Source organism: Propithecus coquereli, unplaced genomic scaffold (assembly GCF_000956105.1).
Source record: "Propithecus coquereli isolate 6110/MARCELLA unplaced genomic scaffold, Pcoq_1.0 Scaffold458, whole genome shotgun sequence".
NCBI classification, from domain to species: domain Eukaryota; kingdom Metazoa; phylum Chordata; class Mammalia; order Primates; family Indriidae; genus Propithecus; species Propithecus coquereli.
This window is the reverse complement of record NW_012150374.1, coordinates 1,768,471-1,840,559: the sequence shown is the minus strand read 5'-3', so window position 1 is coordinate 1,840,559 and position 72,089 is coordinate 1,768,471. Positions and strand designations below refer to the sequence as shown.

General features: G+C 36.6%; 1 protein-coding gene across 1 annotated transcript; it reads left to right on the top strand.

Annotated features, from left to right (window-relative positions):
* Window positions 1-16,709: 16,709 nt before the first annotated feature.
* On the top strand, window positions 16,710-44,565 carry TMEM47 (transmembrane protein 47). Its single transcript, XM_012655019.1, has 3 exons — window positions 16,710-17,141; window positions 33,317-33,457; window positions 43,491-44,565. The coding sequence occupies exons 1-3, from the start codon at window positions 16,916-16,918 to the stop codon at window positions 43,667-43,669; spliced, it is 546 nt and encodes a 181-aa protein (XP_012510473.1). The 5' UTR covers window positions 16,710-16,915; the 3' UTR covers window positions 43,670-44,565.
* Window positions 44,566-72,089: the final 27,524 nt, after the last annotated feature.

Genomic DNA, 72,089 nt, shown 5'->3' with positions numbered 1-72,089 from the left:
AGAGTACTAGTACTAAAGTTTCTGGTACTTTCTACGTATATAATAAATATCAGTTGAATAAACAAAGAATGAATGAATTTGGAAATTTAAAAGAACCTTTTTATAAAACCCTTGAGTGAGAAAAAATCATAATGAAATTATAAAATATTTCAAACTAAATAACTAAAACTAATACACAACAAAATGTAGCTAAAGTGGTACTTAGAGGAGTTTTTAAAATCTTTAATACATATATTGGAAAAGAAGAATCATTAAAAAAAAAATTAACCAGGCATCCAAACTAAGGATAAAAACAGAACAACATAATAAACCTAACCCAAATAGTAGAGAGTAAATAATAAAGATTATAAATAAATAAAATAGGAATAAAAGATAAGAGGTCAACCAAGCCTCCCATTCAACAATTCTTTAAAAACAATAATAAATCTCTGGTCATAATAATAAATCAAACAAAATAGAGAAGACAAAATAGAAAATATTATGAGTGAAAGAGATGACATAACTACAGCTATTACAGTGATAAAAGATATGGTAATGTTATGAATAATTTTGTTAATAAATTTAAAACATTATATGAAATGGGGAAAATTTCTGGAAAAATACAACTCACATAAACTGGTTCAATTAAAAAATATAAACCATTAAAATACAGAATCAATAGTTTGTCCTACAAAAAAAACCACGCTAGAGTCAGATGGCCTTACAGGGAAGTTCCAGCAAACATGAAGTAACAATTCCAAGCATAAACCAAATTTTCCAGTAGAGAAAAAGAAAGAATACTTAAACTTATTGGATGATAATAACATAATAACCTTAATAACAAAATTTTTTAAAGAATAATATATTAAAAATTATAGGACTGGGCTTCTTTGAGAAATAGTTGGTTCTAGGATGGGCGCTAGAAATATATAAGATGAGCCTGGAGCATCTTGTAGTGCCAGAAAGAAAGTGTTTGAAAAGAAAAAACAAAACAAAACAAAAAAGCACAATGATTGTGGTTTGTCAAAGGAGCACAGGAACCAACATTTGAGCAACAAAATAAATAATATAGTATTGGATTATAACCAAAAGTATAAAATAAATATCCATGAGTCCATAGTGACATAAATAAATGATTGAATAAATAAATAATTGTAAGAAACAAGTCTCCTGTGAAGAAAAATTCCAAATAACTTATGTAAATACTCCTCCTTCAAGGAGATAGAGCATAACTCTCCACTTCTTAAGTGTGGACTGTGCATAGTGACTTCCTCCCAAATAGTATGGTATGGAAAGTTATAAGAACATTTCATGAATGTAGATGCTCTACTCATAAACAAACTAACAACAATCTGAGTATAAAGCATATATACTAAAAAGGATAAGTCATCATTACCAAATTGGTATTCCAGGAATTATTTAAATAGTAATAAAGTATTAATGTAATTCACTACTTTAAGAAACTAGAAGAGGAAAAAACCCCACATGATCGCAAAAATAGAAGAATAGAACACGTCTGATAAAATTCAACATCCTTTCCTGATAAGAATTTTTAGAAAACTAGAAGTAAAAGGGAATCACTAACCTCTATCATTAACTATGGAATGCAGATCAGCCATTGCTGGGGTGAGGGGTGGTTATTCATTGCAAGGGACCATAAGGGTACTTATTGGTATGATGAAAATGTTTTATATCATGATGATGGTAGAGGTTACACTGTATAGTCATGTACACTAGTCAAAAGTCATTGAATTGTATTCTTAAAATTGATGAATTTTACTGCATGCATATTTTATTTCAATAAAGCTAACCAAAATCAAAAGAGAACTAACAACTTGATAAAGGACATCTACAAAACCAAAAACTACAAGAATTATAAAAATTCTTGTCTACCCTCTTCTGTATCAACTCTTATTTCATTCGCTGCTGCAGCAGCTGCTTCCATGCTGTCTTTAATGTGTTTACTCAGAAGCTACCTTCAAAAGCTCCCTCCCTTGGAGCTGCATGCTATCTCTCTCTTTTGCAGAAACTGAGGTGCCAAGAGTTGTCTGAATGAACTCACCTGAATTCACACATGTGAAACCTAAAAGTACAGGTTAGTTAACAGCCCATGAGTCCATCTTGACCAACAAAGTAAAAGAGCCCATGGATCAATCAGTGCTTCCTTCCTTCTCCCAGGTAGATAGTTCTGAGACATTTTTATAAAAGCTCCTCAGATAACCCCAAAGTCCATGAAGAGATGGATCAACAAAAACTTTATTTCATGCAGTTCTGGTGAAAGTATAAATTGGAAAACAGGTATTGTCCAATAAAAGTAAAGAAAAGCATATTTCATGACCCACAATTCCACTCCCGAGTATATAACACTTTCACATACTCCCTAAGCAATGCTTACAAGAATATTCTTAGCAGCATTGTTCTTAAAGGTCAAAAATGGAACCAGCCAATGGCCTTCCACAGGAGAGTGGACACATATTCATTCATTGAGCATATACACTGGAACATAATACAACAGAAAAAAAGAATGAACAGCAGCTACCTGCATCAGTATGGATGAAGTTCAAAAAAGAGCCACAGAAAAAGACATGTTATAGGATCATATCCACATAGCACTCAATGAGATAAAGCTAAACAGTACATTGTTTTTCTGGTAAAGAAATATAAAGGAAAAGCAAGAGAATAATTAATACAAATTTTTGGACTGTAAGAACATCTAGGTCGAAGAGACAGAGGGGAGATCAGTGAGAAGTATACAGGGGCTCCAAGGTACTGATAATATTCTATCCAAATTTAGGGTTGGGTGCAGGAGTACTCAGTTAATTGTTATTGCTTATATTTACATACCTCCTCTTGTAAATATGTTGCATTTTATAATAAAACCTGTAATTGTGAAGCAAAATAATTTTAGGGTTGGCAATTTGCTCAGAGGCAGAAGCTTTCAGATGTGGAGTTGCTTCTCTGGAGTAGAGAAATGCATTTACAATATTTAGGATGATTTGGGTTTACCACCCTCTGACAGCCTACCTACATCATGTGGGAATACCCATCCCACTTCACCCCATGCATAAAAGTTAGAACCCTGTGCACAAACCCAATGGAAATTGAAAAAAGAAAATCTTCGGTGGAGAAATTACCCACAATCATCCAGGCCATGAAGAACCCATGAAAACTCCCTCTTCAACAGGTGCCAGGCCTTGGACAACTTAAAGATCCGTGGCAGCTACTGCCTATTCTCAGAGCATTTTTCTGCATTCTTCCTCTCCACTCTCCACTATGGCCCTTGTAGGTATCATCTCACTCCCTCAGTCCCATCTGGCTGCCATATGCCTGGATTTAACTTCCTGGTCTATACATTAGGGTTGAAACTCTGTTGACATGGTCTGCCTGGCTTCTCCCCAGGATGCAGTCCTGGACATTTCTTCCTTTATCTACATTCACTGCACTACCCATGAACAGGTATTGCTCTAGTCCAATGGCAGAGCATTTTCATCCTGCTTTTCCTGCTTTGTCATGAGGGAGGAAGGGACTGGTACATCCACTTTAGATCTTTTAAATGCATATTTACATGATTCATATGATGCAAAAACAACTAACTTGGATGGAGCTGAGTACAAATATTGACCTAACTTCAGTACCCAAAGCAATAAAGTCAATGTTAAAACTCCAAAGAATGTTTCTAAGGTATGTGCCTATAAGCGGAATTATTGGATGAACAAAAAACAAGAAAATAACTCTAAATGCAAAACATTATAGAGGTTGAGTATTCCTTATCCTAAATGCTTGGGACCAGAAGTGATTCAGATTTCAGATTTTTCATATAGCCATCTAATCTTTGACAAAGCAGACAAAAACATACACTGGGGAAAAGAATCCTTATTCAGTAAATGGTGCTGGGAAAACCGCATAGCCACATGTAGAAGACAGAACCAGGATCCACACCTCTCACCACTCAGAAAAATCAACTCACAGTGGATAGCAGACTTAAACCTAAGGGATGAAACTATGAGAATTCTAGAAGAAAATGTTGGAAAAACTCTAATAGACATTGGCCTAGGCAAAGAATTTATGAAGAAGACCCCAAAGGCAATCACAGCAACAACAAAAATAAATAAATGGGACCTGATCAAATTAAAAAGTTTCTGCACAGCCAAAGAAACTGTCACGAGAGCAAACAGACAACCTACAGAATGGGAGAAAATATTTGCATGTTACACATCCGATAAAGGGCTGATAACTAGAATCTATATAGAACTCAGGAAAGTCAGCAAGAAAAAAATCAAACAACCCTATCAAAAAGTTGGCCAAGGACATGAACAGAAACTTTTCAAAAGAAGACAGAATAACGGCCAAGAAACATATGAAAAAATGCTCAACATCTCTAATCATTAGAGAAATGCAAATCAAAACCACAATGAGATATCACTTCAACTCCAGTGAGAATGATCTTTATCAAAAAGTCCCAAAACAATAAATGTTGGCATGGATATTGAGAGATAGGAACACTCATACACTGCTGGTGGGACTGCAAACTAGTGCAACCTCTGTGGAAAGTAATATGGAGATACCTCAAAGATCTGTAAGTAGAAATACCATTTCATCCAGCAATTCCATTACTGGGCATCTACCCAAAGGAAAACAAGACATTCTATAAAAAAGACATCTACATTCAACTTTTTAATAGCTGAACAATTCACAATGGCAAAGAGGTGGAAACAACCCAAGTGTCCATCAATATATGAGTGGATTAATAAAATGTGGTATATGTATACCATGGAGTACTATTCAGTTATAAGAAACAATGGTGATACAGCACCTCTTGTATTATCCTGGATATAGCTGGAACCCAGTCTACTAAGTGAAGTATCTATCAGAAGAATGGGAGAATGAGCACTACATGTACTCACCATCAAATTGGTTTTAACTGATCAACACTTAAGTGCACATATAGTAGTAAAATTCATCGGGTGTCAGGCAGATGGGTGGGAGGAAGAAGGGATGGGTATTTACACACCTAGTGGGTGTGGTGTGCTCCATTTGGTGGATGAACATGCTTGAAGCTCTGACTCAGGTGGGGCAAAGGTAGTATATGTAACCTAAACATTTGTACCCCCATAATATGCTTAAATTAAAAAATAAAATAAAATAAAATGTTCCAATGAGCATTTCCCTTGAGTGGCATGTCAGCACTCAAAAAGTTTTAGATTTTGGAGCAAAATTTCAAATTTTGGATTTTCTGATTTGGGATGCTCAACCTGTAATGCTTTTTATGAAAATCATAGTTTCTTTAAATATGTAGCTTTTCCATTTGCAAATAAAGTGGTACTAAATAATTTTTTGTCTTGGAAAGATAACAAGATCACTTTATATTCAATCTAACAATATATCCTCAAATTGGGTTTAATGTGTATGATTTTTTTTTCAGTAGGTTGAGATGTATCAAGGTCTCTTTTATTTTTCAGATTGATTGCTTAAAATTGCACATGTCCTTATTAGCAATACATTCAACTTCTTCTCTTTGAGGCCTTTAGCTTGCATTAACCAAAAAGAGAATTTACTTGGTCCAAAGAAATCAATTTTCCTCCAAAAAATTATTCACAAACAGAGCCAGAAAATACGGTTCTAATACAATTGTGTTCTTGCCATAGGGAGTCACAGTTGTACTTTGGTTCTCTAAAGTCTGACTGTTGCTTGTTCACTACTGAGGTGACACCTCTGGCGGTTTGGACACTTTGTGGAACACAAAAATATCCTGGTTTAGGGCTCCAACTGTACCACTTTGTTTGTGTTTATGTGTGTATGTGTGTATATTTAATGTTACGCTCACATTCTCAACCCTTGTTTTTCAAAGTAAAATGAGACTTCCTTGGAATATGAGCATCTATTGATCAATCTTGTGATATAAGCCCAAGAGACTTCCTTTGAATAAGGGTCTACTAATGGAAGTTCCCTAATATCTTTCATGAATAAGCAAGTATCCTTTTTTTGGGGGAGAGGTGGTTGTTTGTTTCATTTTTAAGTAGAAAGAGAATTTAAAGGCCGGGAGCAGTGGCTCATGCCTGTAATCCTATCAGGCCTATACAGGCCAAGGCGGGTGGATTGTTTGAGCTCAGGAGTTTGAGACCAGCCTGAGCAAGGGTGATTCCCCGTCTCTACTAAAAATAGAAAGAAATTAGCTGGACAACTAAAAATATACAGAAAAAATTAGTCAGGCATGGTAGTGCATGCCTGTAGTCCCAGCTACTTGGGAGGCCGAGGCAGAAGGATTGCTTGAGCCCAGGAGTTTGAGGTTGCTGTGAGCTAGGCTGATGCCAGGGCACTCTACTCAGGGCAACAGAGTGAGACTGTCTCAAAACAAAAAAGAGAGAGAACTTAAGCTAGGTATGGCAGGTGCCTATTGTCCTAGCTACTCAGGAGGCTGAGGCAGGAGGATCACTTGAGCCGAGGAGTTCCAGGCTGCAGTGAGCTCTGATCATGCCACTGTACTCCAGCCTAGGTGACAGAGTGAGAACTTGGATCATCAGGAGTCATTTTGGATTTGGACTGCATCTATATTTTTTCTATTTATTTCCAAATTTTTACCATTTCTTCTCCCACAGTTAATTTCACAATTACTAGAATACGTGCAAATATCACAATGAAGTATCATAACAAACACAAATCATTCCTGGTAAACATCTCCATGGATGAGTGGGCCTACAATAGAGCAGTCTACTAGCCACGAGTCTTAAGTATGCCCTGGCTTGATTTATAGAGACAGTGGAGAGTGTTGGTTAATTTAGTGAGTTGTTTATATAGAAATAGATTTCTTACATGAGATCATGACATATCAAAATGATATATAAAGTGTTACAGTACCAAAGAATTCTGAACTAGGAGACACAGCTGTCCTGACTTTCATTATCTCTCACTTAAGATGTGTTCACTCACCCCTGGCTAATGTACAAGTTGAGCATACTAATCTGAAAATCTGTAATCCAAAATGCTCAAAATCTGAAACTTTTTCAGTGCTAACATGATGTCACAAATGGAGAATTCTACACCTGACCTCATGTGACAGGTGACAGTCAAAATGTAGTCCAAACTTTGTTTCATGCACAAAATTACTAAAAATGTTGTATAAAATTATCTTCAGGCTATGTGTATAAGATATATATGAACCATAAATGAATTTCATGTTTAGACTTGGGTCCCACCTCCACGATGTCTCGTTATGTATATGCAAATATTCCAAAATCCAAAAACATCCAAATTCTCAAACACTTTTGGTCCAAAGCACTTTGGATAGGGGATACACAACCTGCAGTAGTCTCACAAATTTTTTGTTTGTATTTGTATTCAAATCATGTTTTACATAAAGTTAATGTGGTATGTGTTTTTTTGTAAATACTGCTTCGTCTAAAAGACTAAGTCTCAAGGTGGCGAGAAAGGCAATTGGTGATGCCAGGGAGAAAAAAAGGGGTGAATGGGGATTATTCCTGAGCTCATGTTTACTACAAAAGCAGGAATAAAACAAAAGGCAATTAGCAGTTTTTGTCATTGTTCTCTCTGTATAACATAGCTTTAGGCTACTTTGAAAAAAAAAAAAAAAAACAAGAAAACAAAAAACCAGTTGGGATTAATGAAGCAATCTTGACGTTCTACCAATTTCAGATGACATAAGATTGAAACTTAAACTTTACTACTTAATTATGTGGCCTTAGGTAAGTAACTCAAACTTTTTACTTCCTGGTTCCCTCAGCTGAAAAGAAGGACTAGCACCTACTTCTTAGTGTGCTTGTATTCCTTCAGTAAATACAAGGGTATGTGTAAAACACCTAGAAAATTCTGGAAGATAGTAGGCACTCAATTATAAATAATAATAATATTAGTAAAATGATGTGCAGTGAAATCTGATTTAGAGCTATTTACACCTGAAACGAGGTCATTAGTTCCTGTGTGTGATAACATTTAAGTCTCTTACAGTCCTTGAACAGTCATCTTACTGGTTTTCACACTGTCTCCTCTCTCTCAACCTCCTGGCCAAATTTGGCAGCACACTGTAACAGGGTGTCATAATGGAACTCCCCTTTCCTCAAATTAAATAAGGTGCCAAATAGAACAGATATCAAGATGCCAGAGTGAGGATGACAGAGATCTGCTTTTCCAATTGCTGAATTTACAAAGAAATGAAAGTAGAAATAGTTCCATATCTCTTGACCCCTCAGCCTGATCAAAGTATAATAATATAAAATAGCCCCAAAAGGGAAGCAGCCCCCTAAAGAAAGAGTCAGCTTTATACGTCTGACCTGGATCAGGCCTGAGCCACAAAGAAGATTTAATACTAAATCAGGTGTGGAGTTTTGATTAATGTATTGCAGTAGGATATTCTAATTGCTGAATTGAGATTGTATTTGAAACTTAAAGTGATCATGGGACTCTCTATCACCTGAAAGTGAACAAAACCCCATGATCTCTGTAAGAGATTTCAACAAGGATCGGAGGAAGATTACCTCACGCTAAAGATGTTTTGAGAGATCTGGGAAGAGAGAAAAAATAAAGTTGTCTTTGAATTATGCTTTTTCAAAGAGACCAGTTATTACTTGTTGGTGAAATAATTTCCAACTCACCATTCACATATCTTGGTTTTTCTGTACAAGGTTTTGCATTTTTTTCTATACTTTTTCAAACTTTTCATTCTTATGAAGTCATCAAATCATTAGTGTACAGTGAACTCTAACTCAATCTAGACTAACTTCTATACTTCTGACCTCTTTGCATTTTAAGCATTATTACTGATAACCACCAAAACTATCCTATTTTATGAACATATTCTACTTCTATCTTGCATTGTTCTGATACTTCCCAGAAGGGATAGGAAGAAGGCAAGAAACATCATACAAGACCAAATAGTGCAGCATTAGTGGGTATGATGAGAAATTTGGGCATGGTTGGAAAACCATTTGGAAGAGTGAAAGAAAAATGAAGTGGCGACAAAGCCACATATGTGCTTGGCTTAAACAGTAAAGAAGTCTGACTGAGAATGGAGATCAAGGACAGAGTGAGCATTTTGCACTACAGATTCAGCAATCCTATGCCCTGGATTTGGCAGGGCACCACTGATGTTTAATATTTTGTCTGGTTGTTCCTTCATAACACATAGCTTGTCAGACCTTGTGTCCTGAATTTAGGTTTGAGAAACATGTTGGTTGGTGTGAATCTGGCTTGGTAATGGCAAAACCACCACCCCCGTAATCAGTAAAATGACAGCAAAAACATTATCCCAAAATATGCAGATAGTTTTCAGCTTGGTGAAATGTGACTATATTTCAGAAAAAGATGGTTCTACATCTTTCCTGGGGAAAGACAGGGATATTCACACGGATGGGGTGTCATAAAACAATATAGTATGAAGCTATGTGTACGCTTGTTTGTGTATGTGTGCCTGTGTGTGTGTGTGCATGTTTTCAGACAATGTGATTCACTGCTTTCTTATGTGAGACTAAATATGACAGAAGAAAAAAGGAATTAAAAAAGGAATAAGATTGTTTAAAAGGGAAAAAAGTAAACTGTGTATACATACTTTAGGAATGGCTTTTGATTGTTTTTATCTCTCTCTTATTCTGTGTTTCTGTCTGTTTCTCTCACTTCGGGTTGGGGGACTAGGAGGAAACATTGAAAACCATCAGTAAAATACCATTAGTTTAAAAGGATACCATAAATGACTTCAGAATTAAACATGGAATAACTGTAAGTATTTTTCAGCAGGTCTATCAATAATTAAAACCACATTCTTTAAAATAATTACTATTTTAGGTTTGCTGACTTTAAAGTACATCTTTAATGTATTTATTTTCTCTTATGTTATTAGATCCTACAATCAGAAACTTGAGCAAATAATGAAAACTAGATTTGGTTTTGCTCTTAAAAGGGAGTCTGTTTCTAAGAGAGAAACATATTCCAGGAAAGGCATGAGCAACAGCAGTGCACATCAATTGAGTCAATGAGAAAATCGTTTAAAAAAAATAAAAGGACTCAAAGCATGCACACACACACACAATGTACTTCCCTCCCGAGCACAGACAAAGTATTAAATTGTATGACCAAAGGAGTACTCAGAGATTGAAGTGAAAGTGACAGTGAATTGGTAAAAAGATTCAAAACGTTATGAGAAAATTTGCAGTAGGCATTGAATAGATTATATTGGAAAAAATTTATTTCTCTGAATATTTTTAGGAATCTGCTTTATCTGCTTGCTTTATCAAAATTGGTGATATTTTGTCAAGAAATAATAAAGGGTTATCAGATATCACAACTTCACTTAGTTCACTGTAGGGCAGTGTTGTCAAAACATAGAATGGTGGTGTCAATCACCCTGATTCAATGCCAAATTTTCTTTTTTCAAGAAAAATTGGTCCCTACAAACGTAACTAGCCTATCCTTTGGTCTTAAATATCGACTCTAATAATCAATAATTTTTATTTCTCTTCTATTTTTTTTCTCCTGACCTACTAACCATTCATATATAATTGAACTTTTCTAATGCTATTTAAAGTAAATTTTACTTGTCTTCCACTTTAATTTTCTCTCCATCATTCTAAAAATCTTGTATCCACTCTGTCTACACATCATGCCCCCTGAACCAGCTTTCCCAAATGACATCTCTGGCTTTCTTTGGCTTCCTTAGGCAGCTTCTATGCTCAACATTGTTCACAGGTGCCCCATTTTTTGTTTGTCAATTAAGCAGACTATACATGAGATTCCCAAATCTGATAACTGGGTTGGCTAAAGATAAAGAATTTAAAAGAAGCTCAGAGAGCAAGTGTCAAAATGGCCAGAGTTTGAAACCACAACAATGCAGCTTCATCCTCTTACTTTAGCTAGAGATATAACAACCAGACCTGTGACTCTCCCTCTCTCAGTGGGGATTAGCAGTTCTTTTGTACCTTGTTCCATGATGCTCCTTCAGATTTGGATAATTGAACTTCTGCCTTTTACTTCTAAATCTCTAACAGTTTATTTATGTATTGTGAAGCCACATGAATGTCACAAAGTGAATTCCCAAGACGCCAGGTATCACTCTTTGTATTCTTCAGTCTTAAAAGTTGGTGTTTAAGGTATACTTGGAGAGGCATCCTCATTTCTTCATCAGTCAATTAATACATGGTCAGAATCTTGGGCAGCACTGAGAATCATAGCTCCTAGTGGGAGCATAACAAGATGATTTACAACAATTGAGTCTACAATACACTGATGCCAGCTAAAACAAAATAAGCTCGCTCACCATTACCAATAGGACCCAAATCAGTGACAAATAGAGCCTGCTGAGAAGTGGACACAAAAGAAACACCATTCACCTGGTCACCACATAATATGTTGAAGATCAGGGTATCAAATGGTGAATTTTTATTCTTTGGGAAGCTGCTTTGATATGGCTACTTGGGTAGAGGTTGAGCTCCAAGAGGCCTGAGAAGATGATGTGGTCAGCGCTTCTCAAACTTTAACCTTTACTCAAGCCACTAGGGATCCCATCTAAACTACAGATGCTGATTCAGTAGGTCTGAATTTCCAGGGGGGCCAGAAATCTGCATTTCCAGCAAACTTCCAGGTGACTCCAGTCCTGCTGGTATCTTTACTTCAGATAGCAAGGGTTTAGAGCACTAGGGATAGAAACTACTAAATGAGCAGTGGGGGAGAGGAGAGAGGGATGGGACTGACAGAGAGAGAAGAGGGGACAGACACAGGCTCCGATAAGGTAAGCGAGATTTAGAAGGCTATATTCTTCATAGTGTAGCATGTGTAGCACCCCTTCTTCATGACTTCTAAAGCAGTGAGAAATGTCTTGTAAATTCAAAACTACATAGTGCCATTTGATTTGGATTTTCCTGGAGATTGGTGAAGAGGCTGATGTTTACACCTAGATTTATTAGGGGAAGAATTGAGCACACAATGCAGAACCAGATATACAGACTATGAGATCGGGCGCGTACAGGGTGGTATGGCCATAGGAGAACCAAACATACAGAAAAACAGAAGAAGCAAGAATTTGGCAAAGGACCTTGTGCTCTGAAGGATCATGAAATTAGAGATTTGAGCAAAGTTTACCTAAATCTCCCAGGGACCAGGAGGCCCTAGCTGACATCTGGATTATAATAATGTAATAATCATGGTTAGTGCTTACCATATGGCAGACATTACACCTTATGTAAATTATCTCATTAATCCTCACAACAACCCAGTGACGTATCACTACATTTTATAAAGGAGTGAAGTGAGGTTAATATTAATAACATGCTCAAAGCCATAGAGTCAAGTAGGTTCCAGAGTGAGTATTTTAACCTCGGTCTTGCTGGATTAAAAGAGATTCCCATTCTTATTTACCAAATACCAGAAAGCTTGAAAGGAGAGGAGGAAAAGAAAAGTGAAACATGTAAGATAAAGAAAAGTTGAAAACAAAATGATTCAGAAATGACATAAAGCACTGATCTTCACATTGTTCTGATATTTTCCTACCTATATTTGTTTGGACATGAATGAGCTGACATTTTGAGTTTTGACAGACTGCAGACATATCATGCAGCAATACTTACTCACATTACAGACTAATTTTAAAAGGTGAAATCTAGAGGTTAGAGCTCCACTGAAATAAAATTCCTAGGAGGATCTTTTTTCCACTGGCCTTAATCCCCTGGCACTGCTGACATTTGAGACCACCTTTTGCAGACTCCAGAGAGAGATAGCTTAGCTATATTCTTCTAGTTGGAATTGTGAGTATAAACTGCTCTGGGTACCCTTTCTACTTAATCCTTTTTAATTCTAGCCTTTCCTTCAGTTATCATTGAGCCATCGCTGTATTTGAAATGTATGATTTGGGGCCTATTTTTTCCCCATTGCACATGTGACTCCTTTAGGCCATGAATGAGAGGAGGGACTCACACTTTCCAATGAAGGAGGATTTTCTGACACTAAAGACACAATCTCTATCAGGAGTACACTGGGGAAGGACTCCTAGCTACAACAGTTTTCAGACTATCTATATTATAAAAATAAATACGTTGCAGAGAATACAATAGTGCCAGTCATCATCGTCAATCAACACCTACTGTGAAGGTGAAAACTGACAATACAGCACTCAAATTTGGGAAGGTGGTGTCTAAACAGGCAATTCTTAGATTTTTTTCCATCTAGCTACAAGCATCTTCATTCAAATGTGCAAGGGCAAAATGTGTCTATGAGAATTGTCTCTGTGAAAACTCACCAAGAAGTGCACAAAGATGGCTTTTGACTAAATTTAAAGACGTGGAAGAAGCTTAGCTAACCATCTCCAAGGACAGCAGTGGGGGAGTTACCAACTCCTTATGCCCCCTTCCCTGTCTACTCTCACCTCCTTGGTCTTTGTTCCAGTCAACACCTAAGTCATGATTCCACACTCAGCCCTTCAAGCTCCACCAAGCATAGGCTAAACGTGCTCATCTTACCAAAGTTTAGACTGTTTAGGGTAACCATTTCTGAGGCTTTCAGTGTTCCATTTTCAGTTTATTTCCCAAGCACAAGGTACTCCCCAACAGTATAGAAAATGATGTATCATGCTGATGGAATCCAAGGATAAATGAATTTCCACCAGGATGAGAATATGTTGGTAGGTATGCACTTGCTTCAGGGTAACCAGAAGTTTCAACTTGTAGAAACAAAGAGACAGAAAGATTAGAACTCAGTCATGATGTGCTTAAACCTGGTCATTTCTCCACATAGCTATGAAGGAATACAAATAAATTATAAATGTGGAAGAAGATTTATGCCTATAGGTAACCATTTTTAAGGAAATAAATGCTTGAAAAAATGGAAAAGGAATTTAGGATTAGTCCTACTAGGAATATTCTAAATTTCCCATATACCTATGTCCTGGCCATCTGACTCACACTTCTTTAATTACAATGAACATAATTATTTTAAAATTAATCCCCCATAAAGAAGGGTATATAAGCATCTGGACTTGATTGGGCTATTAGGTAATCACACTCCTGTGATTTTTTTCCCCCATGCACATAAAAAAAAAAAATTATGCCTTTTTCTGCCATTAATCTACCTTTTCTCAGTTCATTTTCAGTGAACCTTTAGTGGGTGGACAGGAAGCTTTCCCTCCACTCCTAAGTTTGCTACTTTTGTCTGCTTATGTTGTGCAAAGTCTATAAATGATTAATCGAGGAATGGCACATTTTAAGAGAATTTTGCTTTTTGTTGTCAAAATTGGCTTTTTTTTCTAATTTTGGAAATAGCATAGAGACAATTTTGTAGGTAGTACATAGGAGGATGGAATAATTCAGATAAGCAGCTGGGAACAAGCCAGAAAAAAAACGAAGTAAACAAGTGAGGAGTTAGAGGTGGGGGGAGGAGGAAGAAGCCTGAATTAAAGGGAATAATGATAAAAATATTGGCTGGGCCGGGCGCGGTGGCTCACGCCTGTAATCCTAGCTCTCTGGGAGGCAGAGGCGGGTGGATTGTTTGAGCTCAGGAGTTCGAGACCAGCCTGAGCAAGAGCGAGACCCCGTCTCTACTAAAAAATAGAAAGAAATTAATTGGACAACTAGAAATATATAGAAAAAATTAGCCGGGCATGGTGGCACATGCCTGTAGTCCCAGCTATTCAGAAGGCTGAGGCAGGAGGATCGTTTGAGCCCAGGAGTCTGAGGTTGCTGTGAGCTAGGCTGACGCCACGGCACTCTAGCCGAGCAACAGAGCAAGACAATGTTTAAAAAAAAAAAAAAAATATTGGCTGGCTGGAAAAGGAACTTATTAAAGAGAAGGTAGTAGAACTCAGAGGAAAATAAAGATTTCTTTTTAACTTTGAAAGCATAATCAAGAAATTTTCCTAAAGATTACTTTTGTATGTATATTATAAACTCACAAACATAAGTCCAGGTAAAAGAAAAGTATCATAAGCTTGATCACTCCTATTAATCATCCCAGTTTCTAAATGTTCCAGTGTTTGGTGAGGAACTGTTTTCAAGGAGAAGCACTTTGGCCTCTTTTTAGTTGGGGAGCCAAGAAGCCCGCTGAAAGTTGGAGATTAGGGAGCTCAGTGTGCTCTAGGCTTGCTGTCTGTGGCCTCTTAGGGACCAGGCCACAGAGCTCCCCTGCCCCACCCCCACCCCGACTGTGGAAAAATTGTCTTCCAGGAAACTTAGGAACCCGGTGACCGCACAGCAGAAGGTGAGTGGTGCAAGCAAAAAGAAGCTTCATCTGTTATTTACAGAAGCTCCCCATCGCTCCCATCACCACCTGAGCTCTGTAGAATTGTAAACGTAAGAAACCTCAGGTTTTTGTTTCACATGGGGTTGGTTCTTATTTGACACTAATTCTACTGTTTCTTACACTCAAAATGTTGCTTCATTCAAAATGTGATCAGCCTATGGAAAGATGTGGTTAGAAGGGAAAGAATTATCAATGTATGAAATCCTGCAGCTTGAGAATGGTGTTTCATGGAAGGGAGAGGGGGTTTCTTCCATTCTTCAGCTCTTAACCCCTATTTTGGGTGTACCAACAAGTTTTCCAGATGGCGAAAGACCTGGAAACATACCGCCCCATGATTTAATAAATTCAATAAATTATATCTTTTATAGAAAAGATGGAAAGTAGTCAAAAGATACATGAGACAGTAACCTGCCAATTACACGCTAAACTCATCAATTACAGAACTGCTATTTTAATGTCAAGGAGTATTTCGTCCTCACATATCCCGGGAAAATGGAGCATCTCCTTAAGAACCAGGACAATGTCCTATTGTGCTGAATCCTTAGCCCATAGGTGCTCAATAACTATTTGCAGATTGATTAGTTTCCCATTCAGGAAAAATATACACCACGTTTCCTACTGCAGGCCTGGGATAGGTCTTGCCGGGGACAAAGACATCTTAATACCCAGGAGGGAATGAGATCCAGCGTGGCATAATGCAAAGTGTAATGAATAAAGGTTTTAGCCAACATGCAAAGGGCAGAGCAGCAGAGATGCACATAAGGTTTACTTTACGTTTTGCAGGAGCTCTCCTTTTAGCGCCTGCGTTCCTGGAGCAAACGCCCTTCATAGGGGGCGCAAAAGCAGGCGAGCACAGAGAAGTGAAGCGGCAGCGGGCTTGGGGGAGAAGTCGAGAAATAGGGAAACTAGAGTGGGGGGAGGGGTACTGGGCCCATCCTGGGTTTGAAAAGAGGATAAAATGCCTTTAGTCACTTTTCTCCTCCTTCCTCCAAATCCCTCACTATGTGAAACTGGCTAGGGGGGAGAGCGTTACATCACTGAGAAAGAGGACCTCTCCTTGCTCCAAGGGCCACAGCCTAGGACACCTAAGAATAACATCTAACGCCTTCTAGACCCACCTCTGCTCCCTAAGAAAGGGAGACCAACGTGACTGGGCGAGGGAGGCAGAGAGGCGACCGGGGAGCCAGTACAGCTGTGGACCGACCGGGCAGGGGGCCGGGGCCAGGTGGCTTCGAGGAACTGCTGGGAGCAGCCACTCGGCAGCGGCGGGCTACACTGGGCTCCGCGCGCCGGCAGGGGCGGGGCAGGGGCGGAGCAGGCGCGAGCCTCTGGCGCCTGGAACCCGAGCCCGACGCCGCCGGGTGCGGACCCTCTTCCCCTCCCGGCTCAGCACCGCCTCCCGCAGCCCAGGGAGGGGCCGGGGCGGAGCGAGCCGGGCCGCACGGGGCGGAGCGGGCGCGGGCTCGGGCGCGGGCGCGGGCGCGGCCAGAGAGCGGCGCGGGGCGGGCGGCGAAGGTCCGCGGCGGGATCGGTGTAGCTGCTGCTGCCCACGACTCGCACCCGGCCGGCCGCGTCCGCAGACCCACCTACCTTCGCGGCGCGTTGGGAGGCGCGCGGAGCCCAGAGGTAGCGAGTCCCCGCGCTCCAGCTCTCTGGACCCGCTTGGCGTCCTCGCCTGCGGCGGGGCGGGCGGCAGCGGCGCCCGGGCATGGCTTCGGCGGGCAGCGGCATGGAGGAGGTGCGCGTGTCGGTGCTGACCCCGTTGAAGCTGGTCGGGCTGGTGTGCATCTTCCTGGCGCTATGTCTGGACCTGGGGGCCGTGCTGAGCCCGGCCTGGGTCACGGCTGACCACCAGTACTACCTGTCCCTGTGGGAGTCCTGCCGGAAACCCGCCAGCTTGGACATCTGGCACTGCGACTCCACGCTCAGCAGCGGTGAGGGCCCGGCGTGCCGCGACCCCTGCCTCCCACCCCGTACTGCCCCGTGCCCAGCTGCCGGGACAGCCGCCGTCTCTCCCCGCCTTCCTGCGTCCCTAGTCCCTGTCCGTCCCACCCCATCCCGGCCCTTCGCGGATCCTCGGGCTCCAGCCACCTCCCTATCGTCCACCCCCCACCCCTCCCCATTCCTGGTCGCTGAACCTAAGGCGACGTCCCACGCCCTCTCCTTCCTCCCGTGGCCGTTCCTCCCGCTCTGGAGTAACACGTGCGCTATTTTGGGTACTTGTTATCTTTTAAGGCGAGAACCATGTGGCTGTGTAAAAGATGGAACGGCTTCCACACCCCCGTGAAAAAAGAAACAGGCAAAAACGCCCCAACTCCACCAGGATGCTGCGGGTTCTCTGTTCAGTCTTCCCCACTTTTTCCTCTTTCCCTTCCCCTTTCTCTCTCTCTCTCTCTCTCTCTCTCAAGGAGGAATTTGCCTAGGTTTACCTCTTAGTGTTCACATTTCTGCCTGTTCTACTTTGCCTTATGTGAGTTTTCCCCCGATGAACTTCGATTTGGATTTTATTTCCTTAAATGTTTGAGGAATATGGAGAGTTGGGAAAGAGGCTTAATTTCCTTTCCTTTTTTGGTGACACCGTCCATCGTTGGTTGTGAGTTGCCCTTCTTTCTCTCCCACTTTAAGTAACTGCTCTCCCCTCCAGACCTTTCTTCCTCTTTTCCATGAGCTACACATAGATGCCTGGAAAGTTGTGCGTTATTCAGCCAGCCCTGAAAGCTGCAAATGGATGGGATAAGATTGGGGTTGGAGAAGGAGGTAGCCATTGGGGCTGCCAGTCCCAGGGGCACTTTACTGTTTACTCCCTCCCTGACCCTCCGGGGTTGCCTTCCCCAGCGCCCCAGTTACACCCTTATAGCAGAAATCTGCCAACTTCTGGTTTCTTGCTGCAAACCCTGTCCTCTCTAATCTTGATTCTTCAGCTGCCGATGTTAGCGCAAAGAAAGAGGAATAAAGGGGACCTGCCCGTGATTTTCTACACACACACACACACACACACACACGGACCTGCCCATGATTTTCTACATACACACACACGCGCGCGCGCGCACGCACACACATACACACGCGCGCACCTGAGAAACTCATTAGGTTAAATTCCTTCCTGACAGTTTCATATCTTTTCTGTGACTATTTATAAAGCATCCTTGGAAACGTTTCAAGTTCCAACAAAGTTGAAATAGAGCAAAAAAGGCACAAAAATCTGATATTCCTTTGTCTTTGGCTTCCTGTTATAGGAGAAATTAGTTCACTTGGTTAAGTTTCTTCTGAAAATTTGTTTTTGCAAAAGGCTTTTTCTTTGATATTACCCCAAAATTCCCATTGAAGGGTTTCATCTTTGTTGATTAATTCACTGTGGAACACTGTGGAGGGGACTGGTTGGCAGCAGGAGGTCAACATTTAGGTCCTTTAATTCTTTCAGAGTTGGTTGTTTACAACTGAAGATAAAATAAATTGGCAGAATTCCTTTCTTTGGTAACCAGGGGATCCAAATAAACTTTGTCGAAAATATCTTTTCTTTCCCTCTTCAATAGAAGTGGAAATTTATGTAGGAATGCTAGCTTCTGCATGTCTCCTTAGCAACGTGAATCTTTTGCCCCTTTCTTTCTGTCTCTTGAAATAATAGCCCCCTGATTGCATAAAGACTTTTCAGATAGGTTAAAGAAGCCAGCTTTAACTCCCATTTGCTTTTCATGCCAGTATCCTTTTCTCTTGGCCAGGAATGTAGGGAATGGGGAGAAGCCAGCTTGAGTTTGTTGAGCTCAAAGCAGTGTCTGCTAATCTTTTCTTAATTGCCTCCATACCCATTTATCTCAGCTTTTTTTTCCCCTCTAGGCAAGGAAATAGGGAGACACAGCTTAATGCAAATATAGCAGTAATAGGACTCTGCAAAGTAAAAATCAAAGGCAGGCACAGTTTACGATTTTTCTCCCCAAACCCCTTATTCCACCCCCTTGCTGAAACTCATACCCCAGCATGTATTTCTATCTGGGTTTCTGAAAATCAGCTTTAGGCTTATTTTGCTTAAAAAAAATAGTTTCAGCCTAGAAAAAGTAGAGTTTGTTAGCAAATGAGTAAAAAGTAGAGATGGTTTTCTTAGAGGCTATTTGGAGCAAGTTCTTGACTTTGTGTATGTAGGAGCAGTTCAATTTTATTCTCCAAGGTGGTGGGTGGGTGCAAGGGGGTGGAGGAAAGGAAACAAAACACGGAAAATTGCTGTGTCCCCATTTTACAAAATGTGCTTTCTTAAATTGTTAGGTGGACTTGAAGCTTCTGTCCACCAGTGTTTTGAAAGGGAGGGAAACGCCTGAATCGAAACCAGCAATGCTTTTCTTGCCTGTTCCAGGGGAGAGGCAGCTTTTTTCAGTCTGTTTGTTGTGTGGAGTAGCAGAAAGCAAGGAGGGAAATGTCTTTCCTGAAGATTTTAAGAGCTCCACTTCATTGTCTCTTGAAATAAATTACCTTGGGAGGAATCACTAAGGACAATTTTACTGAAGGCCTTTCACCAGGATCTTTAGGGCTTAATTAAAAACCTTTGTCTTAATTAGAATGAAAACTGCCGTGAAGAGGCAAGCTTGTATTTACAGAAGGACGATTTTAGGAATGCTTTCTACTGACCATAGTATGTCCTACTTAGCCCCAATTGCTACTGCAACTTTCCCCTAAGCCATTATTTTTTAACTGCATGTGAATTTTGGTACCAAATGTGCATCGTTTGCTTGCTGTTTATAACCCCTTTTATGGTTTTAAACAAAATAGAACCATGCCTCTTGTGTCCTGGTGTATTGAAGGTTGCGTCAGCACTTCTAGTACAACCAGTAATCCGGTTGTCAGTCAGCCGTAATCCCTTTCTCTGGTGTCCCAGTTCAGTGTATGGAGGACAGTCCAGGCACTCATCTTAAGTTAGAAGTTTTCCAAAAAGACAAATGAGAAAACGGCTAATTGACTCTCATTCGTGGTGGAAACAGAAAAAGAAAAATAAAGTATGCTTGCTTGTTAGGAAGTTTAGAGTATGCAGTACTCACATGGCTGCCGGCCACAGAATTCCTTTCTAAGGATGGTTTTCCCCAGTATTGTTTTGGGCAGCCTTTTAATAAATCTTAAATCTTATAAAAATTATAGTAATGTTTTAGACTTCTGCTTAATGACGTTTAGTTTTGATAACTTTTTTCCTAGAACATAGTTGTTAGGGTTTCACAGTCATAGCAATACCAGAGAATCCTTAGCGTAAATAGGATTGGCTCGAGTGTATACTGAATGGTGACGCCCTAAAATTCAACATCAAATGTGCTGTATAAGCTCTAGGGAGATTTTGCATTTCTTCTTTAAAATTTATAAATATATAACTTTCATATAAAGCAGATTGCTTTTTGATGTCTGTATAATTTATCGACTAAGCAAAAAGCAAGGACATACAGATGGCTAACTGAACACATTTTACTGACAGTAATTTGGAGATATAACAAGTGCATTTATACATCTTTTCATCCTCAAAATACTTGATCAAATAGTACCTTTTTCAAGGGATATTGTTAACATCATTCATGTACTTTCCTAAAAATAGCTGCATTTGTAACATGAGTCACTGGTAGTTTTGAAATGGCAGTGCACCGGATGCTAATAACAGGTGAATATTATTGTTTCCAGTTGATGAGAGATTCTTTTTAGAGTGCTTTATACGTAAATCTTTTTTTTAAAAACTTTAGTATAAAAAACCCACTTTAAAAGGAATTTATAAGAAAACCTATCTTAGGTGGTAGTTTAAGATAAACAGAACTGCCTGAACACCTGCAAATCTTAGAAAATCTGAGATACAGTGATTCTGAGTTCAGACATGTATCATCTGTAAATATTTTGAATCTGCACCTTAATTGGAAAACAGACTTTCATTGGGAAACCTCACAATGTGATTTGCTCCGGGGAACGTTCAGCTTGTTGTATGAAATGAGTTGATATTGGCGCATGTTTACAAATAGCTCAGCAAGTCTGGAAGTCACTACAGTTGTACCCTTTTCTGGCTTCCTCGAAAAGAACATAAGTAGAACAAATGCACTTTCATTAACCTCCACAGCATAGACAGGTGGAAAATTAACAGAGTACGAGTTAATGCCAAGACTTTCCCAACTAATGAACCGGAGAAAACCAAGTGTACCTTAAAGTAGTCATGATGATTTTCTTTTAATATCTTCTAGATTTTAAAGTTCCCCAGATGAACTTTAACAAAGGACATTTTAATTTGTGGCCAGATATAATTCCTCTTTTGCTCACATTCATGGAAGGATTGTAATCCCCAGGGAGCCACTTAGATCAGTCTTTGGCAGCTAAAGGATTTGATGGGTGTGGAAAAAGCCTGGCTTTAATAAAACATTTCAAGCCAAAACAAAAACAAACAAAAAGCATATCTGAAGCAATAGATTTTACCTGTTGTCAGGAATACATTTCAGGAAATTTCCTGCAAGTCTCTGTTTAATAGTAAGGCCACTCTAGCAAGACCAAAGATACAGCCAGTACTACTATTAATAGATATATTAGTGAAAGGAAGTTGTAGATGTTTCAAAAATAAGTCTCTAAACTACATTACCTAAATAGCACAGCAGGGAGCTCTCTGAACCTCTTCTGGTTCTGAGGGCCGCCCCATAATAAATAAATAAATACATACATACATACTATAGCAAACCATATGAGCTATGCTAAATTATAGTGTAATCCTGTAGCAGGGCAGAGAATTGTAGAGAATACAGGGGACTTTGGATTCTAATTGACCTGAACTTGGCCATTTAAAATCATGTGACCTCATACAACTTAGTTAATGTCTTCATATGGTTTGTCATAAAGTTTAAATATATGAAAGTACCTGCTCATTAGCATTGTATTTCTTCCTTATTGTATATTCAGAAAAACCCAGTGATATTTTTTCCATAATTGAGGCCTTTTCCCCCCTTAAGAGGTAAAATTTCTTTGCATTGCATAATGAAGTACTTTGTTAACTTCAAATTTAAATTTTGATGTGTATTACCTAGAATTTAACAATGCTCTTGGTAGATCATGATTTTAAACCTATTAACCACAGGTAGCTACTTTTTTTTTTTTTTTTTTTTTGAGACAGAGTCTCACTGTGTTGCCCGGGCTAGAGTGCCGTGGCGTCATCCTAGCTCACAGCAACCTCAAACTCCTGGGCTCAAGCGATCCTTCTGCCTCAGCCTCCCAAGTAGCTGGGACTACAGCCATGCGCCACCATGCCCGGCTAATTTTTTCTGTGTATTTTTAGTTGTCCGATTAATTTCTTTCTATTTTTAGTAGAGACGGGGTCTCGCTCTTGCTCAGGCTGGTTTCGAACTCCTGAGCTCAAACAATCCGCCCACCTCGGCCTCCCAGAGAGCTAGGATTACAGGCCTGAGCCACCACGCCCGGCAACAACAGGTAGCTACTTTTTATTCAGTATTGTTATAGATCAGACACCTCAGTTATTCCCATTGTCACAATAAATTTGCAAGGTAGCTAATGTTATCCCCATATATTAGTGAGGAGACCAGGGATTTTTGTAAGTTTACCAAGGTCTCAGTTAATGGGTAATAGAGACAGATTTTTACCAAGAGTGTTCCAGTTGCTAATGCTAGGAAACTAACCATAACAAAAGTTAGTAGTTAAAATGACAACCATTTTATTATGCTCATGAGTTCTGTGGGTCAGGAATTTAGATAGGACCTAATGAGAATGGCTTGTCTCTGCTCCAGGATGTCTGGGGCCATAGCTGAGGATAACTTGAATGGCTGGGGACCGAACATCTGGAACTGTAGGATCCTTTTCCAAATGGTTTCTCTTACGGGTTTGGCGCCTAGGTAGGAAGAGCTTTGAGGCTGGACTCAGCTGGGATTCTCGCTGGAGTGCCTACAGGTGGCCTTTCTAGTGCTGTGGTCTCAGGATAGTTGGACTTCTTACAAATTCAGTGGTTTCCCCCAGAGTGAGAGTCCCAAGAGAACCAGGCTTTTTCTGAACTAGCCTTGTAAGTCACACATCTCTTCTACCACATTCCGTTGGTTACAAAGGAGTCATATGGCCAGGTTGGATTTAAGGGGAGGAAAATTGGACTCCACCTCTTGGTAGAACAGTGGCAAGGTCACCTTGTGGAAGAGCATGTTGGATAGGAGATGATTTGGGGCCATGTTTGGAGCATACAGTCTGACACTGAGACTAGCTGAAAATCTGCATTCTTAACTTTATACCCTCTGAAGAACAAAGACAATTGTATAGCTTCTGTACTTAAGAACTTTGAATCGATTGTATAAATAATGTTTGGCTAGAACAAAAACTTTGCTCACCAACATATGGCTTTAATGATTGGTCTCTTGTACTTTGGATTTTGGTGAAATGAACTCAAGAACCTAACCTGTCCACAAATAGAGATACATAAAACATTCTTTAATCTTTGGTTTACAGTCTCAAATGACCAGTGCTCAAACTGATTAAGAGTCTGGTTTGTAATCTGCTACTTCATGTCGTGTGATAAAATCTTACTCTTTTTTTTTGAGAAAGTTTTGAATGCATCTGATGAGGTGCTTGGTACATGAACACAAAAACATTAAGATTCCAGGCAGGAGCCAAGTTTTGTAGTGCTAGAGAAGTGCCAGAGTTACAGAGTTGTTTTTTGTTTGCTTGATTTTCCTTTGTTTTAATAATAATTCTTCTTTTGATAATTACCCATATATTGAATCACAGAATCATAACAAATTTGAAATAGAAAAGATTTTTAAAATAATCCAGTCCAATCACATTTATTGCACGGATAAGGAAAATGAGGCAGGATGCAACCTTAAAGACCCAACGGAGAGGGTACATTTAGCCAAAGAATTTTTGCAGGGGTTGGTTTTCAGAATTTTCTGCAATATTGCAGATAACTATTTCTTGGTGTTTCAAGATGAATATTGTCATATATGGAATTATGGATGAAGAGGTTAAGGACCACATGGGCAATACCTACCCACTTTTTATAAGATTGTTCATCATTCATGACTTGATTTCTCATAGAATTTAAAGAGCCATTAAATACAATCATATGTATTGATAAGTCAGTTAGATTTTAGATGTTTATTACCATGAAATTTGCATTTTCACTATGACTAGTTCTTAAAAATAAACACCACTTTTGCTTTAAGTTTCTCCAGGATGGGATACTTTAAATTAAAACAATAGCTTAATTTTAAGTTGAAAAATAATTCCAAAAGTATGTAGAAGTCAACCGTGTAAGTGTCTTAGATTGATTAAATGAATATAAGTTTTTATTCAACAACTTATTGCATTCTGACTTTATTAAAAATATATTAATTTATCAGAAGAGATTGATTTTTCTTAAAACAGATTTTTAACCTCATGTATTAAAGGCACTGACAGTTAAATCTTATCAATCTTTTCAAACTATTGGATCAACTCCCTTAAAAATTAGACAAGGACGGGCCACGCGCGGTGGCTCACGCCTGTAATCCTAGCTCTCTGGGAGGCCGAGGCGGGCGGATTGTTTGAGCTCAGGAGTTCGAAACCAGCCTGAGCAAGAACGAGACCCCATCTCTACTAAAAATAGAAAGAAATTAATCGGACAACTAAAAATATATAGAAAAAATTAGCCGGGCATGGTGGCGCATGCCTGTAGTCCCAGCTACTCGGGAGGCTGAGGCAGGAGGATCGCTTGAACCCAGGAGTTTGAGGTTGCTGTGAGCTAGGCTGACGCCAGGGCACTCTAGCCAGGGCAACACAGTGAGACTCTGTCTCAAAAAAAAAAAAAAAAAAATTAGACAAGGACACCTTTCCTTAACCTCTGTGCTCCTAGGTTCGTGTGGAATTTGGGAACACTAGTAGATCATCAATTTTCTATTCTGTTCTAATATTTCCTTTGGCACTATAGACTCCCATTAAAAAATACAACAAGGAGACATCTATGGTTTCCCAAAGAACCAGGGAAATATATCTGGATCATCTTTGTCTCTGTCAACTTATTAACTGTTCTGAGGTTTAAAGTGATAGTTTAATGAGTCATGTTTCAAGATAACATCACGAATTTTGATACTGTCTATTTAAAATGTCTGTTTATGAGTCCAAAAGATATTAAAAAAATAGAAGTTGGGACCCCGGAATCACCTATTCTCTGTACATAAAAAGGGACACCCACAAAGAACTCAAATTTTAATCAAAGAAGATTTTATTGCTATCCCTAAATTTAAGGCCCCTAAACCAAATATTCACCAAAATTCTGCCTTAGTACTCTGTGAATGAAACCTGTAGTCTATTCCTAACACCTCTAGGTGATTTAGAGAGAGAAAGAAATGTCTTCCCTCCAGTTTCCCATCTTCTCACATATACCCAATGAGTTAACTTCATTGAAACATATTCATTGATTTTTCTAGAAAAGGGTAGGTATTATCCTGGTACAAATTCAGCCTGTCTGCCAGGCACTATGCTGAGAGTCAGCTGGTGAGAGTCAGATGATTAATAAAACAAATGTTGTCTGTTAAACAAATTAATGAAATAAATGTATAAAATCCTATAAAGAAGGAAACAGAAGTTCTACTTCTGCAGAGGGGTATAAGAAGGAGCTAGTGGGAGCAGTAGCTTGCCAATTTTATCCCTCTATATTTACTAAAGGGGTGTCTTAATACTGATTGTGGGTGGCTGCCTAGCTGTCTTCCTTCTACTCTTTGATTATTCTTAGCTGCCCTAAACCCATCACAAAAACATTTTAGTTGCTTAGAGGAAGGTCACCGACTTCTAATCCTGGCATGGATTTTCTTCTTCCTGATTTTCCAAATGATCAAGTTTTCTAAATTGGAAACTTCTCAGGTTTTTTTTTTTCTCTCAAAGAGTGGAAAAGGAAAAATGTTCAATATATCAAACTCATCACAGCTTTATAGAAATACCATGATTAGAAATGATTATTGAGAAATACTGGTACCCATTAGGTAATATTAGTTACCACCAAATGCTAATGAAAGCTTTCTAATATAGTACATGGTAAGAAACAGCAGTCGTTAGAGGTGATAGTGTGTTCTTTTTTGTTTAAATACTGAAACTTGTTTTAATAGTAAGGCTCTTTTCTAAGAACTGTATACAATGGTTTTATTTCAGGAAAAAACACCATATGTTATTGTTTATAGATTATAAATTACATTTCCACTGAACGTTCTGAGGTAGAATTCTGTGAAGCAGCTGAAATGTCCTTTTATTTTTTAAATAAAATATGTGTATTCTTCTGACGTCACAGAACAACTCCAAGGGCTTGAGCAAAATTATCAAGGGTTGAAAACTAGTAACCTGTCTGATACTTTTGGACAACTAGGATTTTCCAAAATTTCAGCAAAATTGACATGCACTTTGGTCATATTGCATCACTTATTTGGATGGTTACCTGGTGTCATTTTTATAGCTTAAAATCGGATTGGCACTGTACTTTTGAAGCAGTCTTTATTTGTGAATGGGCCCAGAGAGTAGCACTCTGTATTGCTGCCAGCATGACTAACATGGGTATCTAAAGTGGCTGCTTTTACAATAATCCACTTCACTTTGTGCACCACAGTACACATGGTGTCTATATTGTTTGTCATTTTATAAAAGACAAATAATTATTTGCCTTAAATATTTGCACATGAAAATGTCAGTTTTGATACCAATTGTTGAGAAAAAGAGGTCATTTTAATTATTGAAATTAGAATCCAAATTCTTTTGACTGTCTTTGTTTGTGTCTACATCATGGAGTGGTGTAAAATTAATTTAGGTCAGGATGCAACTTAGCCAAGAAAACAAAGTTTAAACTGCCTCAATAACAGGTTCAGTTTTCCACTTCATTTGCCACATGTGGACTAACTTTAAAAAGTTAAGTATATCATTTGGTACTTTTGGAAGTAGTTAGGCTAAGTTTATAGTTCTACACAAAATAACAGCACTGTTTTGATTCATTCTTTATATATGAGAATATAGCCTTTCTATTGAGACTCAGAAGTATTTAGCATTAATCTTAAAAAAAAATTCTTCAGTTACATTTGGTGAAAATAATTAAATGCCATAATTAATTTCTGACAAAGTGAGCTAGTTGGGAAAAAGTCATGATCTTCAGTGAAGAGGTAGATAACTTGGGGAATGTGAGTTTGAAATATTATTCAATGTCTGAGTTTTTTATTCCTTAAACAAATACCAACCATCCCAGTATTTCCCTGCCTTCCTTCCTTCCATCCCTCCTTCCTACCCTGCTTTCCTTCCGTTCTTTCCTTCCTTTCCCTCCTTCCTTTTTTCTAGAGACAGGGTCTCACTCTGTCACCCAGGCTGGAGTGCAGTGGCAGGATCATAGCTCACTGTTACCCGGAACTCCTGGGCTCAAGTGGTCTTCCTGCCTCATCCTCCTGAGTAGCTGGGACGACGGGCATGTGTCACCACACCCAGCCCTCCAATTCTTGATGATAGAATGGGATTGGCAATACCAATTTAGCTTTTTAAGTTCTCACCAATATAATTAAATTGAATTTAAATATTTTGCTCTATGTCCTACAAGTGAAGGAAAGTATTTAGAAAAACTGAATGTTTGCTGAGAATGAGTGAAAAGGATCCAGTCTATTTAGGAGAATTTGTGGATAACTTATAAGGAGCAGTGTCAAGATGAGTTACGCATATTATTTTGGTTAACATAATTTCGTTTTGGAAGGGTTCAAAGATGAAAATACAAGTGTCATTTGGACAAATTTGAATGTGATTATAAAAGTTTTCAAAAATGTGTGTTTTAATTTGTGATGAGAATTGTAGAAAAGTGAGAATCAGCCATTAAAACAATAGAATACGTTTAGGGCAATACTACCCATCCAAACAGTAGGACTTGAATGTATAGGGTTAAAAATTTGTTTCTTCATTGCTTTTTAATTATCTCTAATTTCCTAAAAGAAGTGGCCATTGTGTGCTCAGGGATTTACATACACTAGAACTAATCTCAATATACAAATAGTACCTACAGAGGTAAATAAATTAGCCAGTGTTTGACAAGTTAAAAGTTTCAAAATGAGTTGGGCAAGGCAGAAAGCTTTAGGCACCGATGTAATCCATTGACCTTGGCTCAAAAGTGTAGAAAACATATCCTCATTAAGATTTTGCCTTTGCTGAAAATCAGAAGTGAATTTTGACCATGAGTTCCCTAAGGGAATAAGAATTCTCCAATTGGGCAAATTATAATTTGGCCTATAGAATTTTCATAATTCAGTGACAATTTCAGACCAGTCTCATATATTAAACTGCTAAAGTAAGTCAGCACAATTCTGCAGAATACTGAAGCTTTTGTAGACATTGAAAACTGTGATGCCAGCTAATAAAAATGCCTTGCAAAAGGACTTGAATTTAGTTCCTGAGTTGCAAGTTAATGTTGGACTTGATGTTGTAATATAGGGACTGCCTGATTTTTATCCTGTAAATACAGGGGAAAATATAACATTACATATATACATTTTCCTGTTGTTTTCTAATTTTTTTTTCTGTTAGGGAAAGCACTAACAGAGAAGCATGCACTTATCTTGTGCCTGGGCTTCTCTAGGTGCACTTCCAATACCTCCAGGGTGTCACTGCGTCCGTTTTGCTAAAATACTCTTGAGGAACCTGACATGTAATATGGCAGCCTCATTTCAGGTTTGGTTTCTAGATCCGAAACATGCCTCTCAGCCCATTTGAGCCTTCCTGGATTTATGGACCAAGAATGTACCTTATTTCCTCAAAACTGATCATCACCTGTTCTCTCAGGTCTTAGAAACTAAACTCAGATTTCCAATCAGCTGGCCTGACATTGAACAATGGGCAGTTTTAATTGTGCAGAGCACTGCAGTTTGTAAAAGAGAACCACAGCCGTTGGTGTTCTGCAGGGCTGGTTTATGTTCACTGCTCCACTACAGTATCAGTACATCATTTGTAGAAAGTGGAGTACTAATACAGAGTAATAAATCTCTAAGGATTCTTAACACTTCATCTGACTAAATACTGTGAGGGCTATAATTGGAGAACTAAGATTGATATAGAAATTAACTGATTATAAGAACTTAAAATATATGACTTTTTTTAAAGAAATGGGGCTTGAAATTGAGAATTTTATGACATTTTAATTTGTTTTGCAAACAATATGGGATAGCAAGTATTTGTGGAATGTAAACCTTTTAATGGAAAAATCATTAGAGTAGAGACAAGTTTTCTGGTCATTTATTATAATATTACTATAAATTGGCCAAGTCTTACAGTATGTAATAAAACCTTTTTTATGTATATATTCTTATTAAACCTAGTATTGGACTTTGGTTGGCAAGTAAATACCTATCTACCTATATAAACACAAAGCCCAACCTATTATTTTAATGGCTATTAGTAGGTATTTATAAAATATTTTTCATTTTTTTATTCCCCATATCCCAGTCTTGTTCAGTAAAAGAGAGGGAAATGGTAACTGGCCAATCTACGTGGTCCCTGACTTTAGTTCACCTCTCAGCCTGGCCCGATTATTTGGATAATGGGGGATTCTAGTTGTTTACTGAAAGAGGCACAAAGCCACAGGCCCTGTTCGTAAGCTCCAAAATGCCCATGCCGAACCTTGACAAGTGCCCCAGGCCTCCTTGACTGTGGTAGCCATATCTAACCACTTTTTCAGCTTCCTGATTGAGGTTCAGCTGGTCAGCGGTTTAAAGTTTTGGTTCTGGGCAACTGGCCTGAGTGAATCATTCCAAATGGATATGATGACAACAATTCTAAAACTTGGCACCATCTACCAGGGATATAGTCTGAATAATCCAGTCTAAGCCCCAGGTTTTGGCCAGAACAGTAGTAGTTATGGCTTATTTCTAGTCTCTCTTGAAAAAAAAAATGTCTTTTCTGTTTGAGCAGGCATATCTCTGGTTGTAGACCAGAGGGAAGGGTAGCAGTATTACAACAGTGGTAATGCTAATGACACTCCTTGTTGACTTTACATCTAGAGTAACTTTCTCATTGGCCACAACTTTAGTATTGAAAATAAACATAGAACATTTAGAAGAAAATCCAGAACTGATTGTGTTTTTCTCATTTTGAGTAGTATTTCCTGTGCTACGAGAGGTTCCTTTCCTAATTAGGTTCTAGTCCCTTTTAATAACTTTTATTCTCCTGGTGCCTTCTCCTATTACATTTTACTGGTTTTCCATGCGAAATAATGTGCTGCTATTTTGAGGAAATGTAACATGTGCAATTAAGAGTTTTTGTAATTTTTTGTTGCTATATTGGATAAGCATCACTTTGCACTCCTGTATTACTCATTTATCAAGTTGACTCCATTGTGTGTTTTTTCTTGTTTGAGAGGCCTTTACCTAGAAAAAAAGTTCAGCATTTGAAAATGGTATATAAAGTATAGACCAGAGGTCAGTAAACAGCAACCCAGCAGCAAGGTCAAAACCAGCCCACAAAATGTTTTTGTAGATAAAGTTTTAGTGGATCACAGCCATGCTCATTTATTTACATATTGTCTATGGCTGTTTTCACACTACAGGGCAGTGTTGAGTAGGTACAACAGAGACCATGAACTTACAGAGACAAAAATGTTTATTATCTGGCCCTTTATAGGGAAAGTTTGCCTATTTTTTCTATCTTTGTCTGTCTTTAAAAATGCAAACCAACATGTGCATTTTAGCTATTCTTTGAGGATATTTAAAATAGATGAAAACGATCAAAATTAATTCATATTTGGTTTTGGGCTGAAAGTGAAAATAGTCAAATGTGTGGTATTTTATGCACATTGGGTTATATGAAAACTTACCAGGAAAAAGCAATCTATTGCATTTTTATTTTAGAATTTTTTTTTTTTCATGGCGATGAGGTCTCATTATGTTGCCCAGGCTGATCTCAAACCCTTTGCCTCAAGAGATCCTCCCACCTTGGCCTCCCAAAGTGGTAGGATTACAGGCTTGAGCTGCCATGCCTGGCTATTTTAGGATATTTTTAAAGGGAGTAGATACTTAGTTATATCTTGATTGAAATAAAGCCAACACTTTAAAAGTTTTTATTTATGTAAAATAGTTTGGAGAAAGTTGCTAAAAGTAATAATCATTTTATAAAAGTAATAGTCCATCTAGAAAGTATTCAGCCTAGGCTCTCTTAACCAAACTCTCCAGGAATTGGATGGATGGATGGATGGATGGATGGATGGATTGATTTTGTTCTTTTCTTTGTACCCCAAACACTAGGATGTAATTAAACTTTTTTTAACTCAGAAATTTCAACTTACACACATTTCAGAAGGATTTCCATTATGTTAAAGTGCAAAATAATTGTGGTATGTATAAACTCTTCCAAAGAAATTTAGAGACTTCAAATGTAAGGGTTATTCTTTTGGCTTTTTAATTCAAAGCTACATGCTGTTATGGAATAACAAAAGCCTTAGTATGCCTATCCTTTTAACTGCTAGTTGAAAGCCTCATACATTTTTGTTTGAAGTTGTATGGCTTTGTTACAAATAGATGGCATAAAAAATGCTCTCCACTTTCTTGTGATTCATCTTTATATTTTAAGAGGTGGATTTGTTCTATTTTCCTCTTGTTTGTTTGTTTTCTGATTGCAGTGAAGGTCTTAGTTGAGCGCCCATGAAACATCCAGAATTTCATAGGAGGAGAGGATATGGGAGAGGATTCTTAAGGCAGGGATATATAAAGTATAAATAAAAGAAGAAAATCTTAGGGTATTGTAGGTTCCTCCACTACTGCAGCAAAGAGTACACTTTGGAAGCTTTCTGGAGGGATGAGTTCAGAAGAAAGCATCAAAATACCATGAGTTCTGGATTTTGGATAGAATCCATTGCAATTTTACTATAGATTAAAATCTGTTTGCATTTGCTGCACATACATTGAACTGAGGGCCAGAAGAGGCAGCCTGGGGCTTTTAAGCAACGACCGCTGAAGAGTGCTACTCTTCACAGAATCATTTTATATGATGTTTCCTAAGCTATGTATAGTACTTTCATAGATTCACTTTGTTTCTTCTGAGAGAACATTCTACTCTTCTTAAGAATGGAAAATGGCCCAGTTTTCTGTCATACCATTTCTACATTTTTATTTTATAAGAAATGACAGCTGCATTTCAAGGGGGTTTACATGTCACTAAGTGTGTTGTAAGAGACTCTTTTGAAGTGTCCCATGTACAGAGGCCTGCACATAGTAAATGGTCAATACATGGTTACTGTTTCTATATATGAATGAAGACAGGAGCTGAGTAGCCATTTTGAGTCCATTCTGGCTCCCTGAGGATACTTAACTTCAGAAACCATCCCTGTGGTGGTAAATACAACAATGAGATTAGAATGGAATTTTAAAAAAGAGGAGAAAAAAGCAAACAACAAATCCTCTTGATGCTAATTTGCCTGGGAATTGTTTTAGTGGGGTGGGAGAGGCAAATAAAAATCGGGGGGATTTTTATTCGGTGAAGGAAGGCTTGCCAAGAAGAAACAGCAGTAAAAAAGAATGTATTACACTATTGTCACACACAACATGCATGAATATGAGAGACTTAAAAACCCAGACACAAAAGAGTTCATGCCATTTATATGAAGTTTAAGAACAGGCAAAACTCAACTAATCTATGGTGACAGATGTCCTCTGTAGCCTGGGTGGGAGGTTATTGACCAGGAAGTGGCATGAGAGAATCTTCTGGGTGATGGAAATGTCCTATATCTTAATCTGGATGTGGTTACACTGGTGTATAAATATCTATAAAAATTCATCAACTTCTCTACTTTCTATACTTAAGATTTGTGAACTTTATAGCTCACTAAAAATTTAAATCATAATAATACTGAAAATAGGTCATGGAAGGGACACTCGATTTAACATGAATGCTTAATAAAGTCTTTAGAAGAAAAACTTGGCAAATGCCTGGTCTAAAAACTCTGCTGAGCTTAGCATAGGAGACTCTTCTGAATAAGGGCATTTGTATTAATTTTTGTTGCAAAACATTTTAAACCCCAAAGGATGCTTAGTATGCAGTAAAATCACATCTGTTAAGCTGCAGCAAGGTGAAGACTGCAGAGCATAGTTCTGTTGATTCTTTCAGGACTTACTGTTTAAAAGCAATGCCTGTCTTTCTTTCTTTCCAGATTGGCAGATTGCTACTCTGGCTTTACTCTTGGGCGGTGCTGCCATCATTCTCATTGCGTTCCTGGTGGGTTTGATTTCCATCTGCGTGGGATCTCGAAGACGCTTCTACAGACCTGTTGCTGTCATGCTTTTTGCAGCAGGTAAATATGTTCATTACTTTTAAATGGGTATTAAAGTTTCATGAGCCTTTCTACCATCCTCCCTTCTCATGCAGAAGAGGTACGTGTTTGCTGCATTACATAAAAATTGAGAGACGTTTCTTATATTTTAAGGTAAATATAAGGTTTCTTATATTTTAAGGCTAAAAGTTTATCATATTATCAGTTTTCAATGTGTTAAGCATTTCACAGAGTACAGTGGCAACTTCTAAACCTCTAAAACATGAATAAAAAATATTTCTTGGCAGGGCTATCACCTTAGGAATTGCAGCAGATGTATTTACCAAGTCTTTTTTACATGTAGGTTTTTCCCCTTTTTACCGCCCCCTGGTGATTTTAAGGCAATGTTATTTTTCTGGTATGGAACTGAAAAAAAATTCCAAAATATGTACTGTTAAAGGCATACATCTCTTTGGAACTAAACATAGTTATACTGCAAAATAACATGTAAGTTGAACCATCAGACAAGTCAATTATATGAAGTCAATTGTATGTTAATTTAACAACCATCATTCTATGAAGCACAACTTGGATTAAAATATTAACCGATGTATACTAAAAGACAGGAAGCGATTTAGAAAAGAGGCTTGCAGACTAAAACCTCAATACATGATTTGATGTGAGTTTTAATTTTCGTTTATAAGAAAGCCTTTGAATATTTTGTTCTTTTCGATTCAAACTGAAATATTCTGTGGTTCCTCCAATTTACCCTGTCAATTGTATCTGATTTGAAGACTGAAAAATAAGCCCCTGTGACTGTCAATAATGAAGACACTGACAAGACCGTCTAGGCTGTTAGATGGATTTTTAAAAGCTGTTTAAAGATTGGAATAGATGAAATTTCTCAGGATTTAAAGGGTAGTTTGAACTAAAAATGTGAAATCAGAAGTGTTCTGCTGCCCCCTACTGTTTTTGTTCATCTTCTTATACCCATTGAAGACTGGTCAGAATGTAGGTGTCATACAAGCTAAGGTCCAAAGGACTGGAGGAATCCAGAAGTGCATCTAATTCAGATCATTAAGTGACTTGCTCAAGATGACATAGTAGTTACTAGCAGGCCTGGGGCTAGGGGGGGTTCTGAATCTTAAACTAGTGGTTCATTCATGACTGATTCCCTCATTCATGCAACTTGTTTTTGTGTGTCTTTTACAGGCTAAACATTGTATTAAGATACCTATAAAACTGGCCAAGGTATCATCACTGATACTTTCTAATAGATTAGAAAGCATGATTTCAAAAGATACTTTGAAGTCTTAGGCAGTAACCCTAGTATCACTATTTTATTGCTCTCATGTGTAATAAAAGTCTCTATTGTGAATGATTTAGTACAAAATGAAGATTCCCTTAAAGATTCCATCACTATTCTCCAGTTTATTTCTTCGTTCATGGATTTACCATGGCTCTTTTTCTATTTTTAGAATGAAATAGCTTAGACATTTTAATTGTAGTGTAAGTTTGTCTTTACAGCTAGAATTTATTAACACAATGATTAACCAGTTGTAATACAGTTTCTTGATAAATCGTTCTGAAACAATATGCCATTCTTTAAAACTGTAATTCTGGGCCGGGCGCGGTGGCTCACGCCTGTAATCCTAGCTCTCTGGGAGGCCGAGGCGGGCGGATTGTTTGAGCTCAGGAGTTCGAAACCAGCCTGAGCAAGAGCGAGACCCCGCCTCTACTAAAAATAGAAAGAAATTAATTGGACAACTAAAAATATATAGAAAAAATTAGCCAGGCATGGTGGCGCATGCCTGTAGTCCCAGCTACTCGGGAGGCTGAGGCAGGAGGATCGCTTGAGCACAGGAGTTTGAGGTTGCTGTGAGCTAGGATGATGCCTCGGCACTCACTCTAGCCCGGGCAAAAGAGTGAGACTCTGTCTCAAAAAAAGAAAAGAAAAACAAAAAAAAAATTGTAATTCTGTTTTGAGGAATTTTTAGAATATATAGACATTTCTCATTTTAGGGTGCTATAGAGATATTCTAATCATTTATTATAAATATCCAATATTATGCATACTTAGTTACTATTTTACTGAGACTTTAGCTTATTACATAATGGAATATGTAGAATCTATAAGGACATCCATTGTTTATATCATCTATTACAAACATGCTTAGAATAAAAATTCCAGGTTTTGTTCTAAAAGAAAAGATCTGTATATTTTTCTAAGGGTAGCAAAATTTATGGAAATGTGAAAGTAAGTACTATTTGTAACAGAAAATGTATTGTAAATAAACATAAGTTATAGGTAATGGGGCTTGGCCAAAATATTTTGATTTAGCTTTAGCTACCACAAATATTAGTAAATTATAACATAATGAAAGGAATCCCTGTAGCAAAATTCATATAGTGTTGTTCTACCCACTGAGACTGAAAATGAGCATTACATTGCTATGTTTAAAAAATGTACATGTGCCGAGATTTAATTTTACTCATTTTCTTTTGACACCATGGTTATGGAAGATTGTTTTGAAATAACCATTAATTTAGTGTCAACTTTGCATATAAGCAAGATAAAACTTACTGGTTATTTGTAACATGCCATGAAAAGGTTTCTCTTTCCCATTTGGAAAAGCCATTAAACAGTTGCCTATAGCTGATTTCTGGAAAAGATAGTCATTACACATAATAATCCGTTATTGATGGGTGTAAGATTAGCAAAGTTGGAAAATCTGCCTACTTGAAACAATGCCAGCTAAAGTTATGGTTGTTTATTTTGCTTGCTTCTCAGTAAACATACTTATTCTAATGGTTGGCTTGTCTAACTTGTAATTTGGTTCAGTGATTCTTCACAAACGTATTTTTGGAGCCATTTCCCCTTTTGCTTATCTTGGTCTACTTGAAAATGGTCTATGTTTTCTCATTTCTCAAAATAGGCAATATCTTAGTGTTCACACACATAGATAATGATCTCTATCTCAACAAAGAAACATTCTTTTTTTCCTGCTGAGACATGCAGTACATAAAATCAAAACAGACGTACTACTATCACTTAGAAAAATCTCTACCTGGGACTACATACTTAATTCATTCAGTACCATGTGCTATGCCTGGTACTCATAGGTACTCAATAAAAAGTTTTTGAATGAATGATGAAAAGATGACCAAGGCGCGTGGCTCATAATCTGGTAGGGAAGAAATGGGCATGTAAATAACTAACTAACTGTAATTCATTTTTTTAAAGCCATTTCTTTCTTTGGGACTTATGAAATAGCAAGTTTCACATGACTACAAAGCTAGGACCAAAACACTCATAAAAGTAATAATTATCAAAATGATTTTTTAATTTATTTATGTTTTTATTCATTTATTTAACATATATTGGGCATCTACACTATGCAAGTATACTATCTTGGTGTTAGAAAATATATTCTAAGGATTTTTAGTGAAAACTGATGATTAAGTCTCATAAAGATTTCCAAACAGATTTTAAAGCTTTTTGTCTTCTTTTTTTCTCTAAAGTCTTTTATTTAGGGTAGGCTTGCTAGCCATCACTGCAGTCCATCTAAAACACTGTCCTATTTCCCACAACTCTCTTTCTTGTTGGTCCTAGGAGTCTATACTTCAGAATTAGATGTTTTCTATAATAATAATTCTGATAATAATAATTAACTGAGAACCTACCATCTGCCACAGTGCTAGAACTTAACGTATGCTATCTCTGATATAACAATCTTAAAAGTAGGTATTTATTTCCCCCATATTATCAATGAAGAAACAGGCTCAGAAGGGTTAAGTAATTATCCAGGGTTATCCAACTAGTAAGTTGCAGACCCAGGGTTTAAATTCAGGGCATCTATCTGACTTGAAATCCCAATGAGGATTCACAAGTCATCTTTACTTGGGTACATATCACATATAGAAAAGCCAGAGCAGAATCAGCCTTGATTTTGAATTCAGCTGCCAATTATGGGCCGCAGTTCGAGTCCATCCTGTAACTGCAGTTACACCATTTCTCAGGAGCAACACCTGAAGGAAGTCATAAAGACCACAAACTGATCAGTGCAGCATGACTGAACCATAGCACATAATGAAAGCTGTGCACATTTCCAGTATGGTTGACTACAGCATACTTTTTTGTGTGTAACTGACAATGATAGATAATATATGGCATGATTCTGATAACTGGCATCCAGTTCTCCTTACTAAAGACTCAATGAAATTAGAGGGATTACCTCTTTTAGGGTTCTCCCTTCTTTTATTGTCTGGTTTTGAACTGTCTGCAGGTGATTTTTGTGCCCCATAGGGACTTAGGGTGAGTGTTTTTTTTCCCAAGGCCTTTCAAACAAATTGCAGAAAATTCTCAGCCTTTTATAATTCGGATTTTAAGTAACAGAATCCCTATTCATTGCATTATTAAGGATGCTTGTTTTCTGTCATATCTGCAAAAAGCCTCCTATGAGTGATTGTTTATACAGAATGGTGATGGGTGGGGGTGGAGGGGGATCCTGCAACTGATTTTCATCTCTGAGCTATCTCCGATTAGAGGCTTGGGTTTTGCACCCCTCATCACCACCATCCCATAAGTCACAATGAGAGTGAGATGGCTAAAGCCATTTCAAGTGTAGATTTTGGCAGAAAATTAAGCGTCCAGCTTAGATTTCAAGCTAAAAGGAAGTTCTTCTGTTTACAGATCTTTAGATTCCATGTTACTTTCTTTGTACTGATATCAAGCTACTCTTTGGCTAGAGCAATTTGCAGTATCACTGCCCAATAATTAATGTCATACATTTAGTAGTTATAGATTAAATTAAAAAAAGAAAAGCAAAAAAAATTCATAGCTTCATATTAACCCTTCATGGGCAAACGTTTTTATTCTCCAAATCCTTGTTTCCTTTATGTCAGTTCTATATTTAGGGACCTGGCTAGTAAGGCCTGACAATTCTGCCTTTAAATTATCTCCTAAGTCTGTACCTTCTTTTCATACACCACCATTATTGCCTTAGTTGAGGCCGTAACTGTTCCTCAAGTGGAAAATCTCAGTTCCCAAATTTGGTCTTCCCCTACTTTGTTTTATTTTTCTATGGTAATATCTGACATAAAATAGCTCTGTGACTTCTTCCTTTCCTTTTCCAAGAATCTAGGTTTTTAGTTCTTCCTTTGTAGTCTTTTCTTTACATTGACTGACCTTCTTTCCCCACTGACAACACCTTAGTCGTCACTTCCCACTTGTCCCCAGGCACTCACTGACCTCCTAGGGGCCTGTCCTTCTCTAGTCTCTTCCTTGTGTAGTTTGTCTCGCTCACAAACCCATGAAGTCTATTTCTGAAATACACATCTGGTCTTGTCACTGGCCATTTTGGTTTCCCCAGAAGCAGACTCTGAGACAAGGAATCAAGTGAAAATACTTTTTTTGCAAGGTAAAGGAAGGGGTATGGTAAGGGGTATGGAAAATGATATAGGGACAGGAAGGCAGCCATTTAAGGGTACATTTTCAAGCCAATTTTCACTCGAAGCAGCTGGAGCTTAATCCTGGAGAAACTCTGGAAACCAGTGTAGAACACACACATCAAGAATTATCTGACTTGAAGAACTAGGAGGCTGGGCTGTCTATGCCCCAAATTCTGAGTCATTGGTAAGGAATGTTGAATGTGATCAAGAGACAGCAGTGTCAATTTTCTGGAACTTCTGGCTTGCCTCAGAGGCAGCCAGGATAGGTTTAGTGGCCACAGGAAACTCAGGAAAAGACATGCAATTGCTGGCAATTGGAAGTCAGGCTGGCATTTTTATAGAAGTGATGGAGATGAGAGTATATGGATAGGGCACCAACAGCATCTACAATTAAAATTAAATAACAGTTAAAATAACCTCTCAGATGTCTCCCTAGAGATACAAAAGTCTATGATTTTATGACATACTAAGTCTTTTATAGTCCGAACTAAACATCTCCCTTTCTATCCACGCTTCATTTTGTCCCATGTAAATTGCCTATAGTCACACCCTCTCATACCTCTAAGTTCTATACAAACTGCTCCTTCTTCTTAGAGATCTTTCTTTTTCTTTTATCCGTTCCTTCTGACCAACTCCTACCCATCCTTTGAACCATTGAACCAGTTCAAATGGTGCTTCGTCTCTGAAGCCCTCCCTTTTTTCTCTAAGCAGAATTGGTACTTGGCATATCGTTGGAGCTCAGTAAATGGGTGTTGAATGGATTATAATAAATATGCCTCTACTACTACTGTTGAACATATTGATTTGTATTTAATCTGTGTGTCTGTCTCCACCATCAGCATGAAATCTCAAAGGGCAAGGGCCATGTCCTATGTATCTCATCCCATTCACCTAGAACACATTGGGTACCTAGTCAATGTTTGTCGAAATATTGAAATATCCCCTTAGAAGAAAATATTGAATATTTCAATATTGAGTGTTTGGGATATTTTAATACTGAAACCATTGAAAAATATCCTCTTAAAGCTAGAAACAAACGCAGGAATTAGTAGGTCTATGTTCCTGTCATTCCTCTATCCACACAATTTCATGCTTGGGCAATTTCATTACCTATTTTCAAAAAAAAAGTATGGGGAGAATAAAATGAACCCCCAAATTCCCTTCAAATTCTAAAATACTCCACAGCTTTACCTATGTTATCTCTGAGGTAGAGCATAGAGAATACCACAACCAATGCCTATTTTGCATCATTGGTGGTAAAATAGAAATATAGTATGGTGACATTTTCTTGACCTTTGAACTCTTTAGATTCCCCCCCCCCTTATGTAGCATCTATGAAAGGGGAGGCATTTTTACCTGCATCTGTGTATTTTATTAAATGGAGAACATTATTTATAAATGCAGAATTATATTTTTTCTCAATTTTGCTATTACATGCATTTTTCTCTGTGATTCCAAAGAGAGTAAAATAATTCAGAGGCATAAAAGCATTTAAGGGTAGTTTTCATCCAGGCTCCAACACAATCCAGGTCTAAGAAAGGTGTTCAGGAGAGTATGCCAGTGGAGCCTAATGGATTTGTATTTCCACTTTTCCACTAGAGGAAAATTATGTCATTATATTTTACCATGGAGGCCAAATATTTGCTAAATAAAACATTGAAATAAATATTAAAAGCAGCTTAGATAAACACCTCACTCCAGGGACTAGCTGAATCACAAAAGGGACATTGTAATCCTTTAGAATATAATTCAGATTAGTTATTATTTCTCTGCTTAAATTCCTCTAGCAGCTGCCTATCACACGTAGAATAAAATCCATACCCCAGCCATGGTTCACAGACTGTTCATGAACCGCGAACAGCTCCTGCTGTCTCTTCCGTGATATCTCATACCGCTCCCTCCCTGCTCTGTGTACTGCAACCATAGCCTTCTGACTTTCCAATGCACTAGGTGTGCCCCTGTGTCTGGAGTTTTGCAGTGACTGTACCCTTCTGGGAATGCTCACTCTCCACCATATTGATCTGCACCCCCAATTCATTCAGGTCTGTGCTCACATATCTCCTCCCCAGAGCAGCTTTCTACCACTATTAATCTAAAAGAGTAGCCCTCATACCTCTGTCTCATCCTCCTTTCTCAGATTTTCTTGTCTCTTAGCAATGGACTGCTACACATGAGAGTATCAACTTTGTCTGTTTTAATACCAATAATGCCTTAAACTGTTTCACTTTAGAAACATTTAGATATATGTTGAATGGATGATGCATTTATTGATGAGGGGATTATTATACCTAACTCACATTCATATTTCAATGATATCCTGGCAGGATCAGTCAGGATTTGACTAGTAACCCAAGTGCAGAAGCCTAAGGAGAAATGCCTTTTTTTTTAAATGTACTCGATAACTTTGGAATTTTTCTTCTCTGTAGTTCATGGTTAATAGTAATTGACCTCTTCTTAGTTTTAAGACAGTTAAAACATGAAAGCTTCCTTTCCCTCACAAAGGCACAGAACCAACTGAATTTTTTTTAATTAATACACATTTTAGCACTTACTAGCTGGAAATAGATGAAGTGTGGGTCATATAATATGCTGCCATCTGAGTTCTAACGATGACCTAAAACTTTTTCTGAGACTTTGAAACTATAAACAAGGTGTGATTTGTGTTTTGGATGTTGAGAGATTCTTCCTTTGTATGAATTTATTTATCCATCCATTCTCGTAGTAACATGGAAATATGGTAGGCAGGGTGCTGGCCCAGAGCAGTGTTGAACCACATGGCAAAGATGGTTGGAATTCTTATATCTAGCTCCACATAGATCTTTTGACCCCCTAGTCAGACCTCGTAGAAAGTAATGATTTTGAGGAGTTATGCCCTCATGAATTTGCTATAGTTCATCAGTTTTATGAGAGAGAAAGACAACTGTTATATAAACTTTCTAGGAATGTTAATCATATTGGTAATAATGATCTTTACAAGTGCTGAGAATAGATGACAGTAGATTTTTAAAGCATAAAATTCCAGTTTAATTAAACATACTATCCATCCTAGTGCTCTTTTTTAAAAAATATAATAAACTATATCAAAATCATGTATATTTTTTTCTTATATCAAAGTTTTGTTCTGTTCTTTAACTGTTCACGTTTTTGTTCTTGCACTTCAGGAATTGACAGTATTTTTCAGATGAATTAAGCAGTAATCATTTTAACCAAAAAAATCACTTCATATATCAGGGGTTAACAAACTTTTTTTGTAAAGGGCCAGAAAATAAATGCTTTTGCCTTTGTGGGCCATATGGTTTCTGATGCATCTACTCAACTCTGCCACTCTGTAGTGTGGACAATATTTGAATGAGCATTGCTGTGTTTCCCAAAACCAAGCAGACCAGATTTGGTAGTTTGACAACCCATGTTATATATAACTATACCTCATATTTTTTTAGGAATAAGATTTTCTGTTTCTTGAGGATGGAAGCTGTCGTGTGGTATAGAATGAAGCAGATTCATTCCATAAATTCTAGTTAAATTGATTTAAATAAAATAAAAACGATATAACAATTGCTATAATAGAAAGTTTTCAATGTTAAGTAGAAGACATTTTTTCTTGTGAAATCCAGTATCTCATATAAAAATACCCACAGGATAAATATCACTTTAGTTTTAGATAGTAAAAAAGAAAACAACAGCAACAAAATAAATTCCTCCTTCCCAAGTAATTAGTTTGGTTTATTTTATTAGGTATGACTAATCACATTTCCCTTTTAACCCTCACTGAGAACTAAGATCTAAGTAGGAAATAAGAGCTAGGTTTTGTGCTCTGTTGTAGTAGCCACCATTAGCCTAGGTTTTCCAGTACTGTTATCTCCTATGCCTTCATAGACTTAATTCTATTGTGAAAGTAGGTAGGAAATAGATATGTAAATATCATCTGTTAGATATAATAGAAAGGGTTGTAACTTCTTGACAAAGATGACTTTTGAGCCCTATTTAAAATGAGAGGCATGGACTGGATGAGAGGAAAAGAATGAAAGTAATTTTGGATTAGAGTAATATAAGCAAAAACATCAAGGTAGGACTTTCTGGAATATTGGGCTGAGTTATATGATATTGTGAAACAACAACAAACAACAAAAGCACATTTCAGTCACAGATTGACCAGTTTCATCAATAGAAAGGAGTTTGAATTCCCCAGTTCCTCAAGAGCATAAATGAGAATTTTAGTTGGCATTGGGGTCACTATTCTTGGGGAGTTATTTAGAGGTTTTAGTAGTGGAACAGTTTAGCTTTAATTAGTACTACTTGCCATAACAGTAATAATTATATATGTGTTTGTAAGGTAAGAATAACTATTTTGTATGCTTATATAAATTATTATATTGTACTAATTATCACACCAAATACTGACTTACTAGTTATTATAGGGCAATTCTTACTATATTGTGAAAAAATGTTTAAACAAAAAAAGTTAATATTTTAAAATATACCACCTAGAATATGTAGTACTTTAATTTTTTTGGCTTTTATGTTTATTTGATTAAAAATTAACTCGTACATATATCTTTATATGTTTATATCATTTTATTTCCTGTAAATAACATTTTCTAATTTTGATTTGCTTCTCTTTCAGTTGTTTTACAGGTTTGCAGCCTGGTCCTTTACCCAATCAAGTTCATTGAAACTGTGAGCTTGAAAATTTACCATGAGTTCAATTGGGGTTATGGCCTGGCCTGGGGTGCAACTATATTTTCATTTGGGGGTGCCATCCTTTATTGCCTGAACCCTAAGAACTATGAAGACTACTACTAGAACCAATAGTCTCAAATTAAAAAACAACAGCAACCATCCAACAAAAGGATTATGTCTGCATCTTTTGTAACTCACTGTTTTCTAAAACACTTGTGGAGCATCAAGCAGTTTGCTCAGTTGATTTAATATCCTTTGCCTTTTGGCTGTCAACATCATAACCAGCTTTTACATCCATTTTAGGGACCTGCACAAATTAAGAGAGCTGATTAGACGTAGGCAAATGCTGCAAACTTCCAATATGTTCATGTCATTTTTCTTGACAAGTGAAGGGTCTATATGACAGCAACCATTGTGAGAAAGTGGTTGGAATGAGAATTGCTTGAATCTTCTATTGCCTGCAGGGGAGCAGCTGGCATAAGCAACATTTAGAAGTTCCTTTGCAATGACAAGGATTCCACTGATAGAGCCCTTATCGCCTGCTTATCCCAACCAATGACTGCATTGGCTGTTGGTTATTTGCTTGAATGAGCCCTTGAAAAGTGAACTGCCCTTCAGCATCTAATGGGAGTTGTGAATGTAACTAGTTAATGGTACACATTCCACCTTCAAGAATACTCTCTTTAATGGGAGGTTATGCTTTGGCAATCAGCATCTCCCTGGGAAGGGAGTCAAGACTTGGAGACATGTGCTTTTCATTACGTGGTTAGAAGTTGTGCCTCAGCTCTATCTAGAATGGGGAAAAATTGAGGGTCTCTGTTTTCCCTGGGGCAACCAGAAAGAAATATGCATGAGTTGCTTTTGTACCCTTTAAATCATTTACCAAACATTGCAGCAAACAATTGTGCATATGTAACAAGCTTAATGTTTTTATAGAAGGTGAACCATTAGTATAAATGGTAATAAGTTGTTCCCTAACCCTCCACATACATTTGCCTATTATACATAAAATTAATATTTGCTCTAGTGAAGTGATTTGAACACTAACCTTGTACACGTTGTTAAGAGGCTTAGATTGGTATTCACACTTATTTACCATACAGAAGTATGGTACCTTAAAGCTTTTTGCTCTATGTTCTCTACTGTGTCACTGGAAAGTGTTAATAGAATTGCCTAAGAAGAAAAATTGAAATGGTGTTATTCTGAAAATTAATGATTCTTCTGTAAGCACTGTAGTTCAAAATAGAGTAGCAATTAGGATGATCATTTTGTGTAAAATTTATTAAAATAGAAGGCTGCTATTTTTTGCAAGTATTTTAAATGTCTTCATTTTTTAAAAAAAGAATAGTGATAGATTTATATAAATGTCTCAGTAGAGAAGTAGAATTCATCTGGTTATCACCTGGTCCTCTGAAGTTAACTGATGGGCTAACTGATTTGTACACACAATTATGATGGTTTATGTTAAGGAAATCACTTACTGACCATTCAAATGGAAGAAAATACCAATGATAGGGAATAAGTTTGCAACTAATCTCATATTGCAAACTTGTGTTACTTTTGTTTAATATACAAACTTGGATAGTTTAATTATAAACATATTTTTATATCAAATATACAGTTCTAATATAAAAGTTATAAATATTTTTGTTAACAAAGACACTAAAACAGTGTGTTCTGGCGTTGGCCCTCTTGCAGAAAGAAACATTGGAAAAATCATTTAAAACGTACCTATGTGTTACTGTATTGCAAAATCTGTTAAGAGCAGGACCATATCAATAGTATTTAATAATTTGCTTTACCTCCCAAAGCAAAGTTCTACTTTCAGCTTGTCTTAAGAATGGTTGCCAGAAACAACAGCCAAAACAAAACAAAACTATTTTATTATTCAAATGCTAAAAAAGCCCGCTTATCTTATGAATTTTCTATAGAATCACAAATACGAAGTACCAGGCTTATTCTTACTTTACCAATGATAGACAAAAGTGATGAAATACATCATGGAGAGAAACCTTTATAAAAGTGTATGATTCTATGATGAATCCTAAGAAACTGCAAGTGGAAATTTCTCAGAAAGATATCAGTATTATAGAATCTTTTAAAGCAATTTTCTTGAGAAATAGCAAAATCTGGGGCAGCCTGTATTGCAGTTAATTGTGTATTATCAGAGCAGCATGAGAAATACGATATTTGGATAGGGATTTGGGCAACTAAACACCCTCTATTATGAGATCTCTTTATTCCTGAATAATGAGAGAACAGTACTCAGTGCTGACATCAGTGAGGCACTTTTCTTGGTCCTAGTAGAGGATGCAGTGTGCTATTAAACCAATATCATATCTTGAGTCTTACCAAGTTTTTATTCTCTGTCAATATGACAAGCTGGAAAGTGACAAAATATGTTATAGGTTGAGGCACACATATTTGAAGTTTACTGAAAAGTAGATTTCTTATATAACTTTCTTTTCCCCTTCCCAGTGAAGAGCCCTATGCTATATTTCTACCATCACTAATATTTGGAAGTGTTTCATTACTAACAAGCTCAGTATGACATGAAAATTGTTGTTGCTCATCCAAAATACAATTTTGTCTATCAGAATAAACACAAGTGAAATTTTCACCTACATTAATATTATGTCTTTGCAGTTTTAGGTTTGTTTGATGTTTTCTTAAGCAAAATTGTTAACCACAAACCCATTGTTTATCGTAGAGAGAAATATATATACTCACACACATATAGCATCAAGTACTCAGCAGGGCTAGTTATTCGGATTTCTTGCACAACTATTTAGCTTTTTGTAAGTCAACATGTAAATTTTAAAGACATAAATATAGAGAGACCTATGTGTTTGAAATATAAATGATATATATGGATTAGCATGTACCTATATATTATTAAACATGCAATGAATTGACTGGTAAGTGACGTCTAATTGTATGGCTAGCAATGTAATTTATTCAGACTGTATTTTTGTACAGAGCAGCAGCGCACACTAACCTATGCCTCTGTGTCCTCTTTAATGCCTAAAACTGTGCCTAGAAATCTCATCTGTCTTAAAAAATATATATACTTCATGCTGTTTATGCTATTAGTTTCTCTACTGCTATTCAATATTTATTATTTTAAAATATATGACATGTTTACTACTTAAATATGAATTCATGGTATCCTGGTTATTTTTTTTTTAAACAGTCATCTGGGGGGAAACCTGTTTATCACTCTGGTGATTTTGAGTTTGCAGTTTCATGATCGATTCTTTATTTCATGATTTTTGTAGTTGACATGAAGTTATCTATGTGGAAAAAATAAAAATAAAAGTGGTTTCACTGATATGGCTTGACTTTGTGTCTTCTCTACTGCGTAAACCCTTTAGACAAAGCTTCTAACGTACATGTCTTCATTCTCTCCTTTAAAATATATATTAGGAAACACTGCTTAATATGACATGCTCATTTTTGACAAAGCAGACAAAAATTCCCACTGGGGAAAGGACACCATATTCATTGTTTTCAAAATATTTTTAAATTTTTGTTACAAATTCTTTCCCAATATCTTTCTATTCGCTGAAGCTCAGTTGTGTGAACAATCAGTGATAAAGGAATACTATTAAATATTTTCTGTTTTAAGATGCACAAATAGGAGATGCAGTGTAGCCTACCATATTTTCCTACTTTCTGATCAGGTGAAACAAAAGTAATGGAAGAGTTGGATATTGTATTTTGGTTTTTGTGTAGTTTTCAGTGTTCACAGAGTATGTTAAAAGCAAGCTTGTCTGCATTATCTGTGTTTTAATTAGAAGCTCTAAAAGTTCAGTGTGCATGTGCATGCATGTGTGTGTGAAGAACTTGATAAAGTCAAAACTTACATCACCCTTTGATGTGTATAAATGTTGAGTATAATTGGAAAGCAATTTAAATTGGACATGCAATAAAAATCACTTGTATGTATGATAGAAAATTTTCTCGAAGATATAAATAGGCAATTGAGCAAAATTTTTCATGTTGATAAAGTCAGTTTGAATGTAAAATACATGTATTTGTCATAAAGACATTTTTCTCATGTCATGAACCCTCCAGTATTGAGAGCTTCACAATACATTTTTTTTTTGCTGAGAAGAAAATATGGTAAATCACCTGTAAGCCTATGATACATTTAATAACACACTTTCCAAAGTATAGATATTTAAGTTATAAATGCTAACATTTTCATAGTTTTTCTGTCATTTTAGAAATTTTACTTTTCAGTGGCCTTATTCTTATTTGATGAAGTAGCAGCATTCATTTGATATATTTTCAGTATAAGTGCTTTCATTTTTATAGAGAATTCTCATGAGCAAATCACCTTTGCAAACATGGCTTGCCTGATAATTATCCATGACCCAGTTTCTCTGAATTTGGAAGACATGGAGACATAGTTTCACTAGGATTTGACAAGAGAAAATCCTTTGCCTTCAGAGGTTACATTGTGAACATAAAACAGAGAAGCAATTTCAATTTACTTTTCCATAATGGCCATATAGCCTGTTAGCAGTTTGATTTATGAAGTCAGGCCTGTGCTATGTCAACACAGTGTTCTATTTTGATGGTTTTTAAAGTAATTTTGGTTATAAAATGAATTGATAGTGAACTTATTTTGTATTCTGTAGACCAATCCACTGAATACCTAAATTATTTATTTATCAAATTTTCATGTTCTGACTTTCTGTTACTAGCTTTTCAGAAGTGCAGTGTTAAATGAGATAAGATTAAAAGGGCAAATAAAAATTAGAATTAAGTACTTAGGAATATTTTCACAGGAAGCACTAATTTATTTGAATAATTTAACCTCTATGTCTAGTATTGGGACATGGTGTCTTAGCAACTTAATAAGTTAAAATCAGACTAAATAACAAAGCTGTGTAATAAAATGCCAACAGTTTTTCCTATATAAGGCAGGTTTGGGAACTGTTTGGGAAGTTCTCACATTTCTAACAACTACTGCATGTTGTCCTGGGCAGAGGATTCATATATCTATACTTGGAAAATCTGTTTCCAAAGAGTCACCAGCTAGGTGACTCACACATTTATATTCTAGAAGTCTAATGGTTCCAAAGTATAACTAAGAGAACAGGAGCCGAACTGTTTAACTGGGAAGGATAATATGTGGTGTTTCTAAGCCAAGATTAACAGCACACGAAGAATGGTGTTCTTTGTAAAACTAAAGCTGTGTTGAGTGGTTCACCAGAGAAACTCAGTTTTGGCAAGCAATTATTTCCAAGTTGAATGACTTCATAGAAATAATGATTATAAAAGAAGCTTGGAACAAGTACTGGAAAATAATGTCATCAAACTACCAGAAACCTTGAATATTTCAATCCTTGCATGTGACAAGGATTAATGAAGAAAATCAGATCTAGAAAATAATTATATATGTGCTAATTTTTGCATGGATGAGGATATGTCTGTGGGTGACTTGAAGGCAGTCTTATAGATAAGAGGCAGTCAGGCATAGAGTTAAACTTAAAATATGACATAGATGATGGTACTGTTGGCTGCCCTTCAGTTTGCTTTGAACTCATCATTATAAAGGTAAAATAAAAAAATGATTATCAATCATCTGTATAGTCTTTAATTTTTAATAAAAAATGTAGTTCAAAAGGAAGACTTCAAAGAAATTGTTTTAAACCTGAGCAGGAGACAATTTCTCTTAAGATTATTATGAATGGAGAGTTAAATTGTTAAGGGTTGAGTGGAGAAGCCCTACTTTGCTGGTCTTTGATATTATACATTAAATAAAAAGGCAGATAATGCTATTGTGCTTGACAATCTCTCCCAGGCAAACTTCTGCTGTATCAAAGCACTTTGGAGAGTAGGTCCTTCTTTGTCCATATCACTGCTTAATGGTAATATGACAAATTCTGACATTAGACACAAGTTTTCCTATTTTTAACTTTTAGGTGATTACTCTTCTTAAACATTATCTAGCTATTCTGGTTGTGCTAATTATTTGAGGCATGCAGTATGTGTGAAAGGAGCAAAATAAGTTGTAATAAAACATTTAATACTTATAATCATGAAAAGCATATTTATCATTTGACTCTAAGCTATGAATGCTATTTACCCTTGGAACATATTGGCATACATTTGACAATATAGAAATCCTGATGGAGGCATAATGTTTCATAAATAATTTCCAGCTATATTCTCTGAAGACATTAATGTTTTTAAATGCTTCCTAATGCGGAGGAATTTCGGAAAATCCATGGCTCAGAATTTTTGTGTGTAAACCTCAATATTTAGCATGTTTCTTCTCAGCGAATGTTCAAGACACAAACTACTTTGAGTTACTTTCCCCATTGGTCATGCTTGGCTAAAATTAATTTTTCCCTATCTGTCTCAAGAGAGTCAATAAACCTTAGTACATATTTAGGCAGGCATTTGAGCTTTGGGAGGTTCAAGTATGATCCAAAACACAACCTACTGCTGCCAATGATTGCATGACATCTTTGAATCAGAAATGCTCTGAAAAAGTGAGACAACAATTAAGCCTTTTTATGCCCATTGAAACCCAAAGCACTCTTTGTCTTCAGATAGGTTTGTTTGACTATTGTGCTATTTGGAGGGAGAAAGAAAGCACATGTAATATGCTATTTTCCTAAAGTTGGGCTGGTTTTGATTTATAAGTACAAACGTGTGTAAATTCCATGCATTTATATACTTTGGTTTATGTAGTATCTATTTTGGAATGGGAGCATTTTTAGAATTGTTTATAATTTATGGAAATACAAAGTTGAAGTCAGAGTAAGGGCTGGAGAAAATTAGCCATTAGGAAAAGGAGATCAAACAGTTGGATCTTCCAAGTGTTGCCATTTAGTCATAATTGCATGCTATAAGACTGTGCAGATATAAGAGAGAGTAGAAACTTGACAGGTTGATGTAATTGATTAGCTTTGGAGTTTATGCTCCACCCATAATGGTTTCTCTTAGAACAACAGAAGATTTGGCAGGTGGCCGTATTTGCACCACATGACTATACATCCTTGGTCAGAGATAATTAGAGCAGAGAGGGTTCCTGCCTTAAGCTAGCCCCCTCTGTTTCTCTTGCCCATTAATTTGGAATTGGTCTCTGTATGTAACTAGTAATAAAATGAAGAAACTATGGCGTTTTGGGGTGCGTGCAGAGATACAAAGAAAACAAACTGCAGAGAATAAAGGAATGAAATACACACACACACACACACACACACGCACACGGAAGTCAAGAGGAACCATGTAGGATCTAGAGAGGGTAAAAGAGTGGGTGGTCTCCGTTCCTAGTAATGCCAAGTTGCCTTATGTTCCATGAAATAAAACTGTCCTTCAAATAATTTCCTGTTTTGATTAAACCAGTTTTAGTTGGATGCAAGAGAGCCTTGACAAAGACTCTTTTGTTAAAAGTTTCAATATTTAGGTTATACTAACTCTCCAAAAAAGAATTGAAAAGTACATGAAGATTTCTTGACAAACTTCCCATCCCACCCCAGAGTGCCCAACACTCTATTCCACTGTAAAAAATTGCTCCCAGAGTAGTCTCATACACAGTAAAATATAACTAAGTGAAAACATTTTAGTGTTAACTCTCCATTCTGTTTATTTTTTCCAGGGTCAAAGTTATGTGTTAAGGGAGAAAATCAATCATTATCAGATGGCATGAAAACTGTCCTGGAATCTCTGAAATCATTCATGGTACTTTCTGCCCCATCTTACCTCTAGGGTACCTTGGCATTCTGCATCATCCCATAAGAGAGTACCATTTGCATGTGTTCTCCAAGAATGCTAGTCCTGTTGGCTTTGCCTGTTAGTGCTTATGGCTTCTCTTGAGGATTTCAGAGTAGTACCTCACTGGGGTTTATATTGCCTTCACTCTAGTGCTGCTTTGGGCTCAGGTGAATCAAGAATGTGGGAGCAGATATATTAATTGATATGGACAAAGATTCTACTCATCCATCTCCTCTGGAGACTTGACCTACATGACTGCTTAAGCAAGTCAACCTAATAGTTACAATTATTCTTGGATCATCCTTTGGCTAACATAGTCTTCCACATATGACAAAATAATTATACACACTGGACCCCAGGTCAGGATCTAATCTGTACATTTTTGTTCTCAATTTAGCCTAGGGTTAAACAAGAGAAGGGAACTAAAAATCCCCCCTTCTTGCTATTGTGTTCTTGTAAAGGCAAATCTATTTGTTTTTTTAAGAAAAGACCATGACTTGTTCATGAAAATCCACTGTTATATATTTTAATCTAAGGAAGGACAGTTCTTTCTTGCAATGAAACCAAAAATATTTAGGTGTTTAAATAATGCGGTAGGATGATTTTCTTAGCTCTAATTGCAATGTATTATAGGCAATCAAATTATCTGTCATCTCCACAGGCTAAGTAAAGCATCAACTTGGAGAGGTTTTTTTTTTTTTTTTTTTTACTCTCCTATTTAATTCCAAAAAACAAAGGTCTATTGATCAATGTGAATTTCAACTTTGACGGACATTTCTCTGTGATTCTGTATGACAGCGGATGGCTTCAGGCCCTTAAGACAAATGGATTCATCACCAGAAACATCCACTGGTATAATACACCATACCTGCTTTTTTGTGAACAATATCTTCGAGTTGTGTAGAGAAGCCACATACACTCAGAACGTGAGACAAAAAAGTGGTTCTGATAACTTGTGCTACTGAAAGAAGGGTCCCATAAGGGTTTGATTAATAGAAAAAGACTTGAGTGTTATAGTGGGACTTCCTATGGGCCATTTTAGTTCTTTCATATTTGATATTACTAAATACATCATAATTTTCTCATTTGTTTAAATTTCTCAGGCCTCTAAAAGACTGTTGGACACATATAACAAAAGTCAAATCCTTTAGCGTATTCCCATTTCCTATGGCCTGAGCAGCAAAAGCCATTTGTTTTTAAACTACCAGGCAACTGTCACATTTCCTGGGTCAAGGGAAAATACATGTCTTGTTATTTTCCATTATTTGGATCTAACAATGCAGGGCAAAATAATTTTGCATTCCTGACTCCTTCATCAGGAAAATGACATAAGAATCAACATAACAAACATAGCAGGAGGCACTTAGGGAGTGTTGTATTTTACATGCTATATTTAAGTGCTACAGGAATAAGAAGAGTCTTAAAAATACATCCGGTCAAGACTTATTTCCTCCTTTATCCACAGTCTTCAAATGCAAATGCATGCATACTCACAGCTCTCAGAAAAATAACCCTAATGAGAATTCTCTCTTTCCCAAGGGATGCCCTCTGCCACCATCTATTTATGGAATAATAGCTGGCTCCCTACCTCATTCTCACGTCGTAAGTTTAAAAGAGCAATTTTCATTTTTGAAGTATTGCTGAAAGGAAAGAAGTCATCTTTTATCACAGTCAGGAAAGGTCAGCAAGTCAGTAATCCTCCATTCACTTACTGACAGAAATATCCTCTTTCCTTCCACAGCAGACTAAAAAAGTGATTTATTTGAGATTGGCATTAATACATAAAATGGCCAATGCACCTAGTTATGTCTGGGCAATCCCTTACATGGTCCAGAGGCTTCTTTTATTACCTGCTAAAGCTGTGAATTGAATCTGTTGGAGCAAGCATTGTAGATAGGATTCCCAATCTCCTCCCAAGTACTCTTCTGTAATATTGAATCCTGGCAAGGCCAAAACATTTTCATAATGAAGACCAACTCAGAAGCTTGCTTTGCTCCCACTTCCTGATGTTGACCTTTTCTTTGCATTTGGGTACACACACACACACACACCAATTTTCAGAATTTTGTGTTTTTTCATTTCTTACAGCTGTGTACTTCATATGCCCATTTTTTAGACCTCCATACATTCACCGAGTTTTACTGCATCTTTAATATGGGCCCAATACTGTACAGGGCAGCAGGACATTACTAAAGGTATAATCTTAGACTTCTTCTAGGGTTTTATAATTCAAGTTGGAAACACCAAATATACAAATAGAAACAACTCTTATATTGTGGAATGATTTACAGTTCTCAAAGTAAATTCACTAGTTTTATTGCAACCTGATACTTTTACTAACAATACAGTGTATGTAGTAAGATTTTGACCAAATTTAATGCATGGTTAAACAAAATGATATATGTAAGAATCAGTCTGATCATTCTGGTCCAATTGTAGGCTCAATTTTTTATTTTGAAAAAAAAAAGCAAACTCTAATTACCTATAACCTGTATTTTGTATAATCTAAGGCACCACTTACTGTAAAATTTTATGTGCCAATAAGAAAGAAAAAACACAACCAAGAATTCATGGAGGGGTGGTCTAATAGGAATTCCCCAAGTATAACTGGGACACCAAAGGCTACACCTTCAGTTTAAGACTATATGACCTAATAGAGTGGCCACAGAAAAACAAATAGCAAGGGAACCTTATCTCAACCTTGGCACTAGGTGGAGAATTTGAACAACTAGTCAGTACTCATGCAGGTTTGAGGCCTAAATTCACACTACCAGTGTGGTCCAAAACACCTCAAGCAGAGAATTTAATTTAAAGTGGTCTCAGGTGGTTAGTGCCTGAAGTTGGATGGCAAAAGCAAGCAAAAATTCTCTCTGGAAGACCTTAACTTCAATCCAGGCTGACAAAAATTCAGCATACTATTTATTGATTATAAGAAGAATCATGATTTCATAGATATGAAAAATATGTTTTAGGATTAATGAAATATAGTTATGATTTATTTGTAAGTGATTAAAGGACTTTTACCTCATAATTAACTCTTAGTTAGGATTAAAATACCTGACATTTAAGAAGAGCCAATTGTCTTACATATCTTAGTCATGATGTTTCAATGCCAGTGTAAGAGAGTTATCTATGTATCTTCTGAAATGTTTTCAGCCTAGCAATTCCAACCTAATATGTCACTTATTTACAAAATAATAATGGTAACAAATATCAGATAAGCCTTTAAGTAGTTTGTTTGAAAGATCTGCTCTGTATAAAAGGAACCATTTTTAAAATTATGATGTTTAATTTTAGCTTTGCCTAAGAACTGGAAATGAGCCAGAAGACAGTCTCAAAAGGGTGCTTCCATATATGCCATTCTGTTTAGTGATTTTTTTAAAAAATCCTGTTTATTATAAAATAAAACACATACACAAAAGTGTACGAATACACATGAGGGCTCAGTAATTTATTATAGAGTGACCATCCATATAATCTTAATGAATATCAAGAAATAGAAATTGCTAGCACCTTGGAGATCTCTTATGCTCCTCTCATCACTGTCCCTCCATTTCACTCGCCCCAGCGATAATCATTTCCTGTCTCCCTTTTTTAAATAGCTCAATCATGTAACTATTCATTCATATATATCAGCTTTATTTAGTTTGTTTTTTGACTTAGGAAAATTGACTCATGCTATTTGTTTCGTGGCTGTCTTGTTTTACACAACATTATTTTCTTGAGCTTCATCCATGCTATTGCATATAGCTGTAGTTTGGTCATTTTCATTGCTGTATGGTTTTCCATTATATCAAGATGCCACTATTTATTCATTCTACTATGGTTGGATGTATATGTTGCTCTCAGTCTGAACTATTACAAATATCGATACTATGATTATTCTTGTACAGGTCACTTGGTAAATTTGTAGGCACAGTTTTGCTGCATGTTTGTAGCTTGAAATACAAATGATGGGTAATAGGGAATTTACATGTTTAACTTAACATATTTCCAAGCAGTTTTCCAATGTGGCAGTGGCTATTTGCATGTCCAGTAGCCATCTAACAGAGTGCCAATTTTTCCTGGTTTCTTTTATTTTTTAAATTTTAGTCATCTGGCCTGTTGAACATTTTTTCAATGATTTTAAGAATAAATACGAATTTTTAAATAGTAGTATAGTATTATAGTCTCAGTATTCAAAACCATTGATAGGCTAGGAAAATGGAGCAATGACAATGAGGTAAAATTCAGCAGGAAAAATACAAAGCTATATCATCTGATCAAGTCTAGTACAAGGAGACTAAGCGTCAGAAAATGTCACATAAAAATGGTAGAATGTTACTTAAGTGTAGTAGTTAGAAAAGTACAATCCAAATTTGACCTAGCAGAGTGAGTAGAACTTGCATATACCAGCCCTCAATGAAGGAGTGATCATTTCACTCAGTAGATGTTTGTTAAATTAATAAGTGAACAAATGAATGGGTGAATGGTTTTTGTTCAAAGCTGAATACTAGAGAATGTAAAGACAAGCCAAAGCAATGCTCTTGTGTGTGTTCTTTCTCTTTCCCCCTAAATTCCCATTTTATTCAAAGGACAGAGCAAATTAGGTGACATTGATAAGAAAGGCAAATGATGAAAATAAGAACTGGTTAAATCAAACTCAGGATTTTTTGGAGACAGTTATGAAACAAGAGGTTGTGTATAAATCATTTAAGTCTTAGTTATGCTTTCCAAAGCAGAACTTGCTTTTCCTATTCTGCCTAATCCACTTCTTTGGGGATCTCTTTTCTTCTTTCTCTTCCCTTCTCCTCTTTAAGGTCCACTTTTTTCTTTCTCCAATTTTAAAGTGTGATTTCTATATTTTATTATTATTTATTCTTTTCAAAAAGTAATGCTGCACACAAAAATATTCCAGATCAAGAAGTCCCTCTTTTGGTCATGCCCTGCTCAGCTTAGGTCCTGTACTTTGCCAGAGTCATACTTCGCATTACTCATTTCACCCAATGCAGTATTCTATTTTTAATTTTTTCAATAAAATAATAACTTTTGGGAAATCTCAATACAGGAAAAATGAAAAGTCAAATGGAATTTTAGAAATTCATGCCCATAGAGAATATTCCATGTAAATAAAGTCACACCTCATAAACATAAACTTAATGCCTATTAGCATCTCCAGACTTTTCTTTTTATGTTTATTCCAATTTCAAGGCATAATCAGCTTTTTGTTTTGCACCATTTGTATTTGCATGCCTCCTGGAAGCTGAGGAATAAATGCCCTGTTTCATTGCTATTCCTCGAGGTTATTTTGGTTCAGTGGTCCGATGTGTGTAACGCTTCATCAAATTAAGAAATATCTTATTAATGCCTTCATTTCCCCTTCAGGTTTTTTGTCTGTGTGATCTATGCCACAGATTACATTTACTGTAAACTTAATCTATTTTTAATGACATTTGCCAAGAAAACTGTGGCTTTATTTTTCTGTTTACTTGGTAGTTGCCTAGGAAATAGCAGCGGTCTATCACTGATTCGGAAGGAAGGTGGCATGTTAAATTTCACCATTTATCAGTTTTCCCTATGTAACTGGCATATCAAAGAATAGTGCATTTTAAATCATCTAGTGCTTGCCTGAGGTTTCTTTCTTTATGAGACAAAGAAAAAAGTTAGCTGAGATTTTACAGCATCTTTGAAAAGGAGTTGCAGCCTCATAATAATGCCTTATATTTTTAGTGTGCTTTAACATTGACAAAGCACTTTGAAAAATAATCTCATTTCATCTTCAGGAGAACAAAGCCATTCAGTGTGCTGGTTAGAATATGGCCTCTGGAGCTAGGCTTCCTAATTTCAAACCCTGCCTCTATCATTTACTGTCTGGAAATATGACCCAGGGCAGTTTACTGAACTTTTCTTTGTGTCTCAGTGTCTTCTTTTGTTCAATGGGAATGATAATGGTGCTTACAGGTTCATTGTGTTAATGAGTGAGATAATCATTTGTATCTGTTACTTATTGCCATAATAATATATGTACCCAAATAAATCCTCAGTGGTCTACAGCTGTAAGTTTATAGCTGGGGTTGGCTAGAGGCTGGCCATGCTAATCATGTATGGTCTCATTAACAAGTCTGGGAGTTGGCTGGATGTTCATTAATCTAAGCTGGCATAGGCCAAGATAACTTAGTGTCCTTGACTCTGTTCTACATGTGGTTCATTCTTCAGCAGTCTATCCTGAACATATGCTCATGGCACAGGAAAGGAAGCCCCGTTGCACAAGTTCATTTCAAGCCTCTGCTTGCTCACACAGGCTAACACATCCCATTGGCCAAAATAAATCAAATTGTTGAGCCTAGACTCAAAGGACAAGGCAGGTCAGTCCACTCATAATGGGAAGGCACTAAAAATGTATATTACAAAAAACACAGATACAAGGAGGGATAAAAATTGAGGCTATCATTGTAATCTACTATAATATGTAAAATACAGCAAAGTGCCTGTAACAGAGAAGGATTGAGTAAGTGTATAGCTATTACTATTAGGTCGATCTAAATGCAGTTATCATTTTTGTAGATAATAATGACCAAATATCAGAAATTTTATATGGTTCAACCTCAAATTACTATTACAACAGCCTGTTAAAAGGAATTATTGTCTATGATTTTCAGAGGAAGAAACTGAAGCCTAAGTAATTTTCAAGGTTACCCACCTAGTACATTTTAACTTTTTATTTCAATATAATCTTCTGACTCTAAATCCAGTTGTCTTACCTTGTATTACAGCTGCATTTTGAGGTACTTGGTGATAGATAAATAATTCTGTGACATGACTTTATATATAATAGAGAGGCATAATTTTCTAACCCTTTAATCTCATAAAACTTATGCACTGCCAGTGAATACTGACATCTGAAACACCTGGACTTTTGCCAACGATAACCTTGTAGCATTTCATCTCCTGGTTACTAGCTCCTAGAAATAGAAATGAAGCTGGTAGTAGCTAAATGCTATATTAGTACTCTCAGAAAAGCCATCTCAAAAGCACTTGAGAATTTATGAGTTATACTAAATACAGCTAAATACAGTTTTTCATTCTTTTCTTAAAATTATTTTTTATTATATATTGACAAATTCTAGTATATATTTATGGGATACAAATTGGTGTTGTAATTTGAATGCAATGTGGAAAGATTAAATTAATCTAATTAACATATTTATCACCTCAAATATTTAACTTTTTTGTGAAAAGAACATCAGAAATTTACTCTCAGCAATACTGAAATGTACAGAGCTCAGTTATTAACTATATTCACGACACTGTGCAATTGATTTGATTTTTAAAAAATCAAGCTTATTCCTCCTGTCTAATTGAGGCATTGTACCTTTTGGTCATCATCTCTCCATTCCTCCTACCCCCCAACCTCGGGTAACCACCATTCTACTCTCTACTTCCATGCATTCAATTGTTTCACATTCCATATATAAATGAGAACATGTGGTATTTGTCTTTCTGTGTTTGGCTTATTTCACTTAGCACAATGTTCTCCAATTCCATCCATGTTGTTGCAAATGACAGGATTTCTTTCTTTTTTAAAGCTGAATAGTGTTCCATTGTGTATTAACACCACATTTTCTTTATCCATTCATCCAACCATGGACACTTAGGTTGATTCTATAACTTGGCTATTGTGAATAGTGCTGCAAATACATGGGAGTGCAGACATTTCTTTGACATACTGGTTTTAAATTTTTCAAGTAAATATCCAGAAGTGCTATTATTGGATAATATGGTAATTCTATTTTTAGTTTCCTTAGGAACCTCCATACTGTTTTCCATAATGGTTGTACTAATTTACATTCTCATTAACAGTGTTCAAAATACAGTATTTCATTCTTACCTCATTTGTATTTCTCTAAACATGGTGTCTATGGTGTTTTTCACATTTATTTCTTGTTTGTTTATCTAATTATATTTGAGCCGGTTGAAGAACAGATACATTATGTATAAATATTTATCTTTTTGCATATGTACCTGTAACATATTTAACACTAAACTATGCATCAAGATGTTTCTAGAGTTGTCCTGTCTCCTGTCTCTCTGATGGCCTCTACTGAGTGAATTGACTAGATTAATAAATAGACAAATAGTTGCAATGCAATTGATTTCCCTATATGTGGATTTAGATAAGCCAATTAAATGAAAATCCAAATCAACTTATTCTTCCAATTATAAATAACACTTCATATATCTCAGAAGAAGAGCATATTTATAAAGAGCAATAAACTATTGAAGTTCCTCATTATCATATATTGCTGCTAAATTAAGTTTCCTGGGCTGTCAATTAGTATCTTATTCAAAATAGATCCAATTTCTTTCCCCCCTTCCTTTTCCCACTAAGGTTGGAGCATCAAAGGATTGTTCATGCCTGACAAACTAGTTATTTCGAGACTGCAGAACTTTGTGTTACGTATTGCTCTATAAATTGGATGATCATGTGAATTTATTTTGTTGATGCTGTCAAATCAAGAAGGAAATATATTTCATAGTAGTACAAAAAGCCATAGCAACTTATCTGCACTAGTGATGCCCTAAGGACTCACACTTTCTAGGCATCCTGTTTTCTACTTTGAACCTGAAAGCTGTGTGTACGTGGAGCACCCACCTGCCATATGCCATCTAAAGGAAGTATAAGGATAAGGGGACATGACACCACAAGGTCATATTTGTCTTCTATTGGCGACGTTAGGAAAGATATTTAAATTGTGTCCTTGTCTTTAATATTTGTATAAGCCCCTCACTCACCGTGTTGTTTGGCATCAAATAAGATATTGTGTATGCTTAAGTGCCACGCAGTTGTTGATCAGGTTCTGAATGACAGAATCCAGAGAACCATGTGAGAGATATCTGCTTGTATGTCTAATGAAGGAGAAAATGAAAAATAGCCCACATAACCTTTAAGTCTGAGGAAGTTACCAATCAAATCTGGCAGTCATAGTACTTTATTTTACAGTCTTTTGCATATTATAATTGCCACAGATCATTTTCATTCAAGAGTGTATACTGCAGTATTTTTTAAACCTTTTTTTACTGTGATACAATGAGAAATGCCTTTTTATTATAACTCAACATGCACATGCTGTGCACCTACACATATCTGAAAGAAAAATTTCATGAATCTTTGCTACTTGTGTTGTCTAATATTTCCTCCTCTACCTTGTTCTAATGTCATTTATTTTATTTTTTAAAAAAGGTTTATGAATATCCCAGTGTGTGTCATATGTATTTTAAAATATTTTGAAGTAAAGCAGATCAGAATTTAAGTCCTGAATCATCCACTTGTTAACATAGTAACTGCGAGCAAATTAAAATCTCAATTTCCTGATTTGTAAAATGAGAATTATAATAAAAGTAGATCTTATTTCATGGAGACATAGTAAAGATTAAATCAGATAATTAATGTAAAGCATAAAGCATAGTAAATGCTCATTATTTGGAGGTTTCAAATCACTATCTTCAGTTGCATGAGAGGTAGAGTTAAATATATATTTGTATTCTATTAAATGCAGAAGAGTAGACAATAATCTGGACAATTTAGAACCTTAAATTTATTTCTCCCTTGACAATTTTATATAGGGAGAAATCAAAGATTACTTTAGGCTCTTTAATGTCCATGAAAAAACAAACTTCATATCCAAACTCCACTGACCTAGTTTGGTGGAAAAGGCTGTGAATGCTTTGGAAACATCATTCTGGAACTTGTCAAGTGCCTCACTGCTCAAAGCCATTGAGGAGAATGGCCTGGTATAATTTAACTCTGTCTTCAAAAGTTCTAAATCCAGGCCAACATTTGTAAATGCCAATGTACAATTGGTTACAATGTCATCTTGTTCTCTCTTTTCCATCCTCACCCCATTTCATTTCCCCAACATGACTCAATTTTTAAATTTATCTGAAACTTCCAAATGTGTCTTAGAAAATTGTATTGTTGTTAGCCACTTACTTCTCTTTGGGCTTAGAATATTTGGCCCAAATTGAACCCCACAATTTCAAACCAGACCTCCCCATTTACAACCACTGTGAGAAGCAGAATTTCAGCTTAATTCAATTTGTATTTTCTTCCTAATTTAGTAATGCAGATTATCATATTCTGAACTGTAGATGCTACAGTGCACAGTGCAACTGGGACCCTGTTGGCTAACAATCCAGAGAAATGAATCAGTGGAGATGTTTACAGGGAAACAAATGACATGCTTACTGAAAATTCAGTTCTTTCTAATGGTAAGAAAATGTCTTTTCAAATGGCAATACACAGGTCTGTGCTAACAGACCTTTTCAATCATTATTGTTTGTTTTCTTCTCCTCTACCCTGTTTTGCCATGTCTGGTAAATATTGTTGACAATGGGTTTGAAAAACATGCTGCTAGTAGGATATGCTTCTATGTCCTATGGATTGCTTATCATGTCCTCTTGATATCATCTGAAACATAATGTGTTTTTATAAGGAAACTGGATGATTACTTAATTGCAACGTTTCTGTTTTTACTTGATATGCTAATGAACAGAAATGAGAGGAATATAGTCTCCCAAATGAAATTCCCTAGCTAAGCTAGAAACATGACTTTCACATCTCACCCATCAGGTGACTCTAAGCCAAACAATTCTCCTTCTGAATGGATATATCTCATGCTTAGTTTCCAATGAAAGGTGAAGTTTTATTTTGATCTAACCTATTTTGGTTGCTTTTCCATGAAGAAATCTTTAAAAATATTTTTGTAACCTATAGTGTTCAGGCAGCCTTAAGAATGGAATGGCTTTAAACTAGGAGGAAATTCCATTAATAAAATCACTTACATGCTCTGTGCTTAATTGCAAGTCTTTTGGAAAAAAACATCACTGTGGAATGAGATTCACTCAGAGATTTTAATAGTATAGATTTCAGGATTTGCTACTTTTATGAATTTAAACTCAGAAAAACAGGAAAGGTTAATTATTCATAAAATGGTGTTTCCATTATGCATAGGCATTCTGTATTTTTTTATTATTTCTATTATGTCTCTGTGTTTTTATAAAAAAAAGTCTAATTCCAGGCTCTCTGGGTCAGTGGTAATAACCTGTCTCTGCTTAGGTCCATTGCTTATTGTATAAGCTAAACTTTTGGGTCTATCATTTCAATAAGATTGTAGATATGCTGTTTATGTACATGTGCAATCTTAGGATGCCCCAGCTTGCCTAAATACAAAGACAGTAGTCACATCAGGAGTGAAAACTAGAATTTGGACCAAAGGACCGAACAACTTAAAAGGCCTAAATGGATCAAAGGGATATGACTAGAGTCATGAACTCAAATACCTATATGCCTGCAGAGATGACATAAATTAATTAAACTGTTTGGGTGCAAGACACATTAGAGAGTGGGGGATGTATGTCCAATTGAGATGGTAAAAATTTACTTGGCCATAAGTCCAACTCCTAGGCATATGTGAGAATGTAGGTTCACTGTTTCTAGACCTTATTTTTTAATGAAAATTCAGAAACACAGATTTCAGATTTGAAACTGTTAGTAGCCATTTAAAAAATTACTTAAGCATTAATTTAGATTAACTTTCATTAGCTTTATATCTTCGAGTCCTCGTTCCTACACATTGTGAGGTATAACTTACATAAAATAAATTGTACAGATATTAAATATACAATTGAATACGTTTTGATAAAAAATATATAGATCCATGTAGCCTTTACCACAAACAAATTAGAGAATGTTTCCAATACTCAAAAATGTTCCCTTATTCCCCATTCCAGTCAATTCTCCACCTCCAAAAGTAGCCACTATTTTGATTTCTAGCAGCATAGCTTAGATTGGCCTGTTCTAGAACTTCATATAAATGAAATGATACACCCAATTTGGGTTTGATTTCTTTTGCTCAATATAATGTTTCTGAGATTCATCCATGTTGTTACATGTATCAGTAGTTCATTACTTTGTATTGCTGAGTACTATTACATTCAATTCATTTTAAAGCTTGATGTGGACCAAGGCATGATAGACTTGGGCTACAAGACCATGTTTTGTTACTTCTGGATTGGAGACAAGACACTAGATGAAAGCAAAAATTCTTAAATGCAGAAAGGATGGGGAAAGATTGTTGTGCTAGGAGACTGTTAAAATAAAACAATATAAAATAGTGGAAATAAAAGAACTGGAAAGCAGAGGAGAACAAAGGAATCTTTAGGTAGGCCTTTCAGAGTTTTTAAGAATTTGGGTGAGAGGGACATAGATGTGACCAAAGAAGTGGAGAAAATAGCTGATGATAAATAAATGTATTATTTAGAGGTTAAGTAAGAAAAAAGTGACATGGTTTTTGACACCTAAACTCATTTAAATGCAATGTTTGGAATGATTTTGAAATAAAAGGATGACATTGGTGGGGGTGTGTATCAATGTACCTATGTCTCCCCTGTCCGGTTTTCTTTTCATTTATTCCCCCATATTTTATTTCCCTTTCTCTTTTTTATACTACTGTCACTGTTTTTAAAATAAACTTTTAATTTTAGAATATGTTTAGATTACAAAAACAATTTCAAAGATAGTACAGAGAGTTCCAATACACTCCACACTCAGTTTCCTCTATTGTTAACATCTTACATTAGTATGGAACATTTGTCATAAGTAATGAACAAATATTGACACATTATTATTAACTAATGTCTAGATATTATTCATATCTCCTCAGTTTTTGGTTTTTGTTTGTTTTGATAATGTCCTTTTTCTTTTTCAGGGCCCTATCCAGGATACCATATTGCATTTAGTCTTCATGTCTCCCTAGGCTCCTTTTGACTGTAACAGTTTCTTGTACTAACCTTGTTTTTAAGGACCTTGACAGTTTTGATGAGTACTAATCATATTTTGTAGAATTTCACTCAATTTGGGTTTGTCTGATGTTTTTCTCATGACTAGACTGGGGTTATGGGTTTTGGGGAAGACAACCACAGAAGACAAGTGCCATTTTAATCACATTATATCCAGGGTACATGCTATCACATGCCTTATCACCACTGATGACCTTTATAAATTGGCTGAGATAGTTTGTCAGGTTTCTCCATTGGAAAGGTACTCTTTTCCTGCATTTCCACACAGTACTTTCTGGAAAGGAGTCACTATATGCAGCCCACACTTAAGGAATGAAGAGTGGAGTACCTACATAAGATATTTGGAAAACCTCACAGTCTTTATCAAGCTCAGGATGTCAATGAAGGCACTGGAGTTCGGCTTTTTTATTCTGCTAGAAAAGAGAAGCTTATGGGGATTAGAGGACAGGTGATAACACATTGTGCTTTGTTATGCATGATGAAGAACAATATATATACGCCAGATTTTAAGGTTTTATTCCATTCAGGCACAATCTGAGTATGGGCTCAGAAAAGTCACAGATAGAGCTAGTGATCACATGAAACCTGCAATTGTCCCCATTCAGACATGTATGTACCCACATTCATTCATACATTAATTTATTCAGCAGTCTTTTCAGCATAACTATGTATCAAGGATTAAGCTATGTATCATAACATCATATGCATAACTATGTATCAAGGATTAAGCTACATAACTCTGTCTCGAGGATTAAGCCTGGCATGGTGGCTCACGCCTGTAATCCTAGCACTCTGGGAGGCTGAGGCAAGAGGATCGCTTGAGCTCAGGAGTTCGAGACCAGCCTGAGCAAGAGCAAGACCCTGTCTCTACTAAAAAAATAGAAAGAAATTAGCCGTACAACTAAAAATAGAAAAAAAAATTAGCCGGGTGTGGTGGCGCGCGCCTGTAGTTCCAGCTACTCGGGAGGCTGAGGCAGGAGGGTTACTTGAGCCCAGGAGTTCGAGGCTGCTGTGAGCTAGGCTGATGCCACAGCACTCTAGCCCGGGCAACTGAGTGAGACTCTGTCTCAAAAAGAAAAAAAAAAAAAGGATTAAGCTAGGTAGACGTTAAATGCCCTCATATTGTAAACTTCAATATGTAGGAAGCTTTAGTCCTACTAGAAGCCTTTTAATCAATGATCATATGAATACTTTTACTTAATAATTTTCTTAAAAACCTAGATTGGTTTTTCTTCCCTCTTTTGTATTCATACTTGCACTTTTTTGATTTTCACTAAATTATATGTTTTTCCGTGAATGGATATAGTTTGATATTAAATTAATTGATCTGTTTCTTTAGAGTGATGTGGTTTTACATCTGCTTGTGTTCAAATGGATACTCCTAGTTTAGTATATGTAAATACTTAGACAGGGGGGTTGTTATATGAATATACATTAGTCAGGACTTTTTGGATGGCAAATGACAGAAACACAATTAAGCTAGATTTTTTAAAGAGTGTGGTGATATATGGTTTATATAATTGACAGATTTGGGTACAGAATTGGCTTCTGATACAAGAAGATGTCAGGGAACCTTTCTCCATGCGATGGCAAAGATAGCCTTAAAAGTTCCAGGTTTGCATGGTTCTGGAGGCATATATAATCTCCCAAGGCCAGAGAGCCTCCACTTTCCAGACAGTTTCAGTTATAGCCCCAAGGAATGATCTCATTGTCTGGGCTTAGATCACATGACAAACCTGAACCAATCGCTATGGCCAGGGACATGAGATGCTTTATTTAGTTGGACAAAACATGAAGGTGAGGAGTGGAGGGTAGTCATAAGTCTCACTTGTTCCAGAGGGACTGAGATTAAGGGGGAGTATTTCCCAAACAGTTACTGGGCAAGTGAAATACATACTTCTTCACACATCATATCTCATCTTCATAGAAGATGATTCCAAAAGCAGTCATATTTACAGGGGAATACTTAATGCCCCTAGCAGAATTGTTTTCAATGACCTGTAAGTATTTTAGAAATTTCCATGTAGCAGATATACCAATTAAAAATCACCTTTATATATTTATCACAATTATCTTCTTAAGGAAATCTACCAATGAACTCAGCCTTGTTTAAATTACTTCTTTAAAGCAGTAATATAGTTTTCTTTTTTAATGTTCTATAATTCTGACCTGCAAATAACTCACACGGCCATCCTCTGGGCTATGCAGATCAAGCAAAGTTTATTGTCGTTTCAACATTATTAAGGGTACATTTCTTATGGCTTTTATAATAATCCTGAAATTCTGCTACATGGGTCAGAGATTGTGGGGTCTTTTTTTCAGGATTTTGTTTCTTTCCCATCTTCTTTGCTTCTGATAACCTCAGGATAATGTAAATCCTTTATTATTTAACATTGATTGATTTTTCTTTTCCTAACTTGTGAAGGTTAAGCCTGCATTGTAAACATTATTTCTGTATTGATAGTACTTTAAGCACAGGTCATCTTTTTCCTACTTCTCACACTTAAAATAATCTTCTCTCTATTTTTTACAACTATCTCATACTCTGGAATGAAATTGAACCACAATTCCCTAATAGACAGAAAACTTCAACAAGGCCATTGGCATCTATGACCACTCAATAGTGAGAGAGCAGATAAAATAAAAATTACTTCTCTTTGAATCTCTACACTTCCAAAATTGCTGTACTTTAGTCCAGTTCTCTTGGGTTCAATTCATGATTGTTTGACTCCGTGCTTATTCTCAGAGATTTTAATACTTGAGGCTTTATTTCAAACCTGAGTTTTTTATGATTTTGAGAATTTTGGAGACTCTGATCTACCAATAGTGCTACTATCTGATATCCCCGAAGATGGTTTGGTGACCCCTTCAGAATTGAATTACGCTATATAAACCAAAATATATTCACGTTTTCTCTGTTGTATACAATGTAGACAAGGACTGTGAACTGTGAATATCATATTTTAGCCTAAAATTCAGTATAACAACAAAATATTTTACCATGAAGCAAGGCCTGATTATATATAGTGAGGTGCTTTCATGATGCTTAGAAGAATATTTTTGATAAGAAATACTGAACCAAACTTTCCTAAAAAATAAGGAAATGCATTTGCATAAATACTAGGAAGATTAGAGGTAGGGCAGTCTTCAAATACAGAAACATCATTGATTCAATAATTCAATAAAATATCCATCTCTCTACTTTGCTCTCCTTAATGTCAACTTCTTTTCAAGAGGATGCCAATAGCACCTGGCATGGTGGGGTGAGGGGGGGGCGGTACTTACTTTCTTATTCACTCAGACAAAATAGAGTAACTTCTTTCCAATCCATGGAATATAATTTATTCTGATTAGTCCAACTCAGATCACATGACCTAACTGGGCAAGAAGAATAACCAAGAGACATGCTGTGCTCTGATTCCATTGGCAAACAGGCACTCCCTGTGGAGCTGGAGATGGAGTAGATACCTAAACAAAATGGAGGTTCCATTAGGAAAGAGAAAGTGTGGCTTCAGCTCTTTTCCATTCTGTTTTATTTTCTATTTCTCTTTTTTTGTTTGTTTGTCTATTTTACTTTCTATTCTAATATCTCCTGAGATTTTATTTACAACACATGGGCATTTAATAGCCATTTACTATGTGAAAAGGTGAGTACTGAAAATACATTGGAGTCAAAGTTCATAAAATACACTCAATTTTTATATTGAAGACATTATGCATAACTTTCAGAAATAAAAATCTTTTCAAATTGTTTATTTTAATTGGATTTGTTTCCTGGCTCCAGAAATAAATAAAACCCCATTTGAATCTATGCAATATACCTTCAAACACCAGATGTATGCTGAGTCGCTGATAAATAATTCACTTAGCCTCGAAACAGATAGATGAGCCAATTTCTGAAAGCTGCAGACATCTAAGTTTCCCCATACGTTCCCTTGTTGAGATTAGCTAGAACAGACGAATGTTGGCATTCTAATCAGGACAAAAAAAGGGTATCTTCGTTTAAATTTTCAGCAACCTGTCATGCTAAATTACCAATGTCATGCCTAGTCATATTATTTTGTGTCAAGAGTCCTTAGGTCTGCTGCACTTAAGTGCTGCAAATAGTTGTGGATAGTTGATATTTCCTCTAGAAATAGCCACATTTGCAAATTATCACATCTCCTTTAGGGAATGTCAAATGCAGGAGAGTAGAATAATTCTACTCCAAGTAATTTAAAAGTAAGTTTGAATTCATTTTACTCAAACCACTAATGTAGTTCGAGGATATTTTTCTGATTTTTATCCAATACTGCAAATTACAAGGCATCTTAGGGAGCATTTATTCAATAATCTTCCTGGTCTATTTTTCAAATCTCTGAATAAAAGAAATTACATAATTTTTCCCAAATAAATGATGACTTAGACTTCCAAGAATAATAGAATAATAGTACTTACATAGTATATGTATATTTTAGTTAAAAGCTAATGTTGTCAAATCAATAAATGTGCTTTGGTGACCTTAAAGAACTTTTAAGAATAGAGCCACAGAACAGAAGGCTGTTTTCACTGAGGTTTCAAAAATACATGTAAAATTTTTGCTGTCAAACAAACTAGATCAAAAGAGAAAAAACATACTTGTATGTTGGGCAAATTTCCCCCTATATTAATCAGCCTATATATCTTTTCTCAAATAATTAACCTGTAATTAAAAAAAATATTGCAGTTAAATATACAGTGAAATGAACAGATTGTAAGTGTACAATTCAATGATATTTGATATATACATACATGTAATATACACATTCACAATGTAAAATACACACATGTAGTCTATGCCCGTTCAAGATAAGATCAAGAGACCCTGGTGCTTCCTGATTCCAATCATATACCCCCAGATTACCAATGACTGTTCTGATTTCTATCACCATGAGTGCATGTTCTAGAATTTCATCTAAATGGAATCACAAAATATATAATGTTTTGTATATGTCATCTTTTAGACAACATTATGTCTATGAGATTCATACATATTGGTGTGTGTATGAGTAGTTCATTATTTTTATTCCTAAATATTAATTACACAAATATATCAGAGTTTACTATCTTACTGAAAGACTTTTAAATTATTTTCAGTTTTTGACTACTTTGAATAAAGCTAGTATAATCATTCTCATATAAGTCTGTGTGAGCAATTTTTCCATTTTGTTTAATTAAATACCAAGGAGTGGAATTACAGTGTTATAAGAGTGGTATGTGTTCAACTGCTTAAAATACTGACAGCCAGTTTTCCAAAGTGCTTGTATCACTGTGGTTTTAGTTTTCATTTGCCAGATGCCTGAGATGAGAAACTTAACATACACTTATTGACTCTTCACATATCTTCGTTTTTGTAGGATTTGTTCAAATATTTTGTCCTATTTTATTAGATGTTTTTTTGAGACAGAGTCTCCCTCTGTCACACAGGCTACGATGCAGTGGCACAATCATAGCTCACTGCAGCCTTGAACTCCTGGACTCAAGGGATCCTCCTGCAGCCTCCCATGTAGCTGGGACTACAAGTGTGCACCATCATGCCGAGCTTTTTTTTTTTTTTTTTTGGAGATGGAGTCTTGCTATGTTGCTCAGGCTGGTCTCAAACTCCTGCCTTGGCCTCCCCAAATGCTGGGATTACAGGCATGAGCCACCATGCCTGGCCTTATTAGTCATTTTTTTTTTTTTTTTGAGACAGAGTCTCACTCTGTTGCCTGGGCTAGAGTGCCGTGGTGTCAGCCTAGCTCACAGCAACCTCGAACTCTGGGCTCAAGCGATCTCCCTGCCTCAGCCTCCTGGGTAGCTGGGACTACAGGCATGCGCCACCGTGCCCAGCTAATTTTTTCTATTTTTAGTTGTTTGGATAATTTCTTTTTATTTATAGTAGAGATGGGGTCTCGCTCTTGCTCAGGCTGGTCTTAAACTCCTGAGCTCAAGCAATCCTCCCACCTCGGCCTCCCAGAGTGCTAGGATTACAGGCATGAGCCACCGCACCCGGCCTTTAAGAGATGTTTGTATATTTTGGACACAATACCTTTGTCAGATATGTGTGTTCCTAATATTTTAACCTTCTCTGTGGTTTGCATTTTTATTTTTGTAAAAATGACTATTGAGAACAGATTTTTTTATTTTGATAAAGTCCAACTTATCATTTTTCTTTAAGTTTAATGCTTTTTCATGGCTGCTCTAAGAAATCTCTGCTGACGCCATGCTTGCAAAAATATTCTGTAATGTTTTCTTTTAAAAACTTTTGTAGTTTTAGCTTTGGCATTTAGGACTTAATCCATCTCAAATTAATTTTTATGGCGGGGTGCGATGGCTCATGCCTATAATCCTAGCACTCTGGGAAGCCGAGGCTAAGGATTGCTTGAGGCTGGGAGTTGGAGATCAGCCTGAGCAAGAGTGAGACCCTCTTTTTACAAAAAAATAGAACAATTAGCCAGATGTGGTGACACAAGCCTGTAGTCCCAAGCTATTTGGGAGGCTGAGGCAGGTGAATCACTTGTGCACAGGAGTGTGAGGTTGCAGTGAGCTATGATGACGCCACTGCACCCTAGCTCTGGCAACAGAGACTCTGTTTTTTGAGACTCTGTCTCAAAAAAAAAAAAAATTGTGCATTGTATAAAAATGGGTCAAAGTTAATTTTTTCCCTGTGTACTAAGTTATGCCAGCCCAATTTGTTCAAGATACTTTCCTTTCCCCTTTGAATTGCATTGAGGTCTTTCTTAAAAATTGATTGCATAAATGCGTCTTTTTCTGGATGATGCGTTCTGTCCTTTTGAGGTATTTGTCTCTCTATTTATAATACTACAACATCTCAATTACTGTAGCATTATAAAAAGCTTTGAAATTAGGCAGTGTAAGGCTTTTAAAATGGGAACGTTGATTTAGTCATGGATATGTTTACAGTGGAATATTACTCAATCATAAGAAACGACAGTGATCTGGCACCTCTTATACTTTCCTGGATTAATCTTAAGCCCATTATCCAAAGTGAGGCACCACAAGAGCAGAAGAACGGGCTCCACTTGTACTCGCCATCAAATTGGTACTAACTGATCAACACTAGGGTGATCACATGGCAGAAATACTCTCTAGGGATTAGGGGGATGGGGGGGGCAAATCTACAACTAAAGGACACGGGGAGCACTAAAGGGAGGGACGAGCATGCCTTTAACCCGCACTTGGGTGAGGCAAAGACATAAAGTGTAACCATAATGTTTGTACCCTCACAATACCCTGGAATAAAAAAAAAAAAGAAAAAGAAAAAATAAATAAATAAATCTTATTTATTTTCTAAAATAAGCAGGCAAACGTATAAACTTTCCTCTATGTTGCTTTAGTAGCATTCCACAAATTTTGACATGCTGTGCTTTCATGAGAATGCAATTTGGTATGTTTTCTAGTTTCCTTTGTGATGCATTCTTTGGCCCATGAGTTATTTAGAAGAGTTGATTAATTTCCAATGTTTGGGGAATTTTCTAAATATTTTCATATTATCGATTTTCAATTTAGTTCTGTTATGTTGAAAGAACATACTCTATAAGTGTTTGGTCTTTTCAAGTTTATTAATACCTATTTTATCACCCAGAAATTGTCAGTCTTGATGAAAATCCCATGTGCACATGGGAAAAAAAAAAGTAGTGTTTGGCAATTGTTGAGGTGATCTATAAATGTCAATTAGATTGAGTTGACTTATAGTGTTGTTCAAATATTCTACAGCCTTATGATCTTTTTTCCTACTTGTTTTCACAGTTACTGAGGGGGGTAATGAAATCACCAATATGACTGCGGCTTTTGTGTTTCTTACTTTAGTTCTGTCAGTTTTTGCTTCATCTATTATATTTTGTTACTCCGTTATTTTGTTCATTCACTTTGAGGATTGTAATGTCTTCCTAATGAATTGACACATTTTTATATGATTTATTTAAATCTACCTTCTAAGGTATTTGTTTTC

Excerpts from the sequence above, each read along its gene's own strand:
- TMEM47 (XM_012655019.1), top strand. The coding sequence starts at position 16,916 with ATGGCTTCGGCGGGCAGCGGCATGGAGGAGGTGCGCGTGTCGGTGCTG. Across the intron at positions 17,142-33,316 it reads CGACTCCACGCTCAGCAGCG|ATTGGCAGATTGCTACTCTG; the intron begins GTGAGGGCCCGG and ends CTTTCTTTCCAG. Across the intron at positions 33,458-43,490 it reads TGTCATGCTTTTTGCAGCAG|TTGTTTTACAGGTTTGCAGC; the intron begins GTAAATATGTTC and ends CTTCTCTTTCAG.